This window comes from Pyrus communis, chromosome 5 (genome assembly GCF_041283825.1).
Source record: "Pyrus communis isolate YQ-2024b chromosome 5, ASM4128382v1, whole genome shotgun sequence".
NCBI lineage: Eukaryota > Viridiplantae > Streptophyta > Magnoliopsida > Rosales > Rosaceae > Pyrus > Pyrus communis.
Window position 1 is genome coordinate 15280979 of NC_142569.1, and position 71391 is coordinate 15352369.

Here is a 71391-nt window from a genome sequence, read left to right on the forward strand (position 1 = left end):
CAAACAACGTGAAGATTCAAAGGGAATGGCAATTTAATTTCTTAAAGCATGTCTCCCCGAAATAATGTGTGGGAGCTAACAGTCTGATCAAGCAAAGCAATACACACACGTAAAAGAAAGAACATAAAAAGAAATTTTGTGAAAACCAAAGAGTGATGTTTTGGTTCATCCGGCTTGAGTTTGAGTTTGGGACTATGCCCATATAAGGTATAATTGAGAGGTTGGAGATGGCGAGTGAATTTTCAATGGACATTATCGTCTACTCTTTATTATAATACGTATAAAAAGATATACTGAATTACTTGTATTCTAGAACGCATAAAAGTTTCACGGAGATGGAAGCATGGTATAAACAAATAAAAATATTGGGGCCCTCTATTCATTGCTAATTGATTTTGGATGAAATGCTTATATTTTCACATGCTAAGGATCGCTTGCTCTCACTACGGGCAATAAGAATTGGCAATGTTTTAGGCACAAAAAGACACCATACGTGAGGAAACATTGTCAGAGTGTATCATATGTTGGAGATGGTGGCCCAATGTAAAGAGCCATAAAAATGAACGTCTTATGTGGCGGAGTAGTTTTACTTTTGTTTTGTATGAAGCATGTTACCAATCACTCATATTATAACACATGTATTTATTGGCTGTTTAGTTAAAAATAGTGTTTGAGATTAGCACAACTCCTCACTTTGGTCCTTGAGATTTAAAATTGATAGAAGTGGTCCCTGAAACTGTCAACCGTCAATCATTTTGGTTATTCTGTGAAAAATCTCTGTTAAATTGAAGAAACTAGTAGTTTAAGTGGAGGAGATTTAACAAAAATATCTTTAGTTTAACGGAGATTTTCATGAAAAGACCAAAATAATTGACGGTGAACAATCTCTGAGACCATCTCATTTCACGAATCATTTTGGCTAAAGGCCTTGTTTACCAATCAACTTATTCATTGCCTCATATTATAACACTTACAGTAATAAAACAGGATCTCCTAATAACAGAAGACAATGATGATTTTATACAAAGAAAACCTTTTTTCTTTTTCCTTTGATATTTTGTGCTTGGAGGTTTAATCGTGTTAATTACAAAAGAAATAAATGGCCCATTCTAATCATTCAAGCATCATGGTGCTCACCATAACTGCAAAGGAAAGTCTCAATCATTTTTTTACATTGAATTCGTACAAAGAGAGAATCAGAGAAGAAATCATTGTATGTAAACTTCTATCACTCACCATCTCATCTAATGAATTTTGCTTTATTACTGCAATCTCTGATCATTACTTCCGATAATGTAGGAAGTTATTTCTTTTTGCTTTAGTAATGTCCATCTTTCTAGGATGAGCATATTTTTTACTTTATTGCCCAATTACTTATGTTTTGACATCACCTACGTAATAAGGTTCATCCTACTACTGCACACACTTTATAGTTTCATTGTTTTTCAGGTGTCCGCCACCACGTCGCAATTCGGATGTCCAAGTAGAAATTATGGGCCGCAGTGTTCCAAATGCAAAGTAAAATGTATGGATGTGATTTAAAGAAACAATTCATATATCTTTAAAACAATTGAGTGGTCCGAAAAAGTAACAGTTAAATCTTCCATATAGAGATCTAATGAATATTTGAAACAATCAAATTTTGCATAAAACTCATACTACTCAAGGATACGTACAATTGTAGGCGGACCTATCTTCATTTTCTTCATCCCGGTACACTTAAAACCACGAGGTAGCCACACCTATTAATATTAGGGGCTTCACTAGAATTCTACATTTTTCATGAGCATGTAGATATACGGTATATCATATACCAACTATATACCAATCACGTGAACCATTGCATTTGAAGGTTGAATAATTCAGATGGGTAGTGCGCAACTTACTTGACAATATAAGATGATGGAGGTTCTTTGGCATACAAAAACAATTGAGTATGACAAAAACAACATATCATGCATACACGAGGATACCTTTTTATTCTAAATTACTTGCAAACGCAAGCAAAATAATTTTGCTTTTGTTTTGTATTCAATATAAGTTGCATGTTACCAACCACTCATGCTATAACATGTGTATTGATTGGTTTTAAGCTAAAATGATCCGTGATATTGGTATAACTCCTCACTTTGGTCCCTGAGATTTAAAATCGATAAAAGTGGTCCCTAAAATTGTCTACCGCAAATCATTTTGGTCATTCTGTGAAAAATCTCTGTTAAATTGATAGTATTTTTATCAAATCAACCCCTTCACTTAAACTAGTGGTTTCTTCAATTTAACGAAGGATTTTTATAGAAGGACAAAAAAAAAATTGACCGTGGACAATCTCAAAGACCACTTCTATTAATTTTAAATCTTATATAGTGTCCAAAGTAAGGAGTAATCTCAAAAACCATTTTGATTAAAAAAACCTTATTTATTTGCATATATATTAGGGTTTAGAATTTAGTAATAGACAATTTCTCCAAATAATAATACAGACAATTTATTCGCGTTTACTAATCAACTTATTCATTTACTCATATTATAAGGGTTCTCTTAATAACATACGACAATGATGATTTTATACAAAGAAAACCTTTTTCCTTTTTCCTTTGATATTTTTGTGTTTGAAGGTTTAATCGTGTTAGTTACAAAAGAAATAAATGCAAAGGAAGGTGTCAATCCTTTTTTACATTAAATTTATACAAAGAAAGAACCAGAAAATAAATCATCGTATGTAAACTTCTATTATTCACCATCTCATCTAACGAATTTTGGACTATGATACACACGCATCATTTTTTTTCTTCTCACATCTCTCTTTATTTATAATCATCATCTTGAACAAATCATGGCTTCAATTACGGCCAAATTAACAGAGAAGTGCATGGAAAGAAAAATAAATGCATGTTTATCATTTACCTTAAGGTTTTCTTGAAACACCACCTTCATAAATTAGGAGACAATTACTCCCCATCACACAGAAGTTGAATTGAACCGCAGAGATTCAAGAAAGCTTTTGTTGTGCTGAAGCTTCCCCCCTCAGGCCCCTCTTGGATGACATCAAGTTTCTTCTCAGACCGATTCCTATTTGCTTATCATTCATGCTCAACGTTCTACATAGCTCATAAATTGGTTAAGTTAGCCCTTTATTACGATGTTGAACTCTTTCTCGTTTCTTAACTTCTAGATATTATCCATGATGTTTTACTTGAAGATTGTAATGTTATAATATTTAACAAAATATCTACCATTAAACATTACAGTGCTTGATTCCCTCTTAAAATGTTCCGTAATTAACTTGCTTTCCTCTTGACATTTTCTCATTTTCTTCCTATTCCTCCTTCAACTCCATAATTAATAAAGTACAACCTACCCCAATAATTATTTTAGCCAAGCGTTAGGTGCATCATGCATTCCCAATTATTATAATATTATATCTCAACTAACCTATTACCTACTAATCAGTCAATTACCCCTAATTATAACTAACTAAGAAAAAAATTGTGTTTACATCACATATTTTTCAGCATGACAGCTACTAAATAAATGTTATCAATATTCTTGTTTTAATAAATATCTGTCTATGAAATATCACCTACAGATTTCAAACAACCGAAAGTGTTTTTAGAGAAAATATTTATGGGTTCCAAAAATGCTTAAAGTGTTTTCTGCAAGAAGCACATAACTAATGTTTCTTGTGGGAAGCACTTCAAGTGCTTTTCCAAGATACACTTGCATTCTTACTAAAAATTAGTTTAAAAAACAATTTCACAAAAAACACTCCATCCATTTTAAAAGTAGTTCTGAATTATCCATATATCATTATCACCAGTATTGTAATTTGTAAATGAATAACATTATGTGACAAGAGTTTATTTTAGCTCATCACCTCAAATAATAATAGTGATCACCACCTGTTTAGAAATTTAAGCTCGTAAAATCATGATAAATAAAGCAATGAATATCGATATAACTTATAAGTAGTGAGCAAAAATATTCACATGATACTAAGTTATTGATATCGCGCAATAATATCTTCCTGCAAGCGCAGAGTTCAAAACTTGGTTTTCCTCCAATTTTATACCCCACTTCTTTTTTCTTTAGTATCTCAACATAGTATGGTCAAATATTGTACGGTTGACCAATGACGTTGATCCGATTCGTACTTTGATTTTTTTGGCAAACGGAAACCACCACATTTTTGTAACGTCGAAACGCAAAAACGACGAAAGCGCGCAATTATATCACATCGTATAGCGTTATTAGCCAGGCCAAACGACAGTTAGCGCGAGGGAGAAAGCATGAACGACGCGCGCCCAATGCGCGTGAGGGAAACGTCAGTCCTTACTTGTGTGACTGTTACACTGACGGAAAGGGCGGCTTTCACTTTTCAGTGATTGATCTGCTCGGGCACGCGCTTTTCGTTGGTATTTGTAGTCGCCGTCTGCCGTTGGATAAATTAAAATGAATTAAGAAAATAAGGGAAAGGTTACTGAACACGTGAGTTGCACGTGACAGGTGACGCAGAAACAAAGATCTTGCCGGAAATAAATAAATAAATTGTAGAAATTTAGGTGTGTATACCGCTCATACCAAAGATATAGGAATCTTTAACTCATCCCAACCCCACCAATATTTCACCTAATCATTTGATAATTCCTCCATAAACTAAAAAAATTATTTCAATAACTAATCTTAGTTTCATTTTCCTTTCTGAATTCATAAAATTGAAGCTGTTATCATCGTGTGCATATATGGGTTTAAGCGAGTTAGCTAGAGTAGTGTTAATTAATGTGCTTCATTGTCTGCATTCAAGTTCAAATCTATCTCCCCATGGTATAGCTAAATTTATTGTAATTATCTTATTGCTCGTTCAACCAAAAAACAAATGCAAACAATTTTTTTTTTTTTTTTTTTTATAACACATTGGAGCAACTGAATCATTATTCATAATTTTCTTAAGAAGGCAAATAACATTTTCGTCTCAAAGTTTAGAAATTGATTCATAGAATTGTTTAAGATGGTAATTGTCATCAGCAAATTTGAAAACAGTCATTTTGCCCTTCTCACTCCCTTATATTTTACAATAGTGGCATGAAAGTTATTTAAAGTGCTAATACCAGATTTATTTTAAAATATTTTTAATAATTTTCTTTCAGGATTAGGTCCATCATCTTAATCGTTTATTTTTGCTAAACATAGTTGAGAAAAATCTAAAAGAATGGGATAAAGTGGCTTCTCATCACCCACTCTTTGCCCACATATTTAGGAAGCAAAAATACCACTTCTCCAAAATTAGTAGATGAAAAATAGAACAACAGGAGCTGATTTTTCTCGTCCTCGTTCCTAAATTAGCTGCAAAATTCCCCTTTGCAAACAACTTTTAGATATTTCTAATTTTTGAATTAGATTTTTAAATTTAAAGACTAATTACAATTTTCATTGTTATTCAAGGAGTTCAATGAGAATTTTGTGCAAGTGAAAATTCGAATATTTTCACTTGCAAAATCCATTATCTCTTCAATTTCTTCCTCATGGGTCCCAAGGCAAGAGGCCCACTCAAAAGAACAACAATCATCATAAACTGCAATCGGATGATCAGAAACGCATCATTCTCAGCACGTAGACAATAATACCGTCTGAGCGCATCACACCGGAACCAAACCCATTGAAAATTACGCGCGCTGGGTTTTACGGAGGAGGGCCTTTTTGGTGAAGCTTGTTTGTTTTCTTGTTGGGGGAACCGAAGAGGCCAGAAACGCCGTCGTTCTCGTAGTCGCTGTCGTCGCCGTATATTCTCTCCAGCTTCAAATACAAAGACTCTATTTCCTCTTCTTTCTGCTCTGCAACAATGTCACCGGCGATGAAGAAGAAGAAGAGAGACGCAAACAACGGTCACCGCTGCATCTATATTAACGACGTTATCACCGCTGCCGCCATAGGCGGCGTCGTTTTCAGAACCTCTATTCTTCGGCGACACCTCCGCCGTCTCCGCCACCACGTGTTCCCGCTAATCTGCGCCGTATCCGGTTGCCTGCTTATCTTCCTCGCTGCCTTCTCTCTCCTCGCTCCGTCTCCGGTTCTGCATTTTCACAATCACCTCTCGCTCTTGCGTCACCTCTCCTCGGTACTCAAGCACACACCGAATCACCTCTCAGCTCCGATTTTCTCCGTTTTCTAGGACTTTCATTTTATCTGAAAAATTCTTGTGCCTTTGCGTTCAGGTTGACAATGGCGGCGATGAGGTCCGGGATAATTCGGATGAGACGACGACGTTTCGTGTGCCGGTACGCTATTTCACTTAATGGAGTTCCGATACAAGTTGTTGATTTTTTGCAGAATTCAAATTTAATTAATATTTTTCGGTTCTAATTGAATTTTTGATCTGTTTTCAGGAGAGTGGGGGAAGTTCAGGTCGAGATTTATGGACTACAAGGAATTCGGAGCTTTTCTTCGGTTGCAGCAATGCCGCCGATAACTTTGCAAGTAAAATATATTAGATATTTACTAACCTCATTTCTGCCTTTTTTTTTCGCTCTCTATTTTTTTGTTAGATTGGGTTGATGAGATATTCAAATTGAAATTCAATATTAATTTGATGTTTATGGTTAATCTGGATGATTGAAGTCTCATTGTGTTCATTTCATGGCGTTGTAATCGGATCGATTCTATGCCATGTGATGAATTTATAGGAGAATTTGAATTTTTTTTATTATTGGTGCTTTGGTTAATCTATCTTTACCAAATCAATACTTTCAACTGTTGCAGCTGCTGATGCGAAAACTCATTCGAATCGCTACTTGTTGATTGCTACAAGTGGAGGTTTGAACCAACAAAGAACAGGGGTGAGCTTTTTAACTGTGATTGTTATTTCTCTTGGGAATTCGAAACGTTTTTATGCCATGATTGTGAAGGCTAGTTTGTAATCATGCATGTTTTTGCTGCTGATTCGGCTTCTGATGATTTCTTTACTGGTTCCGTTGCAGATAACAGATGCTGTCGTTGCAGCTTATATCTTGAATGCTACTCTTGTTGTTCCCAAGCTGGACCAGAAATCGTATTGGAAGGATTCCAGGTCAGTTTCAGCAAATTGCAGTTGAAGAACTACCGTCCATGTAAGGGATATAGTCAGCATATTATAATGTGATTTGGGGGTATTTGTTGCAGTAACTTTGATGAAATCTTCGACGTAGACTGGTTTATATCATCTCTCTCAAAAGATGTTAAAATCATAAAACAGCTTCCAACAAAGGGAGGGAAACCAATGAGCCCATATACCATGCGAGTTCCGAGGAAGTGTAATGCAAAATGTTATCAGAATCGCTTGGTGCCCGTTCTTAATAAAAAGCATGTGAGTGTCTTGCCGAAGAATGTAGCACATTTTCTTTAAAGAATTATCATATGCTTTTGGGACCAATGTAAAAAAAAAATTTGTTGGTGCTTGAATGAGCGCCTTTTCAGGTTGCATAGAATTGACAGTTGTAGGTTATGCTTTCTAATGTGCAGGCTGTTCAGCTCACAAAATTTGATTACAGACTTTCAAATAAGTTGGATTCAAATTTACAAAAACTGAGATGTAGAGCCAATTATCAAGCCTTGAAATTTACCGACACGATTAGAAAAATGGGTAAAAAGTTGGTTGAGAGAATGAGCATGAAAAACAAGCATTTCATTGCCCTGCATTTGAGGTAAACTGCAATTTATTTTTAACTGCTAGAGTAATTTTTCCCTAGCACGCATACTAGTATACTATGAGTAAGCTGTGCCTTCGACAGAATTGATTGTGCAAATGTTAATTGTTTTTTTTTTCTAGTTTACTGCAATGGATACATCGAGTACTAATGTTTGTTTCTTCCTGAAAAATGGTCGAACTTTCTGTTTTCTCAGAATAATATGCTTGGGTACTGTACAAAAACCTCTGTTTAAGTTATTTTGATGGTTTTTAGTGTTTTCAGTATGTAGAAAAATGTTTGAAATATTGGTTGGTCATGTTATAGGTTTGAGCCGGATATGCTGGCGTTTTCTGGATGCGATTATGGTGGGGGAGCAAAAGAAAGGAAAGAGCTTGGCAAACTTCGGAAAAGGTGGAAAACTTTACATGTAAGGCTTCCACTAATGAGCAATGACTTGAATAATGCCGTTCAATTATTACCTGTGTCATATAATTTGCCTCTGGATCATAATTTTTTTTTTTAATGTTTTTTTTTTATGGGGTGGTATTATGTGCAGGCAAGCAACCCTGACAAGGTACGAAGACATGGCAGATGCCCGCTAACTCCAGAGGAAGTTGGTCTCATGCTTAGAGCGTTGGGTTTCGGACGTGATGTTCACTTGTATGTGGCATCCGGTGATGTATATGGAGGTGAAGAGACATTGGCACCCCTAAAAACACTTTTCCCAAACTTCCACACAAAAGAGACTCTGTTAAGCAAGGAGGAGTTGGCCCCGTTTTCATCCTTCTCTTCTCGAATGGCTGCGCTGGACTTTATTGTTTGCGATGAAAGTGATGTTTTCGTCACAAACAACAATGGCAACATGGCTAAAATGTTAGCTGGTCGAAGGTACTAAAACTCGAGTTAACAATACATTTATTTTTCTCTGGTAAAAGATTCTGATTTGATTCATGTTTTAGCTGTAACAAGTTTGTCTACTCATGCAGGAGATACTTTGGTCACAAACCAACAATCCGTCCCAATGCTAAGAAACTGTCTCAGTTGTTCATAAATCGTAATAACATGACATGGGAAGAATTTGCATCGAGGATTCGAACAGATCAAATTGGATTCTTGGGAGAGCCAAATGAGGTAAAGCCGGGAAGGGGTGTGTTCCACGAAAACCCCGCTGCCTGCATTTGTAGCACATCTGACACAAAGGCTAAGGAGGATTATATGAACAAGGACAGTGGTTATGCGACAGATGAGCAAGTAACCGAGGACGAGCAAGATTGGTCTGAGATGGATTATGCTGAAATTACAAATCAGTCTATAGGGAAAGTGCTGCCTAGTGGAAGCGTTTCAGGTCCAAGTGTTCTACTTAAATCCGACCAACCAGAATTCGAAGAGTTCTTTTCAGACTGAAGGTTGAAGACTGGATTTCCAATCTTGGCAAGTTAGCAGTTTTGTCTAAACAAACTCTTCACCAAATTCTTTGGGTCTTTCTGTCACCGGTTTTGATAGGTTACTTACTTACAAGGACGAGAGTGATTTGTACAATTGAAGTGGCCGTGACAGAAAAGCACATTGTATATACAGGCTTCAGCAGTTCATCAGCTTCGGCTTGAAATAACAGTAAGTGGTGGCGGACAATACTGGTCTATTCAGATTTTGAACCTTGTACAGGATTCGTGCTAAGGTCATTATTTTCTTTTCTTTGATGATTCCTTCCGTAAGGCAGGAACGTATATATGGCGGAGATACGAGGGTTTAGGGTTTAGGGTGTGGTTATTGTAAGGGCTTGGAATTTAGGCTTTACTGTTAAATTTTCTTGAATTTCTGTCCTTTTTATTCCGATGCGTCCTCTATTGTAGGCATGGAATTATTCAACTCTCTTGTTTGGTGTATTTGTTGAAGGAAAGAATGACGAGATATTTTCCTTTTATTTAGATTTGCTCTAGCTTGCAAATTACTAACACATAATCGTAATCAACGAGTCTGATCATCTGTCTGAGTTTTTACAAAGTCTTTCAATTTAATTTTTTCAGTTTTGGAAGTTGTTTTTGTGCGAAAACGCTAACCATTTGAGGAAGGCAAATGAAGAAACCAAAATGTGTTTGCCACTGCAAAATGTAGTTCTTCTTCTTGTTCCTTGAAATGTCACTGATTAAGGTCTATAAGTTTCATTTCCACTTGCTTCAGATTCTTCACAGCGTCTCTTTGGTCTCGTTGGAGCTCTCTTCAACTTTGATACCAAATTTCTCAACTTTTCGGGCACACATCAGGCAGATCCCACACTTTTCACCTGAACATTGTAATCACCATAGGGTCTGTCTTGCGCGTCCGGTAGTAGGTAGATGTACAAAGGAACACCGGAGATGTAGCCCAAAAGCATCCTCCGCCACAAGACTTGCAACACCCACTACCACATTCTGTTCTTTATAACCATTATAACAGCTAAAACATTTCTCGGCTTCTGACTTCTCACTTCCACGCGCTTCAGGCCCATCACTTCCATTTGCTTCAGTTTCATTTCATCCCGTATCTTCTTCTGCTTGTGGTCCTCCCAACATGACATTAAATTTCAACTTCTCAGCATCTTCGGCATACAAGAAGCACATGCCACACTTTTTCACCAAAGGACTCCAATGAAGTCTGCTGAACGTATCCGGCTGGTAGAAGTCAGCGGAGCATTTTTTTCTTTTTCTTTTCAAGTTCAAAGGCTTCAGGTGACTACAGCCGGCACTCTGTTAGTACTTCGAATCCTTATTATAAAGTTCAAAGGCTTCATACAGCAGGAAGACGTGATCTGAATCTAATCTGCATGAATAATCTTTTCGAACCAAGCATGGAACTTGGAAAGGACAATTGAATTCAAAGCTTTTCACCATTGCTAGTTTTGAATTGTACTTGCATCCAAACTGCACAACCCATTAAACCAGACAACTGTCGAATGCAACAACAACAGATAGAGCGAAACCCAAGAACCCTTTACGAAACCAATTTGCAGGAAGCTCGATATTTATGGAAGATCCCTTATTCTGATTGTTGAATCAATTTGGAATTTCATATCCCTGACAACCAATGGAAAGTAATATGATTAAATTCCCTAGTACCGGCGAGGTTCACCAAAAAAAAAAAAAAAGCCGTTATGATATAATGTGAGTATGAAACTAATTGTTATAGTCCACCATTGTGATTCAAATTGGTTTAGAAAAGTCTTATAGATAGAGATTGAGATTGTTGAGAGCATACATGAATCCCACATCGGGTAAAGGAGGACCTTACATGTACATCTAGAATAGCTTTCAACCATTTCCAGCACATTTTCACAGAAACTTTGTATAACCACTGTGCTTATACATTTCATATTACCATTGTACTTGTACATTATACATCATCGGAAAGAGACCCCATTTTGGATCGATCAGCTGCGTTGTGTCTGTCGACTTGTCACCATTTTTGACATCAAATCAACTGCGGCATACGAAGCTTTTAAACCTTTTAATTTCCAACCATCTCCCAAATACATCGGCAAGATCCCACACTTTGTCACAATAATGTTGGAACAATCAACGGCTCTCCCATCAGGACGCTGGTCTATTACTGGGTAAAATTCAAAAATGGCATCCGTGACGCCATTCAAGTTTCCTTTCTCTACCCGTTCAAAGGTACTAAACCAGATGAATACGTGAGACGTGTTGAGGCTGCAGTCACTGATTTCTCCATAGTCGGCAACCATGCAACTCCGATGACAGAAACGATGGTCACCATTGGCTTTGAAATTAATCTTACATCCAAGCTTCAAACTCCCTTGTACATTATAGTTGTCGAATGCAACAACAGCAGAATAAGCGAAACCTAGGAAGTCTCCACCAAAATGTTTTGTAGAAAGCTTGATCCTTATGGAAGATTGATCACAACTGTCACGGAACCAACTTGGAATTTCACCACCAATACATACAACGCAAACTAAGGATCTGAAAACATATTCCTGGTCAGTGAAAACATATTAATGTGTTAGAGAGCAGAGAATCACAGTTATTAAATTTAAAAGAGAGAGAGAGAGAGAGAGAGAGTGCGAGAGAAACGTACATTACTTTCTTCTTCAAGTTCTAGATGAGATGCTACTTCAATTTCTTCTTGTTCAAGGTACTTTGATAATGCAGTTGCCATTCGCATAATTCTAATGAGCGCATCTGCCATTATATAACCCCGGACATGCCGAACCATTACTCCGCAATTTGAAAATGTAAATTGCTCTTGAATCCCTCGAAAATGTTTATATCCATCCCAATCTAGAGCAAGTGCAGTCTTTAAACTCACTCTGTTGAGTGACGTGCAGCCGTGTGCTTGAAGCCAACGTACGCCTGGAAGCTTTGGTAAAGATTCAAGGCTCCTGCAATTGGTTAACCACAGCCAACGCAGCCGAGGAGCTTCTTTGATGCTTGCAGGTAGGCTCTTGATCGCAGTTCCGCTCAGATCAAGTCTCTCAAGTGATTTCAAATTACCAATGCTTTCTGGGAGACTCACAAGCATTTTGCAGTTGTTCAGTTTAATCTCACCAAGACCAAGGAGACACTCCAGTGCTGATGCGGGCAATACTTCAATTGCTGTCCCACTCAAATCTAACTCTGTTATATTCCTGGGAAGCTCAGAAAACTTGACAAGAGATGAGCAGCCCTTTAGACTAAAAGAACCGGATACTTTCAAATTACAAGTGTTGCTTGGAAGATTCTTAAGGTTTTCACAAAAGTGAATATCCAAGGAACAAAGTTTTTCAAGAGACCAAACTGATGAAGGCAATTCCTCTATTGCGGTGCTATCTAAATATAACTGTGTGGCATCTCCGAAAGGTATTTGAGTTTTGTGCAGTCTGTCAGGTTTAGATAACTAAGCTTCTCGAGATACTGAAAAGACGAAGGAATTTCAACCAAACTTTTACACCCATAAAGATCTATATGCTCAATGTTTGGACTTTGATAGAGATCTGGAACTTTAATCAGACGATCACACAAGCCAAGATCCATCACTTTTAAGTTCCTAAGATTCTGTTACAAATAAACGAGAAATGGAAAGAATCAATAACAAACAACAAAACAAGCAAACTACGAGATATATATAGTAACTAGTAAAATACTTGCATATACATACCTGGCCTTCGTTCCAAAGTTGCTCAATGTGGCTGTTGTGCATTTGAATCTCGACAAGATTCTCCAAAGAAATTTTTGATGGAAAATATTTGAATGGGTATCCTTCCAAGTCAAGATAAGTAAGAGAATGGGGAAGAGAAACTTTTACTTTGCAGTACATGTTACGGCTAGAGCTATAAACATATAGCAATTTTAGATCGTAAATCTTTTTGAAGTCCGCATGATTCAAGTGCATCCCTCTAATCCCAGACCTGCTAAAGAGAATGGCTTGAATCGTTGCCTTTTCCTAGCAGTCAAGAGCAAAGTGTAGATGTGAGAAGTTGAACATGTAAAAATGTGATTATATATGTACAATAGTGGATGGATTTGGCTCTTACCGTATTAGTTTTCAATTCATGATTGACATCCTCAACAATGACCAACCGATTGCATTTTCTGGGCTCTTCAATACATTGTTTGCGAACAATTTCCATACCCATTTCTTGTAACAAATTATGCATCTCCAGGCTGTTATTTGTTGAAACTGATATGAGAGACTTATCAGTCAGAACTCTGATTCCCGCTGCACGAAAACCATACATATGTAACATTTCTTGTACAATGTATACATCTTTCCCTTGATAAAAACACGCTATATCAAGAAATATCTCCTTCTCATTTTCATTCAATCCATCATAACTCTGTCTCAACACTTTACAGATCTCTTCGTTTCCAAATTCTTTCAACTCCTCTACCCAATCTGCTTTGCTCTCACAGTGAAGGAATGAGGAACCCAAAATTTGAAGAGCTAATGGAATTCCTCCAGCATATTCTACCACAACTTTTGACAACTCTGTATAATCTTCTCTAGGAGTGTTATTTTTGAAAGCACTCAAATGAAAGAGTTGAAGAGCTTCATCAAAATTTAATCTCTCAACCTCGTATATTTTGTTATGGTCGACATATGTTTGGAGTAGGCTCCTATCTATAGTTGTTATAATGATTCTACTTCCGGGGCCAAATAAAACAGGATCTCCAGCTAGAAAACTTAATTGTTTTGCATCATTTACATCATCAAGAACAATGAGGACCTTCATACGCCCCATCCTCTTTCTCACAAGATCTGATCGTATTGTTGGAGTGCCGATATTTAGATCTTTTTCCTTTAATATCTCACTAAGAAGTGTATTTCGCAAGTGAAGAAGTCCATCTTTTTGTTCTGATTTCTCTCTAACATTTCCAAGAAAACAAGAAGCTTCGAATTTAGAAGAGAGTCGGTGAAACACAACATCAGCAAGAGTTGTCTTGCCAATGCCGCCCATGCCCCAGATACCTATACTGTAAACATCAAGTGAATCAAGGCATAATGACGACTCAATATGTTCAAAGCGTCTTTCCATTCCAACCAGGCCCTTCAAAACAGTTGATGATTTTTCATTCAATTTGGTCCAAATATCGTCTACAACTTTCTTAACTAATTCAGCCTCCGTCCTGACAAATATATATGATTATGAGGACAAAAATCAGTTAGTAATAATTTTGCCTTGATTAAACCTGTACTAATAAGTATGCCTTAATTAATCCTGTTACTCCTGTATGCATTTAATAGTACATTTCTTCACAAATAACTTGGATAGTTAGTTTGCTACCTAATTATATTACTTACCAATTACAAATAAGCTTGTATAATAAATATATAAATAAATAAAATAGCCGTGAGTAAAAACAAATGAATCACAGAACTAATTACCCTGTTTTGTTTGAATTATCAAACCCACATAGATTGGCTGCATCCACCAAAGCAGCCCTCCACTTGTGCACCTTGTCCATACTGCCCTCGAAGCATTTTTCGTGTTCAGCAATTGCATTTGCATAAATCCCGTTTTCTTTCCTTAAATCTGATGGACTGATGTCGTAAAAAATGGGTACAACAAATTGGCCATTTTTTTTCTTGCATTCCATTAGATGCACCAGTTCAATCAAACACCATTTGGAACATGCATAGTTCTGTGAGAAAATGATCACCGAAAGCTTTGATTTCTCGATAGCATCAAGAAGGGATGGTGCAATTTCATCTCCTCTGTGAATTCTGCAATCTATGTAGGTTTCGATATTCTTGCTAATTAAGGCATGATGAAGATGGCTGGTAAAAGTACGGCGGGTGTCCTCGCCTCTGAAACTAATAAATACATCATGCTTTTCTCTATGAGCTGGGGGTATAGAAAAAGGCGGAGGTGAAGAAGACGAAGCCATATCCTTTTTGGAACCTGCAAACCCCACAAGTCAATCTTTCAATGAGAACGAGAAATGATGGACCAAAAATTCTTCATCAAATTACAATCTTCACTAAATAACAAGAAATGATGAACTCAAAGACATATATATGTACGTATTTGGGTTAATCTCACTTTACTACGATAAAAATTTCTTGATTTTCAACATTTGGTGCATGAATTTTTCGTTACAATCTGATACCTAAAGTCATAACACTTTCATACATCCGTTAAGTTTTACGTGAAGAACTTCGTTAACTGATGACGTGACATTCACGTGTCAACATGAACCCATGTGGATGGTAAAAAATTAAAAATTACAAAATCATAAACTAAACAAAAATTAAAAAAAAAAAAATTGAAAAATCCTGTTCTAGCTAAATTATTTCCAATCAATAAAAGTTAAATCCTCAAAATCCAAACTCCAAATCAAACCCACCACCGATTTCATCCCCAAAATCCCAACGCTAGAGTTCCGATTCTTCCCGGGTAAGTCTGTGGGATGACTTGCAGATCAAGAAAGAAGCTGCAGAGATTGGAAGTCTATGATTTTTTTATTTATTTACTTTTTGAGAAAAAGATAAAGGTATATGATTGATTAGTAGATGTTTCAATTCGGATCGAATAATGCATGAAAGAAGTTGCAGAGACTAGCTATATAATATTTCACCGAGTTGTAGTATTTTTGGTTAAATTAGTTGACTTACAGAAATAAAACAAAAACAAAACAAAACAAAAAAAAAAAAAAAAAAAAAAAAAATCCAAGAAAATCACCAGAAATTACTCAGGCGGAGAACAAATCAAATTAGGGATAAAAGAGTAGTAAGGACACTTGTAAAAGGATTCAAGCCATAAAGAAGTTGCATTACCTCCAGACCACGATGAAAATTGCAGAGATATCGAGTGGATTACGTCCAGACCACAATAAAAATTGCAGAAAGATCAACTGCCCGATGACGAAATATTAAATGCGAAAAAAGCAAATGAAGGATCAAAACTAAGCATGTGAGATAGAAAGAAGATGCAGAGACTATATATAAGCACAAGGAAAGGATCCAGGAAAATCACCAGATCGAGATTAAATAAAATGTAGAAAGGAATCTGTCAAAAGTATTCAGGACATCCAACTTTGAGTCTCTGACTAGTGACTCGTGGAGGACCTAGTATTCCTTTCTAGTATTCAGGCCATCCAACTCTGACTAGTGGAGGACCTAGTTTTCCAGCCTGAAGTGTATACCTGTTACAAAATAACAGAAGGGACTTATGTTTATGAATGGATCAAATGTGGAGGGAAAAAAAAAGTCCAAAAGAAATTTCAACTGAACAAGTAAGTAAATAACCTCAATAACAATAAGCTAAGGTTTAGCAGTTGTTTGATTTGCTTGATTTCAAATCTGACCAAAAAAGGAAAGTGATGAGCTTTTGTTAGTAAGAGTTTTGCAATAGGCAACGGTCTGCTGATAGAACTGAAGATGCATTGTGATCGGTGGCAAAGCCAGGAATAGTCGAGGGAGGGGCGAAATTTAAACGCTCAAAAGGTTCAAAGAAAATGCAGACACCACTTTTTTGTATTTTTTTTTTTTTTTTTGAACAAACGATATTATCTACAGTAAGGGGGAGGAGGTAAGCTTAGCCTTACAATGGGCTAGCAATAATGTGGTTCAAATTCGCTTTTGGTGAGAATTGAACTTAAGACCTCTCATTTACAAGTGTAGAGGAATACCACTAGACCATAGTACTAAGTGGTACAACCTCCTTTTAGATAGTAGACAATTTTAATGTTGGTCATAATGCATCAATATAAACAAGTTACAATTATTGCCAGCAAGTTTTCATGTCATGAAAACGTTGCATGATAGGCTCATTATCAATAAAAACAAAAACATCTCTCTCATTGTAAACAACCAAGCTATCACTCAACCAGTTATTTCTCATTTTGTTACGTAGTGGTGTTTTGACAATATTCATAGCAGAAAACGCTCTCTTCACCAAAGTGGTTACAATAGATAACACTAAAACCAACGTAAGAAGCTTATAAAATAAATTGTAGCTTTCACACCTTAAAACCTTCACTAATCCCATTGAAAGCTCACTAATTCCTAAGTAAGAATTCACACAACAAACTGAAACTTTTGGAATTATATATATTTTTATTTCTCATAACCATGAGTTTTGCAGTGTTCTAAAAATCGATCTAGGCGGCCGCCTAGGTGTTGGGTGGTGGCCGGCCATGGGGATTAATTCAAAATCGGGAGCAAAATTGGGACAGGGATTAGGCACTCGCCGAGACAGCCTGGGCCGCCCTTGGCCGGCCTAGGCGGGCGACTAAGTGGCCTAGGTGGTCCAAAAATTTCAGTTTTGTTTTGTTTTCAAGAATGCAGATCAGCTGCATTCTTGCCCTTCTTGGTTTTTGGTTCACAGTTTGGCGAAAACGAAAGGATGAAGACAATGAGAAATAACTTTCTCTCTATTCCCTTCACACCACGTACACTCTGCATACTTTTCTTATTTAATTTTTTTTCTTAGTTTCCCTCCAATCAAGTTTTGACAGCAAGCATCAAGTTGCTTGCTTTTTGTAAAAAAATCATAGGCTGTCAGTCCCTAACATATTGATTTTTCTCTGAAAAAATGATGGGGTATCAATCCCTACATCCACATATTTCACACCTTTATTTCTCTTTAAATTAAACATAAATTAATATTGTCACATCCCGGCCCGGGGCGGATCACTTCCCGGGCCTGCTCCACCACCGTAGCACGATATTGTCTGCCTTGGGCTTACCATTCTCTCACGGTTTTGTTTTTGGGAACTCACGAGCAACTTCCCAGTGGGTCACCCATCATGGGATTGCTCTAGCCTCCTTCTCGCTTAACTTCGGAGTTCCTACGGAACCCGAAGCCAGTGAGCTCCCAAAAGGCCTCGTGCTAGGTAGGGATGGGAATATACATTTAAGGATCACTCTCCTGGGCGATGTGGGATGTTACAATCCACCCCCCTTAGGGGCCCGACGTCCTCGTCGGCACACACGGTACCAGGGTTAGGCTCTGATACCAAATTGTCACATCCCGGCCCGGGAGGAGGCTAGAGCAATCCCATGATGGGTGACCCACTGGGAAGTTGCTCGTGAGTTCCCAAAAACAAAACCGTGAGGGAATGGTAAGCCCAAAGCGGACAATATCGTGCTACGGTGGTGGAGCGGGCCCGGGAAGTGATCCGTCCCGGGTAGGGATGTGACAAATATGATCTCTAAAAAATATTTTATAAATTACTATGAATTACCCATATTCACATCAGAATTTTTTCTTTATTATGAACCATCCAACCCACTACGTGGGATTTTACCTTTATTTTTTAAAAAATTAGATATAATAATTCAAAATGTCTTAAGTTATATGGCCTATATGCTTAATGTGTTTTTAAATTTTGGACTTGTTGGATACTTTTTTTGCATTTTATCCATGGATTTCATACAAGTATAATTTTTTGTAAGTGTCAATATGCACTTATTTACAAGATATATAAGAAATTTACCTAAATCAGTCTAGGCGCTAGGCACTAGCCCACCTCTTGACTAGCGCTTAGCGTTTTTTAGAACTTGGAGTTTTGAGATTTATTCCAAATCTGTAATCAGACCCATGTGGCAATGAGCATATTGATGTATGAAAATGATAATTGTCTTGGTGACACTACAAGGGCTATAGGACACTAGAGTTGCGACACCCTTTTTGAACGGTGCATATTTGAATAAGGTTGGCACCATTGGAAGATATTGGTGCTTATTATTTATGCGAATTATGATTTGAGACATTGCACGACATGCTAGGTTTCAAAAAACTTATGTTTATCATTATATTTGTGTTTTCATAAAACCTGAGGGTTAGTATGTTGATAACTGTTTTATTATATATATATCAACTTGGTCCACTCATGTTTGTTTTGCGCCCCTTTCAGGACTTAGAATCGAGGCATACAATCCCGACGTCCAGACACTTCCGCATCGGCATCTTCGAGTCCTCTCGGTGTAGGACCCACTCCTTGGTTTCATTCAATTTTATATTATTTTCTTTAGTGTTCTAGATTAGAGGTGTGCTCTGAACACGGTCCTTATTTGCATATTAATTATTCTTTTATATTTATAAGCCTTATTTATCCCTTGTTTTCAGCATTTGCACTCAATAAATGGCTTTCGTCACCTTCGGGTGTCGGCCAGCACGTGCCTATCCTGGTATTCGAGGAATATCGGGATCGGGGCGTGTCATGGTCTGTTTGACTATCAAGTTAATTGGACTCAGGAAAGCCAAATGAGGTAAAGCCAGGCTCCTTAAATTAAGGCCAAGGATGTTTTCTAGACTAAATTTACAAAGACAGTGGTTATATAGATTGAGGACGAGCAACATAAAGTGCCAACTGGTGTGAGAATTTCAGATCCAAGCTCGTCTTCTTCTTAAAGAAATAGAATAGATCTGTTCAGACTGAATAGACAAAGACGAAGGACGGATTTCCCTCCATAGGACTCTCAAAGCAATAGCTAGTAAGAGATGTGATAGCTGTTGACTGGAGAGCAGAGACTAGATGAAAACTTAGTTTAGCAATTGTAGTTGTTGACTTGTATATTTCAATTGCGCAAATAAAGAAACAGCATGTAAATTACAAAATAATTCAGAGACTTAGATCAGGTCTGGCTGCCCTCCTGTTAAACATGAGATCTACTAAATAAGGAAATGATTCGTGTGCCTCTACATTTATCTCCCTCACCTGTTTCATCCTCGATGCCAATATCGAATCAACTGGGGCATACATTGGGAAGACCCCGCACTTTGTCACCTTTATCTTGGACCAATCAACGGCTCTGCCATCAGGACGATCATGTATTATTGGGTAGAAGTCAAATGTGGCCTGGGTGACGCCATTGTAGCTTCCTTGCTTTACATGGTCAATGGTACTAAACCAGACGAACACGTGAGGCGTTTCAAACTTGAACTCACTGATTTCCCCATATTCGGCAACCATGCAACTCCGATGATACATACGGTGATCACTATAGCCTTTGAAATTGATTTTACATCCAAGCCTCAAACTCCCCCCAACATTGTAATTCTTGAATGCAACAACAACAGAATAAGCGAAACCCATAAAATTAGTGTTAAAGAAGTTTGGACCAAGTTCGATCCCTAGTACAGATTTATCAACTTCATATGGGAACCATCTTGGAATTGTACTTCCCGGACATACAATGCAAACTGGAGATTTAAAAACATATTCCTGTCCATCAATAAATGTGTTAGAGAGCAGAAAACCCGAGTTATTCAATTTAACAACAGAGAGAGAGAGAGAGAGAGAGAGAGAGAGAGAGAGAGAGAGAGACATACATTACTTTCTTCTTCAAATTCAAGAGAAAATGCTACTTTAATTTCTTCTTGTGTAAAATACTTCGATAACGCAGTTGCCATTCGCATAATTCTAATCTGTGAATCAGTAACTATATCACGCCATGCATCCCATCCCATTCCTTTGCAATTTGAATATGTAAGTTGCTCTTGAAGCCCTTGAGAATGTTTATATTCATCCCAACCTAGTGTAAGGGCAGTTTTTGAGCTCAACACTTTGTTTAGTGATGTGCAGCCATGTGCTTGAAGCCAACGTACCGCTGGGAGCTCTGGTAAAGATTCAAGGCTCATGCAATTGGTTAACTGCAGACAAATCAGCCGAGAAGCTTCTTTGATGCTTGCAGGTAGGCACTTGATCGCAGTTCCACTCAGATCAAGTTTTTCAAGAGATTTCAAATTACCAATGCTTGCAGGTAGGCTTTCAATTGCGCTTCCACTCAGATCAAGTTTCTCAAGAGATTCCAAATTACCAATGCTTGCAGGTAGGCTTTCAATTGCCACTCAGATCAAGTTTCTCAAGAGATTCCAAATTACCAATGCTTGCAGGTAGGCTTTCAATTGCGCTTCCACTCAGATCAAGTTTCTCAAGAGATTTCAAATTACCAATGCTTGCAGGTAGGCTTTCAATTGCGCTTCCACTCAGATCAAGTTTCTGAAGAGATTCCAAATTACCAATACTTGCAGGTAGGCTTTCAATTGCGCTTCCGCTCAGATCAAGTTTTTGAAGAGATTCCAAATTACCAATGCTTGCAGGAAGGCTTTCAATTGCGCTTCCGCTCAGATCAAGTTTCTCAAGAGATTTCAAATTACCAATGCTTGCAGGTAGGCTTTTAATTGCGCTTCTGCTCAGATCAAGTTTCTCAAGAGATTTCAAATCTCCAATGCTTGCAGGTAGGCTTTCAATTGTGGTTCCATTCAGATCAAGTTTCTCAAGAGATTTCATATTACCAATGCTTGCAGGTAGGTTTTTTATTGTGGTTCCACTCAGATCAAGTCTCTTCAGAGGTTTTAATTTACAAATGGTCTCTGGGAGACTCAGAATATTTTTGCAATTAGTCGCTGCCCCACTCAAGTCTAATACTGGTATATTCTTGGGAAGCTCCAAGCACCGAATTTTTTCAAGAGACCAAACTGATGAAGGCAATTCCTCTATTGCAGTGCTATCTAAATATAAGTACTCAATACTGCTTGGCATCTCCGAAAGATATTTGAGTGTGGTGCAGTCTGTCAGGTTAAGATAACTCAGCTTGTCGAGACATGGAAAATACGAAGGAATTTCAACCAGACTTTTACACCCATAAAGATCTATATGCTCAATGTTTGGACTTTGAGAGAGATCTGGGACTTTAATCAGACGATCACACAAACCAAGATCCATCACTTTTAAGTTTCTAAGATTCTGTAACAAATCAATGACAATTGGAAAGAATTAATAACAGACAGACCAAATAGATTTCTGCACCGCATTTATATAATAAAATAAGCATATACAAACCTGGACCTCGTTCCAAAGTTGCTCAACTTGGTTGTTGCGCATTTGAAGCTCAACAAGATATTCCGAACAAAGTTTTGATGGCAAAGATTTGAAGGGGTATCCCTCCAAGTCAAGATAAGTAAGAGAATGGGGAAGAGAAACTTTTACTTTGCAGTACTTGTTACGGCTAGAGTTGTAAACATACAGCAACCTCAGATCATACATCTTTTGAAAGTCTGCATGATTCAAGAGTATCCCTCCAATCGCAGACCTGTTAAAGAAAATGGCTTGTAGCGTTGCTTGTCCCTGAGAATAAGAACAAATTATGAATATGAATACAATCTACAAAAAAACTAGGATGAAACTGAATGCATTTGGAGATCTTACTCTTACCGTGTTAGTTTTCAAATCCCGATTGACATCCTCATCCAAGAATAATTTATTGCATTTTATGGGCTCTTCAATACTTTGTTCGTGAACAATTGCCCTACCCATTTCTTGTAACAAGCTATGCACCTCCAGGCAGTTATTTGTTGAAATTGATATGAGAGACTTATCAATCAAAACTCCGAGTCCAGCTGCACGAAAGCCACATATATCTAGCATTTCTTTTACAATGTACACATCTTTCCCTTGATAGAAACATGCTATATCAAGAAATATCTCCTTCTCAATTTCTTTTAATCCATCGTAACTTGATCTCAGCACATTCCAGATCTTTTCTCTTGGAAATTCTTTCCATTCATCCAGCCAATCTTCTTTGCTCTCACAGTGAAGGAATGAGGAACCCAAAATTTTAAGAGCTAATGGAATGCCTCGAGCATATTCTACCACAAGTTTGGACAACTCGGTATAATCTTCGCTAGCAGTTTTATTTTGGAAAGCACTCAAATGAAAGAGTTGAAAAGCTTCATCAGAATCTAATTCCTGAACCTTGCATATCTTATTATGTTCAACCCTTTTCTGAAGTAGGCTCTTTTGTCTAGTCGTTATAATGATTCTACTTCCAGGGCCAAACAGAGCAGGATCGCCAGCTAGAAAATTTAATTGGTTTGAATCATTTACATCATCAAGAACAATGAGGACCTTCGTCCCTGCCATCCTCTTTCTAACAAGATCTGATCCTATAGTTGGAGTGCCGATATTTAGACCTTTTTCCTTCAACATCTCACTAAGAAGTGTGTTTCGCAAGTGAACTAGTCCATCTTTTTTTTTCTGATTTCTCCCTAACATTTCCAAGAAAACAAGCAGCTTCAAATTTAGACGAGAGTCGGTGAAACACAGCATCAGCAAGGGCGGTCTCGCCAATGCCACCCATGCCCCAAATACCTACAGTGTATACATCAAGTGAATCAATGCATAATGATACCTCAATTTGGTCAATGCGTTTTTCCATTCCAACAAGGCCCTGTAGAACACTTGAAGATTTTCGATTCAATTGGCTCCAAATTTCATTTACAACTTTCTTAACTAAATTGGCCTCCGTCCTGGCAAATATATGATGGACAACTAACAGTTAGTAATAGCCATTCGTTAATTAATTCTGTATGCATTAAGTTTTCATGAGTAGAAATCACTAAAAGTTTTAGAATTAGTTACCCTGCGTTGTTTGAGAAGCCACAAAGACTAGCTGCAGTCGTCAAAGCAGCCCTCCACACGTTCACCTTGTCGATAGTGCCCTTGAAACGTTTTTCAAGTTGAGCAAACGCAACTTCATAACTCCCCCTTTGCCTTCGTACCGTTGATGGACTGGTGCCGTAGAAAATGGGTATAACCAACTGGCCATATTTTTCCCTGCAGTGTAGTATATGTGCAAGTTCATCCAAACACCACGTGGAAGATGCATAGTTTTGTGAGAAAATGACCAACAAAATCGTAGATTTCTCAATTGCTTCGAGAAGGGCAGGTGCAATTTCACCCCCTCTCACAAGTCTATAATCTATGTACGTTTCAATTTTCTTCTGGAGTAAGGCACCGTGAAGATGGCTAGTAAACGTATTGCGGGTGTCCTCACCTCTGAAACTAATAAACACATCATACTTTTCCCGAGGGGCTGGGATATCATCATCACCATCATCACCATCATCATCATCATCATCATCATCACCATCCGAAGAAGAAGAAGAAGAAAAAGAAGCAGTAGAAGGCCAACAAACAAATGTTAATGATCTGAAGCACGTGTACAACAGAGTCACGATGGCGGTGACAATGATGATGATAATTTGAAAGAACCCAATGAACTCCATCTCTCGTTTCTTTTTAGCAAGCAAGAGGAATGAAATCCAACTCACCTGAGGATCCAATAAGGCAAGCAAGAGAGAGAGAAGAAAGTTACCTGCAAATTTCTCAAACATCAGCAAGTTTTATTTGATCCATACATGGTCGATATTTAATTTTAGACAATTTCTCAAACATTAGCATTTTTTATTTTTTATTTTGCCAATCTCTTCCTTCTCAGTTGAAATTTTCATTTAAAAACTCAATTAAGCACTACCTGCAAATAAATTAGAAACAGCAATGAGGAACCGAAAACTTCACAAATTTTGCAATAGGCACATCACGAAAGAAAGTTGCAGAGAGAAGGAATTATCTCAAAAGCTTCAAAAGCTTTAGCAGTTGACTCTATGCACAAAGCTAAAAACCTCACTTACGATCACTCGGTATTACAGTCTGGTAGTTTTCCTCTTTATTTAGAAGTGAGATATCTTTAGGTTCGAATCTCATGGATGGCGAATTTAATACCAAATTAGGTTGCATATTGTGTGGCTTAGCCGAATTCTTTATCCTCCTAATGTAAAAATATTAATGTGTAAAAAAAAAAAAAAAAAAAAAAAAAAAAAAAAAAAACCTAACCCTACGTCAACAGAAATATAAAAATTAAATTAAAATAGAAAGGAAAACGTCAACAGAAATATAAAAACTAAAATAGGAAGGAAATTACTAAATGCTTCGTGGAATGCATGAAACTTTCAAACTTTCAAGCATTCAAGCAGTTGACTATATGCCACGGCCCGGGTCGTGTCTAACGACCTAATTGTGAAAGAGTTGTGAAATGTTGCGAAACTCCCATGAGAACAACGTTGCAGAAATGGCACCCTGCAAACTCCATCCACATTCACCATCACCATCATCACTCCAAACAATAGATTTAAAAGGTTATAAATATAGATTTTCACTCTAAATGGGTAAATTCTTAAGAGTTTTTGAACTTTAATCCTCGAACAAGATTAAAATTTAATAAAAATTTGTGTTAGATTGGATATTGATTTTAGTCCTTTAATGTTAGATCTGGCATTCGTGTCGTTTTCATGTCATACTCAATATCTTAATGGGTCGTGTCATGTAACACCTGTTAAAGTAAATGGGTAATATGACACTGTTAAAGTAAACGGGTAATATGACCCGACCCGTTACCTGATAAAGAAAATATATTTTAAATGAATAAATAATGAAAATGAAAAACATAATTTTACCAAAAAAAATAGAAAACATAATACTAAATTAGTATATGCATACCATATTATCATACAAATATTACTCCAAAACATAAAATAAATAAATAAAAACCAACATTTGTCTTTCAAGTATTATATTCTCCAAAATAAGAGTCTAATGAAAAAATATTAGTACATTACCATAAAATACCAAATGTTCAAGGATATGCAAAATGAAAGAAGTTGCATTTCAAGGTTGAGGAACCTTGCAGGTTTATGCTTTCACATATTTTAGACTTGTATAATAATGATTATGAATCTTATTTATTTTGAACTCCCTTAAAAATACTATTAATGAGAGTTTGTATGGTTTTAAAATTCAAACAATGATGTACCCATACTCACAGCATAGATGATGCGATCACGAGGCTTTGCATATAATTTTCGCACTTATAAATTAATTATTATAATTTTTTAATGTGTTTGTATTTTTAAATTACTTGATACTTTTATTTTAATGTGTTTTATAATTTTTTTAATCTCACTCTTTGCCTATAGTATACTATAAAAATAAATAAAACTTAATTTTTTTTAAAATTTATATAGAATAATATCAATTATACATTTTTTTTTTTGAACAATCGATATTATCTACACTAAGGGGAGGGAGGGGTGGGCTTAGCCTAACAACGATCTGGTGGTATTCCTCTTCACTTGTAAGTGAGAGGTCTTACGTTCAATTTTTGCCAAGGGCGAATTTGAACCACATTATTGTTAGCTCATTGTGAGGCTAAGCCCAACCCCCTCCTCCTTAGTATATACTATCCTTTGTTCAAAAATATATACATATACACGATGTCTATTGTATTTATGGTAAGTTTTTTTAGTAGTTTAAAAAATTAAAATCATCAAAAAACTTTTTCTTTAACGTGTCGAAATAGGTTACTATACACTATGTCTGTTGCATTTATAGTAAGTTTTTTTAGTAGTTTAAAAATTAAAATCATCAAACAACTTTTTCCTTAACATGTCGAAACAGATTACCCGCGTGTCACCTTCATGTAAACCTGTTAAGGATTCTTTATTAATGGGTTCTTATCATGCGACCCAATTAGTTATCATGTTGACTAGAAACCCGTTATTCTCGTGTCATATTAACGGGTTGTGTAAGAAATTGCCAGTCTATTTAATGTGTACTTAATTCAAATTAATATTATATTTTTGTTTTAATATTTAATAGATATCTTATTTAATGTCATTACATTAAATTTTAAATTTATTATTATACACATTTTAATTCATTAATTTTATTTAACTTCCTCTAATTAGTATACCTAAATGTTTGTATCATATATATTTTACCAAATCAATGTACTAAATATATTGTACTGAAAGTAGTTTTAAGGGTCAACAGGCACACAAGAAAAAAATGCAAAAACATAAGTGTACAGAAAATTCCATACCTAAATATATGATACTAAACTAGTGTACCAAAATGCCGGTACCTAAATATATTATACTAAACTAGTGCACCGAAATGTCCGTACTTAACATATTATACTAAGCTATGGTATTAAAATGTTTGTACCTAAATATATTGTAGTAAATTAGTGGCATATAAGAAAAATATGCAAAAACATTATTTTTCCTAAAATTTAATTTATGAACACCATAAAATTATATATATATATATATATATAAAGAGACATTGAATACATATACCGGTATTAAATAGAGTCTACGAACTAAAATCAATTTTTAATCTTGTATAAGACATTTTTCTAAACTTTATCTTATTTAAGAATTAAAATCTAGTTTCCATAATTCTTACATAATGTATAAGCACTAACCGGTCAATAATTTAATATGCCACTAACTGCGCATTTGATTTCTTTCCACAATAGTTTCAATGATTCAAAAGTCAACTTTATAAAAACTTGTCCAAATGTAAAATCTCTTAATACCACCAAAAGTTTGTCCAAATCTAAAATCTATGCCCGATAAAATAAGATAAAAATACAAAAATATCTAAAGCCCAGATCAAAAATATGGCAACAATTTTTAAAATACTAGCAATACCCCTCACAAATATACTTATTAACATAGCCCAATCTACACAACTTCAAAGAAATTAGGGAAATTGCCAAAAATAACCAATTTTCTTAATCTTAGGATTGAAATAAGACAAATCGGTCATGCACAAGTCGTGCCCACCATGCACAAAACTGAAGTGATGAAATACCCTCATATAAATTGTAAAAACTCACAAGTGATGACTTTATTTTTCTAATTTCGAAGAGAGAGCTATGAGCTTTGGATTTTTGGGTTGGCTCAGATTTGTGAGCATATCATATACATACCACTAAAAAAAATAATTTTTAGTGGAATTTCCAGAATCTAGGTTCAAGTCAAAGATTTATAAACTACAAATCTTTAAGGCCATTCTAAAAAACCAGAAATCTGAGGCTCAACACTTTTTCATCATTTCTCCACATTTCATCGTTTTCACCAACAAAATCGACACCAAAAAAACTGTAATAAGATTACTACCGAAGCCCAAAACAAACAATTCAACATTCCAACATATCCAAATCATGAAATTGAAGGACAATTTTGTAAAGTCATGAAACAGGTTTTGTTTTTTAGAGAATAATTCGTGAATAAATCTGGAATTTTGATAAATTGCTCTTGAATTTGGTTGTTTTTGTTCTCTGAAAAGTATTTGGGAAATTTTGTTATTATGTTTTTGGAGATGGTTAATTTTGGGTGTTAGAACTGAAGGCAATAGTTGAAATGAAGAAAGAAGGAACTGAGCAAACAAGTATGGAGATGGTGAAGAAGTTTCTGGAGAAAGAAGGTGAATGTAATCGCCATTGACATTAAACAACAAAACCCAGAAAATTTTCAGAAAAAATAAAAAAATAAAACCAAGAATTTTTTTAGCTTCTCAGCCACATCTTCATCTTTTCACTACAAAGGCTTCTCGGCCGATCGACGTACGAAGAACTTGACGATTGAGGAGGAGACTCTGGCATAGTACTTGACGGAGGATGAGGAGGTGGAGGAGGTGGAGGATCTGGAGATTTGAGAGCAAAGTTCGAAAAAACGCTAGACACTAGTCGGGTGGTGGTAACTCCTAAACAGTTTAGACAGATTTAAGTAAATTTATTATATATTATATAATTTAATTTAATTTACTATATAGTATTTTCAAAAAGAAGAATATATGCGTAAGGTTACATAATTATATGGTGTGGTTCAAAAAAAAAAACGAATCATAAAATATTACCCAAAAAAGAATTAAAAAGTTAGAAGGATTGGTTTTGGCGAAAATGAGTCAGAATAGAAGATGGTTTGGAGTTAATAAAATAGGCCTAATCGGATAAATGGTCTCTGTGATGATAAGGTAATCGGAAGATAACCCTCATGGTAAAATAATTAGGATTTAAACCTTTATGGTGTAGTCTGTTAGCAAATTTAGTCCAAAAGTTAGATTTTCAATTTAATGCAGGGATAAAAATGTATTTTAACTCATTCTTTCTTTCTATTCACATTCTCTCTTCAGGTGTGGCGAGGGACTGCTATCAGGAGGTGGAAGCCATGGCGGCGGAGGTTACTATAGAGGTGGCCATTGTAGTGGTGGTGGAGGAGAAGGTGCTTTTGGAGGCTTCTACTAGTGCGCTGAGTCCGGCCATTGCGCGAGGAAGTGCCCTAACAAGGGTTGAACCAATCACTTCCACTTCACCGTCTCTCTGCATAGGCTGCTGGTTTGTTTGGTTTTTGCTTAATTAAGTCTTGGTTTCTATTAATCAAAAACTTGTTTCGAGTGTTTCGAGTAGTCATAGTTGTTGGTTTTATGGTCATCTTGTCACATCCCGACCTGGGCTCCACCACATTCTGGGCTCAACTCCGTCGTAGCACAATATTATCCGCTTTAGGCCCCGACCACACCCTCATGGTTTTGTTTTTGGGAACTCACGAGCAACTTCCCAGGGGGTCACCCATCTTGGGATTGCTCTTGCCCAAACTCGCTTAACTTCGGAGTTCTTGCGGAACTCGAAGCCAGTGAACTCCCCAAAAGCCTCGTGCTATATGGAGGTGGGCATGTACATATAAGGCACATCACCCCTTCTCCATTGGTTGATGTGGGATGTTCCACTTTGGGCCCTAACCACGCCCTCACAGTTTTTTTTTTTTTTTTTTTTTTTTTTTTGGGAACTCACGAGCAACTTCCCAGGGGGTCACCCATCTTGGGGTTGCTCTAGCCCAAACTCGCTTAACTTCAGAGTTCCTACGGAACCCGAAACCAATGAGCTCCCAAAAGGCCTTGTGCTATATGGAGGTGGGTATGTACATACAAGGCATTTCACCCCCTATCCGCTGGTCGATGTGGGATGTTACAATCCGCCCCCCTTAGGGGCCCAACATCCTCGTCAGCACACTTCCAGCCAGGGAGCGGCTCTGATACCAAATTGTCACATCCCAACCCGGGCTCCACCACATCCTGGGCTCGACTCCGCCGTAGCACAATATTGTCCGCTTTGGGCCCCGACCACGCCCTTACGGTTTTATTTCTAGGAACTCACAAGCAATTTCCTATGGGATCACCCATCCTGGGATTGCTGTAACCCAAACTCGCTTAACTTCGGAGTTCCTACGGAACCCGAAGCTAGCGAACTCCCAAAATGCCTCGTGCTATATGGAGGTGGGCATGTAAAATATAAGGCACATCACCCCCTCTCCATTGGTCGATGTGGGATGTTACATATCTCTCGTGATTTCAATCTATGGAAATCATGACGTAAATAATTCATTTTGGTATAGTAATTTTTCTTACTTTTTTTTGTTAAAGTTTTTAAGTGAGGATTCAGTGTTATTTTGGCAAAAAAATGTAGATATATGTTTAGTGGTTGGATTTTGATTCATACACATTAATATTAATGAAAAAAAGAAAAAGAATTTGTTTCTGAGAGTTCGATTTCAATTTCAGCTTCAAAATCCCAAAAACGTGGTGAAATAAGTTTGCATGAATAGTACCCCAAACGGACCTCGTGAAATCTACGTGAAAACGGTGGTTTTCTCACCTGAAAATGGTACAGCTGCACTCCTTTCTACCCCACGAGCTCGAATGTGGTCCTGGTTCCTTCGATCTGTGGGTGAATCGTGTGTGTGTCCGTACGTTTTCAGAAGTAAGAAGAAGGAATGGGGTTCTCGGGGGGAAAGACAGAGAAAGGGACAGAGAGACAGTGAGAGTGAGAGTGACATTGTGTGTGTGTGTGGCCCAACACATGCCACACCACACAAAACAACCAATAATGTAATGAAAACAAACTAGGGGTAAAAGGGTCATTTCACATGCACGTTTTAGATAATTTCTGGACGGGATGTCACAGCACCCACGGCAGTGAATCCGCCATTCCTGCAATGATTTCGTTTAATTTCCACCACCAAATGTACTTTCCTTGAGCTTAGGAACAATGCCTAATAATTGGTTGGAGCGTCGAAGTCGATTTGAGGACGAATCAAGAAACACCATTTTTAGGGTTTCCAACGGGTTTTAGTGAAATTGGGGCTTTTCCCGGCCAAATTGGCCTTAGTCACATGTATGAATGTTGCTCCACTCATCGAGATCTTCCTTCCTATAAAATTTGAGAATTTTTTGAGTTGTTGGATTTTCCGACTAATTAGGGCGGCCGACCGCCACGCGGGGAGGAAAAATCCGAGATTCCTCAACGTGCCGAATCCAAATCCACAATCCATTTTCCAAAATTATAACGTTTTAGTAGAGTTTTGCTAAATAGTCCTAAATTGTGTTTAGACGTGTTGGCGGGAAGCAATGTTATTCTTGATGGTTCAAGTGGCTTTCAGGCAATGGAAAACTAGTGAGTGGACCCCTTCATAACTTATATATTTTTATAAAATATTAGCCTAGCATGCATTTCATATTTTGTGCATTTAATATGTTTTATATTATGTTTTCCGGATTTCTATAATTATGGTTTATATAGAATTCATGATTTAATTAAATTGTTTTACGGAATATTTATAATTGATCAAATTTGCGTTTAATAACGGTTATGAATTATTGGAATTGCATATATGAAACTCCTTGGATTTACGAATATGTTTTATATACAATTTATATAATGAGTTTTCGAACTCTTGAGTTTTGGTGATATATCTTGGATTTATGATATGAGATTTTGAGATATGTTTTTTTGTACTATCTAGTGGATTGTCATACGGCACATCTGCACACCACGGGTATTATGTCTATGGCCATAGGACACAGATGATGGAGGAGTGAGATATGATATATTATATACCCCCAGCTTCACCGCCGAAAGCGGTGTCGGACAGCTTCACTAGCCATGGCTAGTATCGGTGTGGATGTTATGCTATTTGATTCAGCTTCACCTGCAGGTGATGGACATGTTATTCAGCTTTACCTTTGGGTGATGGACAGGTACCCCTAATTGGGTACTTCATTGATGAGATTTACTGAATTGCCTTCGGGTGACGTTTTCAGCATTATTGAGCATGGTTTTACACATACATGTTTTACAAAGGTTTTACGTGGCATGCTAGGGTTTTTATAAAACCTATATGTAGTATTATATATGTTTTTCAAAACAGGGGTTTAGTATGTTCATAAAGAAAATGGTTTTCCTATTACTAGTATTATTATTATAACTTTGGTCCACTCACCTGTTTTGTTTTTGCGCCCCCTTAAGAGTTAGGATTGAGGCACATGATCACGGCGTTAGGTTTTATGGCATAGGTATCTTCGAGTTTCTTCAGTATCGGTATCATTCCCTTGTTCGTATTTTTTCCTAGTAATCCTTCCACATTATTCTTAGTAGTTGTATGCTCTGAACATGTTCCTGCTATGGTTTAACTGTTCTAATTGCATATATTTTATTTGTATGCATGTTTTAAATGGCTTCGTCACCCTTAGGTATCGGCCAGCACGTGTCTACCCTAGTATATGGGGATATCAGGGTAGGGGCGTGTCAATTCATCCATTCGAATATTGCTTGCCCTAAACGTCAAGACTGCATTCCTTCATTATGATGAGATTTATATGAGACAACCCGAGGAGTATCAAGAAAAGGGCAAAGAAAGATTGGTTTAGAAGCTCAGAAAATCTCTTTATGGTTTGAAGCAGTCAGCCAAGCAATGGTATTTAAGATTTGACAAGTTTATGAACGGTCAAGACAATACAAGAAGTCACTATGATTACTGTGTTTATCACAAGAAGTTGAAAGATGGTTCATTCGTGTACTTGTTAATCTATGTGGATGACATGCTCATAACCTATAGTAATATTTCAGAGATAGAAAAGTTAAAGGAGCAAATGAAAAGGAAGTTCAAAATGAAGGATCTTGGTGAAGCCAAGAAAATATTGGGAATGGAGATCACAATGGATAGACAAAAAGGTTTGGTGTGTTTGTCTCAAAAGCAGTATCTTGAGACGTTGTTACAAAAGTTTGGAATAAAAGAAGACACTAAGCATGTGGGAACTCCATTAGGTGCTCACTTCAAGTTGAGCATCCAACAATGTCCCAAAACTAATGAAGAAAAGATGAAAATGAAGGGTGTTCCATATGCTAATTTGGTTAGAGGATTAATGTATGCGATGGTGTACACTCATCTTGATATAGCACATGCAGCTGGAATTGTTAGCAAGTTCATGCATAATCCTAGAAGAGAGCATTGGAATGCTGCTAAGTGGATACTAAGGCATTTACATGGAACAAGGGACAAAGGTATTTGTTTTGAAAGATGTGATGAAGGAATTGATAAGTTCTCAATTGGATATGTGGACTAAGACTTTGCTAGTGATTTAGACAAGAAAAGATCGAAGCCTGGGTACATGTTTACTATGGCAAAGGGTCTTATATGCTTGAGATTAATATTACAACCAACGGTGGCACTATCAACCACAGAAGCAGAATACATGGCAATCGTTGAAGCTATCAAAGAAGCAATGTGGACTCTGGGGTTGTTAGGAGACTTAGGTGTGGAACAACACAAGTTGGATGTATATTATGACAACCAAAGTGCCATTTATTTGGCTAGATATCAGGTACGTCATGCTAGGATTAAGCACTATCATTTTGCGAGATAAGCGGTAGCTAAAAGTGAGATTTGTCTCAAAAAGGTTGCTTCAGAAGACAATCCAGCCGACATGTTGGCAAATGTGGTTAATGTAGCCAAGTTTGAGCACTGCCTGGATTTGGTGCAGTTGAAGCAAGTTTGATCTTGTGATATGGTGGTGAAGCAACGAAAGTTGTTAGATGCCTCGTTATGGATTTAATTCAAAGGTGGAGATTGTTGGATTTGACATTAAATCAACATGCCTAAACTAAAACAAGAATCAAAGAAGGATTGAGATATCTTGGACGCAAGATATTTGAATTTATGTTTCCTAGTTTGTTTGGGATTCGGTTTTAGTATAGTATTTGGTTTTCTATATTCTAGGGACTTTGTGTAAACCCATGACATCTATTAGTATAAATAGATGGATGTGGGATAGAGTTTGAGTAGAGAGTTTTGAGAGGCATAAGTTTGTGTACTTGAGAATACTTTGTGTTTGTGAGTTCCCTTGTATTTGTTGGTAATCAATAAAGCTTCCGTTGTTAGAGAGGTACTCTTATATTGGAGGAACTCTGAAATTGCTTGGTGTGTTTGATTATTGCTTGATTGTTTAGGTTTAGTTTACAACTTCTGCTCGACAAACATAATTCAAGAGGTAAAGCAACGATTGTCTGGTAAAATTTTGGGGCCAATAGAAAACCTTGGCACGTAAAATGGGAACCTTTACGCGACAAACACTACCATAAAATACTATTTGTCTGACAAAACTTGGCCCGACGAACAATTTTTCGTTGGGTCAAGTGAGTTTGCTTGAGGAAACTTTACATTTGTCGGGAAAGCTGGTCAACATATATGATTTTCCACCTTCACATAGGAAGTGGGTTGGCCGGAAACACTCATTGGCCAGAAATGAACATATATAGGCCCCAGTAGCATGTCTGTAAAAATCAGTTGGAGTATTTAGCATCTTCGTCATGTTCAAAGCATTATAGGTCACAAACACGTGATGTGGATTTAAATTAGAGTCAGACCATCCTAAATAGAAAGGACAACTGATCATCTCATGAATTCCACCATTCTAAGTTACGAACTAGCAAGAATTGCCTGCACGATGTTGCGAGTTATAAAACCATATAAAACATGTTGAAAGTTCTCAATGTATATACGATAGACAATACTATTTACATACATGTGGAATTAAAACTTATTTACAATAAGAAAATTGGGTGTTCAAGAGTTGAGTTCATAACGTTTTGCAAGTTTAGAGCTACTGAATTGCTCATTGTCCAAAATATACAAATCAGCGGTAGAACTTCCTTATTATTTCGTTTTTCTAATTTGTTTATCGTCTATATTATTTCTTTATTCCTATACTATTAGTTCATGCAGCTTTTCAAGCTGAAATAATGGGTTCATAGAGATGTCCCAACTCCATGTTCATGCTGTTTTGCCTCTTTATTCTTTAATGGATTAGGTAGACAATATTTTAGGAGACTGAAGTTGAAAATTCTTCTTTCACACCCAAACCATGTAGAAACACATACCTATCTTCGCATTATATTGGAGATATATGAGCAGTAACAATCATGTACTAGAATGACAGAATTAGGAATTATTTCTAGGGTTCCATTCCAAGAGCTGATACGAAAAAAATCCACAACAAGAGTGAGAGAGAGACACGAATCTACAAGAGCGTCAGCTGCCGCATTTTGGGATCTATAAACACGACTGATATGCAACTTCATTTTTTTTTCTTTCGCATTCCTTCTCTGAGGACGTAGCTCTTCTTGCTCCTTACAAGGGCTCAAAATTTAGCTCCAACTTGCTTCAACTCATCACCACGCCTCTTTGTTGTCGTATCTTCTTCTACTTTTAGTTTCTGCAAATACGTCCAAGCAATGACGAAATGCGGGTAAGAAGATGTGGTTGTAACTGGTTAGAGGTTTGTATATAAACCTCACATTTGAGTGTAAATGAACATGGCAAGCATAATTAAAAGAAAAAAAAAAATCTCTCTAGCAACAACATTCAGCCAAAAACAGAGCAGCAAACTAGACTTTCCTGCTCCAAAATGCCTACATTTGCTCACCTTGACTTTCATTAAATCAAACAAAGGCCCTCTAACTTACTTGATGCATGATGTGCGATTCAACAACGCTCTCAATGAAATCAACCTCAGTCCTGAAAATTGCAATAATAAACAGAATACCGTATCTCAGAAGCACAAATAAAGTAACAGCATGAAAATTACAATATAATTCACAGAATTAGATCACGTCTGACCTGTTTAGCAACCTCACCTGTTTCATTTTTATTTCAATGCAGAATCAATTGGAGCATACATTGGGAAGATCCCACACTTCGTCACCTTAATATTGGAACAATCAACCGCTCCGTCGTCAGGACGATCCTCTATTATTGGGTAGAAGTCAAATATGGCCTCGGTAACGCCATTGTAGCTTCCTCGCTTTACATGGTCAAAGGTACTAAACCAGACGAACACGTGAGGCGTATCAAACTTGCAGTCATTGATTTCCGCATATTCGGCAACCATGCAACTCCGATGATAGATAAAAGGATCACCACAGCCTTTGAAATTGATTTTACACCCAAGCCTCAAACTCCCTCCAACATTATAATTCTCGAATGCAACAACAACAGAATAAGCAAAACCCAAAAAACTAGTGTTAAAGAAGTTTGAACCAAGGTTGATTGTCAGTGCAGAATTGTCAACTTCGTTCGGAAACCATCTTGGAATTGTACTTCCCGGACATACAATGCAAACTGGAGATCTAAAAACATATTCCTGTTCATCAATAAATGTGTTAGAGAGCAGAGAACCTGAGTTATTCAATTTAACAACACAGAAAGAGAGAGACAGAGACAGAGAGACATACATTACTTTCTTCTTCAAATTCAAGATGAAATGCCACTTCAATTTCTTCTTGTGTAAAATACTTTGATAACGCAGTTGCCATTCGCATAATTCTTATCTGCGAATCAGTCAATATATCACGCCAAGCATCCCCTCCCATTCCTATGCAATTTGAAAATGTAAGTTGCTCTTGAAGCCCTTGAGAATGTTTATATTCATCCCAACCTAGTGAAAGTGCAGTCTTTGAGCTCAGCACTTTGTTGAGTGATGTGCATCCATGTGCTTCAAGCCAACGTACCCCTGGGAGATCTGGTAAAGATTCAAGGCTCCTGCAATTGGTTAACCCCAGTGAAATCAGCCGAGAAGCTTCCTTGGTGCTTGCAGGTAGGCACTTGATTGCAGTTCCACTCAGATCAAGTTTCTCAAGGGATTTCAAATTACCAATGCGTGCAGGTAGGCTTTTAATTGCGGTTCCACTCAGATCAAGTTTCTCAAGAGATTTCAAATTACCAATGCTTGCAGGTAGGCTTTGAATTGCAGTTCCACTCAGATCAAGTTTCTTAAGAGATTCCAAATTACCAATGCTTGCAGGTAGGCTTTCAATTGTGGTTCCACTCAGATCAAGTTTCTCAAGAGATTCCAAATTACCAATGCTTGTAGGTAGGCTTTTAATTGCTGTTCCACTTAGGTCAAGTTTCTCAAGAGATTCCAAATTACCTATGCTTGCAGGTAGGCTTTCAACAGCGGTTCCACTTAGATCAAGTTTTTCAAGAGATTTCAAATTACCAATGCTTGCAGGTAGGCTTTCAATTGCGGTTCCACTCAGATCAAGTTTCTCAAGAGATTTCAAATTACCAATGATTGTAGGTAAGCTTTTAAATGCAGTTCCACTCAGATCAAGCTTCACAAGCGATTTCAAATTGTCAAAGCTTGCAGGTAGGCTTTCAATTGCGGTACCACTCAGATCTAGGTTCTCAAGAGATTTCAAACTACCAATACTTGCAGGTAGGCTTTCAATTGCTGTTCCACTCAGATCAAGTTTCTCAAGAGATTTCAAATTACCAATGCTTGCAGGTAGGCTTTTAATTGCGCTTTCACTCAGATCAAGTTTATCCACAGATTTCAAATTACCAATGCTTGCAGGTAGGCTTTCAATTGCGGTCCCACTCAGATAAAATTTCTGAAGATATTCCAATTTACCAATGCTTGCATGTAGACTCTTAATTGCGGTTCCACTCAGATCAAGGTTCTCAAGAGATTCCAAATTACCAATGTTTGCAGGTAGACTTTCAATTGCGGTTTCACTCAGATCAAGTTTCTTAAGAGATTTCAAATTGCCAATGCTTGCAGGTAGCCCTTCTATTGCGGTTCCACTCAGATCAAGTTTCACAAGAGATTTCAAATTACCAATGCTTGCAGGTAGGCTTTTAATTGCGGTTCCACTCAGATCAAGTTTCTCAAGAGATTCCAAATTACCAATGCTTGCTGGTAGGCTTTTAACTGCGGTTCCACTCAGATCAAGTTTCTCAAGAGATTCCAAATTACCAATGCTTGCAGGTAGGCTTCTAATTGCAGTTCCACTCAAATCAAGTTTCTCAAGAGATTCTAAGTTACCAATGATTGCAGGTAGGCTTCTAATTGTGGTTCCACTCAGATCAAGGCTCTTCAGAGACTTTAATTTGCAAATGCTCTCTAGGAGACTCACAAGATTTTTGCAATTAGTCGCATTCCCACTCAAGTCTAATATTGGTATGTTCTTGGGAAGCTCTAAGCACCGAATTTTTTCAAGAGACCAAACTGATGAAGGCAATTCCTCTATTGCAGTGCTATCTAAATATAAGTATTCAATACTGCTTGGCATCTCCGAAAGATATTTGAGTTTTGCGCAGTCTGTCAGGTTAAGATAACTAAGCTTGTCAAGACATGGAAAATACGAAGGAATTTCAACCAAACTTTTACACCCGTAAAGATCTATATGCTCAATGTTTGGACTTTGAGAGAGATCTGGAACTTTAATCAGATGCACGGACAAATGGAGATCCATCACTTTTAAGTTCTTAAGATTCTGTAACAAATCAATGATAATTGGAAATAATTAATAACATAAACTGATCTCTACACCGCATTTATTTAATAATAAGCAATACATACCTGGCCCTCATTCCAAAGTTGCTCAACTTGGCTGTTGCGCATTTGAAGCTCAACAAGATTTTCCGGACAAAGTTTCGTTGGCAAAGATTTGAAAGGGTATCCCTCCCAGCCAAGATAAGTAAGAGAATGGGGAAGAGAAACTTTTACTTTGCAGTACTTGTTACAGCTAGAATTATAAATGTATAGCAACCTTAGATCATACATCTTTTCGAAGTCTGCATGATTCAAGAGTATCCCTATAATCTCAGACCTGTTAAGGAATATGGCTTGTACCGTTGCACTTCCCTGAGAATCAAGAACAAAGTATCAATGTGGTTACAATACAATATACAAAAAATTTGCATGAAACTGAATGCATTTGAAGATCTTACCGTATTAGTTTTCAAATCCCGATTGACATCCTCATCAAAGAATAATCTATTGCATTTTATGGGCTCTTCAATACATTGTTCGTGAACAATCGCCCTACCCATTTCTTGTAACAAGTTATGCATCTCCAAGCAGTTATTTGTTGAAATTGATATGAGAGACTTATCAATCAGAACTTTGATTCCTGCCTCACGAAAACCACATATATCTAGCATTTCTTTTACAATGTACTCATCTTTCCCTTGATAAAAACATGCTATATCAAGAAATACCTCCTTCTCAATTTCTTTTAATCCATCATAACTTGATCTGAACACTTTCCAGATCTTTTCTCTTGGAAATTCTTTCCATTCATCCTGCCAATCTTCTTTGCTCTCACAGTGAAGGAATGAGGAACCCAAAATTTGAAGAGCTAATGGAATGCCTCCACAATAATCAACCACAATTTTTGACAACTCTGTACAATCGACTCTAGAAATGTTATTTTCGAAAGCACACAAACGAAAGAGTTGAAGAGCTTCATCAGAATTTAATTCCTGAACCTTGCATATCTTATCATGATCAACACTTTTCTGAAGTAGGCTCTTATCTCTAGTCGTTATAATGATTCTACTTCCAGGGCCAAATAGAGCAGGATCTCCGGCTAGAAAATTTAATTGGTTTGAATCATTTACATCATCAAGAACAACGAGGACCTTCGTACCTCCCATTCTCTTTCTAACAAGATATGATCCTATAGTCAGAGTGCCGATATTTAGATCTTTCTCCTTTAATATCTCACTAACAAGTGTGTTTCGCAAGTGATCTAGTCCACCTGTTTGTTCTGATTTCTCCCTGACATTTTTAAGAAAACAAGAAGCTTCGAATTTAGAAGAGAGTCGGTGAAACACAGCATCAGCAAGGGTGGTCTTGCCAATGCCACCCATGCCCCAAATACCTACAGTGTATACATCAAGTGAATCAATGCATAATGTTGACTCAACTTGGTCAATGCGTCTTTCCATTCCCACCAGGCCCTTTAAATTGCTTGACGATTGTTGATTCAATTTGCCCCAAATTTCGTTGACAACTTTCTTAACTAAATCGGCCTCCGTCCTGGCAATTATATGATGTACAACTAATAGTTAGTAAATAGGTATTCCTTAACTGTTCCTGTATGCATTAAATGTTCAAGAGTATAAATCACAAGAAGTCGTAGAATTAGTTACCCAGTTTTGTTTGAGTAATCGAAGCCAGATAGATTAGCAACAGTCGTCAAAGCAGCCCTCCACTTGTGCACCTTGTCGATACCGTCCTTGAAACGGATTTCAAGTTGAGCAAATGCATCTGCATAAGTCCCCTGTTGTTTTCGTACATCTGATGGACTGATGTCGTAAAAAATAGGTATGACCATCTGATCAACTGTCTCCCTGCAGTTTAGTATGTGCGCAAGTTCATCCAAGCACCAGGTGGAAGATGCATAGTTTTGTGAGAAAATGACCAAGGAAAGCGTAGATTTCTCGATGGCTTCTAGAAGGGCAGGTGCAATTTCACTCCCTCTCACAAGTCTGTAATCTATGTAGATTTCAATTTTCTTCTGGAGTAAGGCATCGTGAAGATGGCTAGTAAAAGTATTTCGGGTGTCCTCACCTCTGAAACTAATAAACACATCATACTTTTCTCGAGAAGGGTGGACATCAGCAGCACCACCAGGTCCACCACCACCGCCGCCGCCGCCACCAGCAGAAGCAGAAGCAGCTATATCCATAACCTGTACAAACCCACAAGTCAAAACATATATATGCATATGGGTTATGTGGCTTGCTCATAAATAAACAATCTTAGAGATGCAAGAGATCGGGATTATGCGTAGTTAACTAATGAGTTAGAGTCTGGAGGCAGTACCGCCTATGGTGTTTCTGATACAGAATTCTCCAAGGGAAACTCGGTGGGATTACCGGCAGAGAAAGATCAACAAACAAGTTTCAGAGACATAAAAATACGTAAGAAAACTTGCAGAAGTTGGAACATTGAATGCAGTCAAACTCCTGTGCTATACGGCATTAAATCAGAATACAGGTGTCGAAACGAGGATCCAGGCTGATGGTGGGCGTTGGAAAAATGGGCACAGCAGAGCAGACCCTTGTCCATGTGGTCCAAGAAAAAAATAAGGGTGGAACAAGTCATGAATTATAGGCGCAAGTGGCCCTACCACAGTAGTTAAGGGAAGGAAACGGATCCCTCCGGATCCATTACATGTGGATCATAGGGATTCTCACATCTTAGTCTTTTATCGTGTATCGTGTGTTAAAAAATCATTTAACTTTTATTATTTAAAATTAAATACAAATAGTATCTGACGAAAATTAACAGCACAATATACGATGAAAGGTTGAGATATGAGGATTCCTAGGATCTCCACATAATGAATCCGGAGAGAATCCGTTTCCTTAAGAGAATTATTGTCTTTGCATTACAACGTGAGTTCAAATTTGATCAGCTGTCTAATCTAACAAATTTGTCATTTAATAAAAATAAATAAATAAAAAACTAAAAAGTCTTAAATCGTAGGCTATCAACTATGCTAGTATTTTCTTTGATAGGTTACACTTTCATACGAAAAAGTCAATAAAATCTTTATTACTTAGCTGCTGGTGCAGCTGCTTCTTCTTCGTCTCACTCATCTTCTCTCTCTTCTAATTTCTCACCCACCAAGAAAACAATACAAAGTCTTGCTCCAACTAAAGCCTAACAGAATAAGAAATTAGGGGTTTACAATTTTTTTTAATTTCTTTAAAGCAGTTTCACCCTTAGCAAAAATGTGCCAGCATCCAACATATTTTTTCACTCAGTAAACAGTGATAAACCTCAATAAATAGTAATAGGCTAAATGCATCTCCATCCCTAAGAAAAAATAACCTAGTCCATTTTATTAAAATATGATTAAATAAAATGCATCTTCAATTAGACCTTTAAAATAATGATTTTAATAGGTTTTAAAAACCAATTTCCTTACCCATCCATCGAACATTTCTATCACTTTTTCCCTTTTTCCCATCGGTTCTCTCTCTCTCTCTCTCTCTCTTCTCCAGCTCACTCCCGTGAGCTCTCCTTCTCCTTCCACTTCAAACCCTTCAACATATCAAACACAAAATATTATTTTTGTAATCCCTGGAGCTCAAGGAACCCAACCATGGCCTTGGATGCAGCATCGGTGCATGGTGCGAGGTCCTACCATTGAAGCCGAGAGCTTGAGCTCTCAATCTCTAACCTAGGTGATGTTTCTATCACTGTATTGTGTTCTTGAGCTTTAAATCCTATTGTGTTGCAATTTTGCGGTTAATTTGAGAGCTTAACTCCCTGCATGTGATCCCGACAAAGGAAAACGGACAAACTCCAACGAGTTCAAGGTCCAATTCTCGGTGAAATCTCTTGCATTTCACCTGGGTAAGTTCTCAATCCTATTCTTATGGTTTCTAACTTATAAATCGTGTTGGAAACCTTTGCGTTGATGCAAACATGTTGTCGATGCATTTTTTTTCAGATTTTCCGATGAACTCGGGCCATCACTTTCAGGCGCAAAAAAAAGTGACTAACGTCAGCATGGTGTCAAATGGGCTGGTCCCAAGGTCTGTCAATTTTGGGCTGGCCTGGAGACCAGCTTGGGCTGGGTGCGAGGCAATCTGCTGGGCTGGAGAGAGTTCCGTAGGTGCCGGGCCATTTTTTTGGCTATGTGGCGACCTATCCCACCCCTGATGGAAGTGCTGTTATGGGAATTGGTTTAGAACATGGAGTACTTGAAGCTAAATAAAGACTTGGTGTAAAATCAATCACAATGGCATTCTCTGATTTATATTGTTGATAGTAGGATAAATTTGGTTGTTGTATGGCAATTGGTTTACAATCGACTTTTGTGACTATATGCAAAACTCTAGCTTGATTACCAAATAATAGTAATTAACAATTTCAAGTGATTTCTTGAAATGGATGATAGTTGTGTTGGAACGGAATCAACAATCAATCACAAAAACTGAATCTATACCATTACCCTTCATTCCATTGGGCCTATTGAGCTCCAACTTGATCCTTCTAGAGAACTCCTAATGAACCTAAAATGTTCGATTCTGTCTCATTTTAGGTGGTATAAAGATGTTTTTTATGCCAAGGTTTTCATTAGATTTGATTGTAATGCCGATTTCTGGAAAGAAAAGTTTCTTTCTGGATTATCTTCTTTATTTGCTGAGAAATTATGAAATCGAATAAGAACAAAATTTGGAGGAATCACATCTTATGAACTATATACTTATAGAGAGCTTACCTCTGAAATTTGTGTTGAAGGTTTAGAACTTTGTAATGATATGAAGCTGAAAAGGCAACTTAATAAGCAAAGATCATTACAATCAAAGAGATGGGAGATTTTTGTGAACAATTTGTGTTTGAACCTAAAAGCTATTCATCCTCGAGAAAGCCTTTTAGGAAAACCAAACGATTTCACAGAAAACAATCAGAAGATAGTCCACATAGGCCTTCAAAACCTTATAGGTCATTTCGTAAGCGAAAATTCCAGTCTCGCAAACAAACAGGGGGGAAGGAAGGATCGGATCGAAAACCCCTTGTTTGCTATAAGTGTGGAAAAGTTAGACATATAAGACCTCAATGCCGAATGAAAGTAAAGATTAACAATCTCAATCTCGATGAAGGTCTAAAGAAGCAATTATGCCAGCTAATGCTAATTTCGCCTGATTTTGAAGAAAGTGAAAATGAAGTTGCAGTTCTTGAAGATAAAGAATTGTTTATCAGCAATGGATGCTAGTAGCACGGAGTCAGAAGAAGAATGTGCTTCCAAACTAAATCTATGTGTTATCATTAAAGAAGAAAGTCTAATTTTAGACTTAATCGATAGGCTAGAAGACCCTCTAGAAAAGATAGAAGTGCTAGAAAAGATTTAGATTTGGCTAAAGACAAAGAAAAGCCGAAATCCATTAAAAAACAACCAGTTGAAGCTCATAGCTAGGGATGGGTAATGGTTATGATGGGCGGGTAACCGCGGTTATTTACCCATAACCGTTTATGCTCATACCCGCATAATCGTTTACCCGTTGGGTAATTGCCTAAACGGTTATATCCATACCCATAACCGTTTGTAAACGGTTAACCATACCCATAACCGCATACCTATTTCACCGTAACCGTTTAATAAACGGTTAACCATACCCATAACCACATACCTATTTAACCGTAATCGTTTAATACCCGTTTACCCATTTACTCTTTTTAACCCGCTTATCTTTTGTTTTTCTTTTACCATTACCCATTTTTCATCCGTCTGCATGTTTTTTAACAACTTGAAAATTTAAAAAAAAAAAAAAATTGTCATAATTTTTTTTTTTTTTTTGACAATTAAACACCGTTATAGGTACATTCATCATACATTTCCGTATTTTAATTTTTTAAGTCCTTATACCTTTCCAATAATTGAAATAATAGTTTACAGACGATATTTTTAATTGTTACCAATGAAGGTAATATAATATTTGCTAAGTATTCTTGGGTTACGAAAACTGTTTAGAAGACAGTATTCTTGGTTTATTTAACCCATAATGTAAAGTATTAACATAATATATATAATGAGCTACATTATATTATAATTAGCTATATAAACCATGCACTATAGTCAATAGCATTGATCTAAGTTTTGTCCGATAGAGAACATGATTTGTGTTAATTTTACATATATAAAATAAATGGGTAAACGGTTACCATTTATAATCACGGTTAATACCCATAACCACCCATTTAAATTTCATGGGTAAATAGTTATATCCATAATCGTTACCGTTTATTTATCTAAACGGTTACCCATAGCCTTAACCGTTAAGTTTAAATGGGCAGGTAACCGCGGGTATTTTGCCCATCCCTACTCACAGCTTCAAAACAATTGTTGATAGAATAGCTGAGAAAATAGCTAAGAAAGAACCCACATTATCTGAAATGCAACATGAAATTAATGCTACAAAAGATGAAACCAAAGGATTAACATGAATAAATTTGAAATACATATAAATTATATGTTAATCAACGAATAAATTGCAATTATATGTACTGATACAATTCCAATGAAACAAAATTCAAATTAAACGAATAAAACAAAGATCGAGGCTTATGTACCGCAATATTCTTGGAACGAAATTTTGCCCCTATTTTGTGCTTGTAGTTGAATGGCGTCTCCTTCACCAGCATTCAACGATCTAAACCAAGATCCCAACTTCGGAATCACTTGGTTTATCTTTGCGGTCCTTTCAGTAGGATAGGTTTTAGTAATTCTAGTAGGAAGATGATTTTTCTCTGTACTAAATGAGATGCAGATGAATGTCTATATAACATACATATACTTGTTTGCAACAGATACGAATTTGGGGAGCATCTGTTCGAACAGAAGAGGGTGTTCCTCCTCCTAAAGGACAAGTCTGTTGAAATAACCAAAAAATAAACTCATAATTAATAAAAAATTTGTATTTAATAATAAAGCCCAAAGCCCAAGTCCATCATTTGACAATTAAATATATTTTAAATTTAGAGGATTGCTACATTTTGCACTCCAAATTTTATACATTTAAAAACAAAAATATACTCGTGAGGAGTGCAAAACGAATTTTTTTAGTACCAACAATAGTTCCTTAATTATTTATATAATCACACATAGAGCCAAAACCCAAGGTTCAAACCCTTTGTTTGTTTTCCATTGTACATCTTTCGAATTACTTATGAAAAGTGACTAGGTGTTATAAAATGTGAAAAACTTTTCAACTTGATCAAAGTGGGACAATGAGATGGAAGGGAAATTCTACTCAAAATCCAACAACACCTCACATTTATATCAAACATGTAGATTAGTTGCCTATCAAAGTTGAGAGAGAATAGACATGATGTGCATCAAGAGAAGTGTCTTTTGGACTTGAACTTACCCTAATGAAAGCATATTGGCTTTACTTAGAGACGTAGTGGATATGGAAGATCTTGAATTATTCATCGTGGCAGTAAATTGAGACACTGTCCTACACATCTATCATGTCACACCAACTTATACGCTTGTGTTTATCTTGGCCCTGAACATATCCTAGTTTTGTGGAAGCTTTAGAGAATTTAGTCGTCTCAAGTCTCACAAATGCGATGATTTACTCTTATATAGGTGAAATTAATTAAGAATAGTATGTCATATTCCTCTTGATAACAAGATATTTATGTCATTAAATGTGTAAAACATATCTCAATAGACAACACACATTAATCATAAAAATGGGTAGGGTGTGTGTTTATAGTTGACTCCAATGAAGCTCGGAACTCGAAGCTCAGCTCGAGATTCGGCCATTTCTTCCTTCGATTCAATTGAGTTCTTCATTGAAAATCCAAAGACTGAATCTCATATTCACGCCCCTTGATTCAAGTCCAACCAAGCTATGGGGCCGTGTTAATGTTTTGCAGACTGTATATTTCAAATTTGAGAGGTTTTTAGCCACTGGAAATTAAAGTTAATTTATTTACCAAGTTGCATGGAGAAGAAGGAAAGAAGCAAAAACTAAAACGTTTCTCTGATCTACGATGGATTCGATTGAATTCAGGTACACTATCACACAAAGTGTGTGTGGAATATAGCTGTTGCTAGCCTACAACACGAACAACTTAAACAGATCAGATGCTATGACAGCTGTCATACATTCATCGATTGCAAACGTTCAATCCGAGCCGTCTATTACAACCAAGACAAAAATAAAGATCAACTTGAACTGAGAAATCCAGAAATCAATGGTTCATTTATTAAACCGTAATCCGATTTAGAGGAATTGAATTGAAGGGGAATTGAACTAAGAAGGAATTGGAATAAGGTGTAAACAGAGGAATTGGAATAAGGTGTAAACATAATTAGATTCACGTTGATGTTGTTTACTAAAATTGTGTGGAATCGGAGAGGAATGATGTTGGTTACATATAAGTTGTTTACTAATTCACTGGAATCGGAATTAAAACTAGCTTGATTACTAAATTACCCTTATATAAATTAATTATTTTTATACTGATTAATCAAACTAAATTTTATATACCAAAATTTATGTATTTAAAAATAATTAAGGAGGTTTCTTTTTGTTAGAAGATGGTTATTTCCATTCCACACCCCCCCCCCCAAAACACCACCCCAAACCCCCATGTATGTCTTCCCCACACCTCCCATTTCATCCTGAAGGTTTTATTTTCCCAACTGCAACAACGCTACCCCATCCCCGCCTTTCCTTGCCCTCCACCCCACTTACCCTCATAATCACCACCCTATAGATCGGCAATTCATGATCCAGTGCGTGTAATATCTTGAAAATTTGTAATTATATAAATACGATATTTATATTTATGAATATGTGGAGGAAATAGGGAAATAAAACAATAAATGGTTAAGAAATTTCAATGGGAAAATGTCAAATTCCGTTCCTGGTTTTGATTATTAATTTAAGTATTTTTCATTCGTATTCGGAGTTACCACGTATTTATATTTTAGGTGTATATTTGTTTGATCGGTGAAAAGACGAAAATGCCCCTAGTTGGTTTAACGTAATTATATGAGGATGTATTTTATCCTCATATATTTTAAACCATTTATTGACATGTTTGGATAGAGCTCAGTCCCACAAGCGTGTAGGCGAAAACTGTTCGCCAAATGGAGTTATAATGAATGAAATAGAAACGAACGAAGATAAGGGCAAAATAGTCATTTTAGCGTGAATCTGGAGTGCTTCAAATTTGTTGGAGCTTTGTCTTGGTGTAGAAAAGCCACGTGGTGGTTGTGGTTTGAAAAGAAGGGGGTATAGCCAATCAAAAAGGAAAAAAAAAAAAAGGGACAACCAATCAGAAAATGAAGAATGGAGAGAAAATAGGGGAAGGAGGAACCGGCCAAACCCAGACCCTCTTCGACCCGTTGACCCGACCTAGCCTCATCTTCTTAATCCTACCACCGTTGACAACGGGACCGGTGTCAAATTGATCCTCTCTTTGAACCCAGTTAAACCCTAGTCTCAATTGTACTTATGGGTATCTATAATTGACGAAGTGAGCTTGAGAAACCTCGGTTTGTCGAAAACCCTAACCCAAATTTCTTCTCTTTCAGTATTGAACACTATGGCACACCACATGGGGATGGTAGCTCTTCCTTTCACGAGTAAAACCCGACAAGAATCTCAGTCATTGGACCTTCGACGAGGGAATGGCAAGGTTCTCTAATTTTCGGCCAGCTGACCCCTTCGAGGCATTATCAGGCCACTTCCCGAAAGGATGAGTCTATTGAAATAACCAAAAATTTGGTCTTCCTAGCATTATCCATGTATATATAACATACATATATACCTATTTGCAACATGTATGAATTTGGGGATCATCTGTTTGAAAATAAGGGTTCTTTCTTCTTCCTAAAGGATGAGTCTGTTGAAATAACCAAAAATTAAAAATTTAATCCATAATTAATAAATTAATTTTTTAATTTAATAATAAAGCCCTATGACCAAGTAAATCTTTTGACAATTAATTATATTTTAATTATAGGCCATTTAGTACTACGGTCTAGTGGGATTCATCTTCACTTGTAAATGAGAAGTCTTAGGTTCCAATCTCGTAGATGGTGAATTCAATACTAAATTAGATTGGTCATTCTATGGCTTAGCCGAACTCCCTCATCCCTTAATGTAAAATATATCGTTGTACTAAATATATATATATATATATATATTATATAGAAGTATTATTAGCACTCCAGCACTCAAAACTTTCTATATTTAGAAAGAAAAATACATTCTGAAGGTGTTACCTTTTAGTATACTTATGATCTTCCATATGCTATATGCAAATGAGACATTTGAAAAGGTTATGAAATATGAAGTTCCATATTTAAGCTTAACTTTGAGCTTTGTTGTAATTAGCTCATTGTGTTAGACATGACATCTACTTCGATATTGATCTATTAGTACAGATGCAACACTTTGCCTACACGCAACCACTTAATTGGTATTAAAGATGTTTTTCCATTATGCTGAAGGTAATATGGATTTGAGCTTATCCCTAAGCATCTAGAGGGATCCAATCCCCTAATCCTCGAAATGATGCTTGCCTTGTTTGTTATGATGACGCATGTCAATTATGAAACCCACGTAATTGCATAAGGCATATCCATAGGGATATTGCAATACCTTGGAGATCCACGATCTGACATTAGTTGTAAAATCTTTGGATCGTCCAAGACTTACCACACTTCACTACACCACATGTGAGACATGGTTGAGAACTCTTGTGAGCATATTTGAAGTACTTGCTATTTTCGTTGAGTCCCAACGATGATCCATAAAGACTATGTCTTATGTATCAACCAGACCAAGACATGATACATCAACGAAGTCGCGACAAGGAATATTGTGTCTACATCACATTAGCAAAGCATCAAGAGATTGAAGTCAAGCAATTTGATCCCAGAGTATCTAAAAGTATACTCACTTTATCTTAATGTACTATTTTTCCTACTATTATAAGTATTTTTCTCACTAAGTTTTTTTTTCTACCTAACTAGGCTTTAACAAACCACCCATTCTGGGTTGGTTATACCCTTGTGAGCTTTTCTACTTGCGTCCAAAAGACGTTTAGTTTTTACTTAATGCAATTTCTTCTCACTTTTCTCCTTAGATTATGGGTTTCTTTTTATCGCACCTTGAGTTTTACCATAGCAAGGTTTTGTAAGTTTTACCTTTTTATGCATTCTTCCTTAATTTGAGACTCGCATTCACTCATTGTGCTAACAATTTCATCAACTGAACTTACTTCGTTGCTGAAGACCTGATGCATCATTTACTTGAGTATTTACACACTCAAGGGGGAGTGTTGCAATTCTAATTAGGTTAGGAATGTGATTGTGTAAATCCTAAAAAATTCATATGGGATTCTACAATATTTTATCTTTACCTATTATCCTCTTAGAGTTGTAATACTATTGGGGTAATGAATTTACCTTCCCTACTACTATAAATAATAAAGGCACAATGTGGTGAGAAATCACACCTCATAATTCTCTCAATTCTCTCTATGCATGGAACACCTCCTCAGTAAATAGGCCCTACAACACCAAGATTATTTTCCACCTACCTATTGTAACATTCATGTACCTAATACATACAAAAAATTGTTGCAGAAATTAATAGTGAGAGCTTACAATTATATATGCACTCGAACGACCACAGTAATGGGTACGAAAGAAAGAAACACACACACACACACACACACACACACACACACACATATAAGCAAACAAAATAAGCGTAATATGATAAATTCACCTAACAATTTTTTTTTTAAAGATATGAATACACGAAAATCATAAATGTCTGCAATTCATGGAAGAAAGAAGTGATTTTGTGAAGGAGGAGGAAAAAAAAAAAAAGGAACAGAGGAAGAAGAAGACCACACATAAGACTGGTTGTACGGGAGTTATTTGGAAGAAGAGAGAGTATTGTTTAAAACTAATTCTATGATTAAGGATAAATGATAAATATGTTATAAACTTCTTATTTAAGTGTGATTGTATAAATTCTAGATTATATTTGATTCTAGTTATTCTTTCCTATTAGGACTTGTATTCTTTGGAGGAGAAGGATTTCTTCCCTCCCTTATTACTATAAATAAAGGTACTATGTAGGGGAATAACAACATCCTCTACACAACCCTACAAACACATCTCTCTTTATATTTTCTCTGTGCCGCCGGCCCTTTCTCCCATGTCAGTTAAATATGGGCCACAATGCATTATCAGCACGCTCCTACCGCTGCTCTTAGGAATTTGACGTGGAAGCTTTTATGCATCAAACCAGTTCATCAATATCATCACGCAATCAGGTTCTTTCAAAACAACGATTTTTATCTCGATATTTTTGCAGCCCTGATAGCATGATCATTCACCATAATGCATGACTCAACTTTACATTTTTCGAATTTTAGATTCTACATAAATTGTGCATGCATTATATCGATAATTGTTGAATTATATGAATTGATATTTCCATGAATTGCATTATATATTTTCTCATGCATTGAATTATATGTTGAATATGCATCAAATTTCATTAATTTTATAATCTGGAATAGAATTTTAAAAAAAAATTATTTTAGGGTTTAGTTGAAACCCAACCATGTCCCATGGGCCATCCTCTTCCCTGAGCTGAGAAACCCAAACCCTAAACCAGACGCCCAGACGGTGTCGCATCTCCTACACCGTCGAGTAGCTTGGCCTGCAGCCATGCCTAGCCACCATGGCTACCCTCCTAGACAACCTGAAGTTGTCATTGATGAGTCTTGACCGATATTTGTTTGAATCTCATCGGTTTTTCTTTTGAAATCCGGATTTAATTTTTAGGGTTCCTAAACACAATGTTGAAAGTTTTTACTTTCCGTTCAAAATTTTGGGTTATCGTTGAACCCATGGCCTTCACCATGATTTTTGGCACCACGACATGATTGCCTGAAGCGGTGGCACTGGTTTTCTTCTCCGGTGAGCTTACCCAGCTCATGTTGGGGTGTCTGGATCAAAAACCCAAGCCCATTTGGGCTTGGTCTGTCTCTCGACAAGCACTAGCCCTTTGGGCTTAGGTGCTTCTCTTAGCCCAACATCGGCCTATTAGCCATGGTGTTCCTACCACACTGGATCCCAGTCGCTGTGCTGGTGTATCCGTGTCTGTATTGCACACGAGTGACACCCTTATTTGGTTGAGAGTAGTTGTGGGCTATATTCTAAGCTCCTGCAATCTTTACCCCGTAGTTGATGTCCCGACGACGATCTATGAAGACAATGCAGCATACATCGAATAGCTCACGAAGGGTTACATCAAAGGAGACAACACCAAGCACATTGCGCTGAAGTTCTTCTTCTCACATCAACAACAAGAGCATTAGAAGATTGAAGTCACGCAAATCCATTCACAAGAGAGTCTGGCCGACCTCTTCACCACATCATTACCGAAGGCGACGTTTCAGAAGTTTGTTTAAGGAATTGGCATGCGTAAACTTTATGAGTTGTAACATTGTTTGTTCTCTTTGGAATTATGTCAAATTCAGGAGAATATCCTGAAGTATACTTGCTTGATCTTAATGTACTCATTTTCCCTACGATTATGAGCATTTTTTCCACTAGGTTTTTGTTGCCTAACGAGGTTTTGACGAGGCACCCACCTTGGGTTGATCATGTCGTTGTTGACGTCCCGTAAACGTTTTATTTGACTTTACATTACCCACGTATTTTTCCTTAGACTATGGATTTTGTCTTTACTTGGGTTTTTACCATAGCCATAGGGTTTTAGGAAAACTAATGAAAATGGCTTGAAAACTTTGAGTTTTAACGATAAGGAGAAAATAAAGGGTAAAGTGAATAGTACTAGGATTGACTTTTTAGTGTAAAAATGTGGTTTTTCGTTAAAGTGAACAGTACCGTGGGCTATTCGTTAAAACTCCCTAGGGTTTTTTTGTGAGACTTAGTTCCATATGCAAGTTCTTACCTTATTTGAGAATAACGTGTTCCCGGAATCAATGTCGACGAGTCGACTTCCTTAACTCTACATGATGTCGAATCTACTTGAGTACGTACACACTCAAAGGAGAGTGTTATAAACTTCTTATTTAAGTGTGATTGTGCAAATCTTAGATTAGATTAGATTCTAGTTATTCTTCCCTATTAGGTCTTGTATTCTTTAAAGAATAAGGATTTCTTCCCTCCCTTATTACTATAAATAAAGGTACTGCATAGGGGGAATAACAACGTCCTCTACACAACATTACAAACACATCTCTCTCTATATTTTCTCTATGCCGTCAGCCCCCTCTCCCCTGTCAGTTAAATATAGGCCACAAGAAAATAATCAATTATAATTAATCTCATAATACAAGTAAATCTAGAATAAGCAATAATGTAACTAAGGGGTAATTTTGACAGAAAAATGAAAATAAGATGACGTGTACAATGAGTCACCTAACCCAATGATTAAGTAAGAATGCTAGTAGACCTACTCCATTGTCTTATTTTCCCACTCACATTATATTTTCACCCACCATAAAATTTACAAAAAATCTAAAACTATCTTCTCACCCACCATTACCCTTAACTATGCCTACTATCTTTAAGTCGTAAAATGTAAACACAAAAAGACTAACAAACTAAAAATACAAACCAACGGCCACAGCACCACCTACCCCAGCCGGCGATAAAAAATCAGGCACAACCCCTACTGGCGACACCTCCTTTTCTTTTATATCCTGCCCTTGTTTTCTTCCTCTCTTTTATTTCCCCTTTGTCTTCCTCTCCCTCTATCTGTCTCCCTACACCAAATCTATATTTAACACAATAAACATTAAAACTGAAAAATTTCTTACCAGATTTCCTATTGTATTTGAAAATTAGAAAGAGAAAAATGATGGAGAGAGTATAGGGGAGAGAGGGGGACGAAGGAGAGATAAATGGGAGAGAATGAGAGAGAAGGGGGAAGAGAGAATTAGGGATGGGGTAGGAAGACAGAAGGAGGAGGGGGAGGAGGAAGAGGGAAAAACGGACTGGGTTCTTCATCCCATTTTTTAGCTTTTTTTTTTTTTTTTTTTTTTTTTTTTGCCAGAAATATATTAAATTAGTTTTAAATAGGGTTTTTAATTTGATAAATGGTTAAATATGTCATTAAAGTTTTTTATTCGTGGATGGGGAAATAAGACATCTACCCAGCTTTATCAGCATTCTTAGAGCATTTCTTAAAGGAGATGTCAAATTTTGAACATAAAATTTATATTTGACAGCATAGGTAGCATTTTGACATTTTTTAAAATTTTAATCTCTACTCAATATATCAAATTAAATTATTATTTAATTATATTATAAAATAAATTATTAAACCAATAAAAAATTAATTAAAGACAATTAATAGTTATTAAATCGAACCATTCATCAAATGCACCAAAGAAGCATTAATGCACCAGTCAACAAATAGTCAACACTAGCATTCATAATAATAATGATTAAATTAATAAAAAAATTAATGATTAATTTTGAAGCTGCTGCCAAATTTGACAATAACATTTTGTGTTGTCAATCCATGTCATCGCCATATAGGAATTAACATTTCAGTTGGAGAACATTAGTATGACATTTTTTTTATTGTTATATCTTATGTGGACATTTTAACATCTCTTTTAAAGATGTTTTTAAGTAAAATTAAACTATATCTAACAATCGCTTACAAAATTGGACTTATATCTAGTTACTCAAAATTTTAAGGAAAACAAACGAAAAGTAAAAAAATAATAATTTAGTTTTAGTAAAAATGACAAATAAATGTGTAGTAAATAGTACCAGATAAAGGTAAAAATGTGATTTTTCGTTTGAAGTGAACAATAACAGAAGTGTTTCGTTAAAACTCTAATAAATTTATAATGTTTTATACCTTATTCATGAGTCGGGTCGGGTCGGGTGAGGTCGAGGCTTAGACATCAGAATCCACTTCGGAGAATGACGTGGCATCACTGAGCTCCACTGTGCTATTCCTCTGTTTCCCTCCGAACTCTAAAGATTTTATATGATACTTGCCTCTGTAAATTATCTCTATCTACAATTAATATGCACATTACAAACCTAATTTTTCACTAATAGAACTAAAAAGAAAGACTAATAAAACTAAAAAAAACGTAATTCAATAATTATCTGTTCTTTCAAAGAAAAGAAAACACAACAATTTATTAGAAAAGCAACGAGTTCATTGTGTTTTGAAATACTCAAATGAACTTCGAACTCATCACTTACACTGGCTTGAGGCTCATCACTTCCACTGGCTTTAGACTCAGCGCTTCCTCGTATTTGCCTCTCTTTTGTGTCAATGTCATTCCGGCAAAACGAAAAGGCTGCTCGCTTCCACTGTCTTCAGCCTCATCACTTCCACTTGCTTCAGACTCATCTTGTCCCGAATCGTCTTCTAAGTTTTGCACGGTTTGTAATTTGCAACTACGTACCTTACATGGTTATTGTAGTCAAATGTGGGATGAACTTGATTTTTTAGATTGAAGTTGAAAACAAATTGGAGAGGTCCAAACCAGCAACGCACTCATCACTTTCACTTGCTTCTTCAAACTCAGCACCTCCACTCGCTTCAGACTCATCACTTTCAGTGGTTTCAGGCTCATCAATTCCACTTGCTTCAGCCTCATCTTCTTCTTCTGCTTGCAGTTCCCTGGATATGACATCAAATTTTAGTTTCTCAGCTTCTTCGGAGTACTACAGGTGTATCCCACACTTTTCCACCTTTATAAAGGGCTCACTGGAAACAGGGTCGGGCCTATCACTCGGTGGGAAGAAGTAAACAGATACCTCAGTGACAAGTTCGAAAAAAGCAGAGGACCATTTTGCTCCTTCTTTAAATTCAGGGCCTTGAACATGTGATCTGAATCTAAAAATAAGCGTTTAATTCCTCCATTCCGACATGCAACAAAGAAATGGCAACTGATTTCATGGCTTTCACCCTCATCAGCTTTGAAATTGTACTTGCATCCAAACTTCAAACCCTGTTGGACTGGCCAGTTGTCGAATGCAACAACAACAGAAAGAGCGAAACCCAAGAAACCTTCACGAAACCAATTTGTGGGAAGCTTGACCTTTGTTGAAGTTCCATCATTTTGATGGGTGAACCAATTCGGAATTTCACTTCCTGGACATACAACTGTAACTAGAGGCTGATAAGAGGACATTACCTGTAACAATGATGGACATCAAATTATTCTTTAATAACACACACACACACACACACAGAGTTACTTGATCTTTTTGTTCTGATCTAAACTTGGATGACGCAGTTGCCACTCGCATAATTCTAAGTGTGCATCAGACATTATATTACTCCTTGCATTATGATTTCAAGACGACTTACCGCTGGGAGCTCTGGTAAAGACTGAAGCTTCTTGCACTCGACTAAGCACAGGCGAGACAGCTGAGAAGCTTCTTTGATGCTTGAAGGTATGCTCTTAATTTTGGTTCCGCTCAGATCTACATATTGTAACGAGTTAGAGCAAACGAGGCCGTCAGGGATTTCTAATATACCGCTGTAACCAAGGTTTAGAACTTCCAAGGAGAACAAACCAACTACGATGGCTGCGAGAGGCAACTTTTTAAGTTTCCAACATGAGTGGAAGCTTAGCGTTTTAAGATTTTTTAAATTGTAGATGCTCTTTAGGACAACCTTAAGTTTTTGGCATTCACAAAGATCTAATGTTTGAAGCCCAATTAGATTTCCAGTTGACTGGGGAAGCTCTTTAAGTCTGGTCCCTTCTAAACGAAGAAACTCCAGATGCTCCATTTGCTCGAAAACTTCAGGGAATCTGTAGAATCTAAAGCAATCATTGAGATTAAGTCCCTCAAGATATTTCAACTTACAAATACTTGCGGGGAGATTTTGAAGGTCTTGGCAATACTCCAGTTGAATTTTTTTTAGAGCAGAGAGAAACTTGATTGATGAGTGTAGCTCTTTAACCGCTGTTCCTTGTAAACCAAGAAATTCCAAGTGTTTCATTGGCTCCAAGATTTCAGGGAATTTTTCAAGTTTAGAGCAACCAGTGAGATCAAGTTCCTTAAGAAACTCCAACCTACAAATGCTGGTTTTCCGAACAATTGACCAACCCATCTCTTGTATAATATCATGCATCTCTATGGTTTTCCGTGCTGAATCAATTGATATGAGAGACCTATCAATGAGAACTCTAATTCCAGTTGCGTCAAAGAAACCACGAATACATAACATTCTTTTTACATGTTCCTTACCCTGCCCTTTATAACAGCATGCTATATCAAGAAATATTTCCTGCTCATTTTTTTCTAGTCTGTCATAGCTTACTCTGAACGCATTTTGAATGTCTTTGTTGGGATATTTTTTCAGTTTTTTCAATAAATCTTCCCACTCTTCTTTACTCTTACATGGGAAGAATAACGAACCCAAAATTTCTAGAGCTAATGGAATGCGCCGGCATAATCTACTACCCTTTCCGACAACTTCGCGTAATCTGCTCTAGGAGAGCTATCGTTAAAAGCATGCATATGAAAGAGCCGAAGAGCGTCATCAGTTTCTAATACCCCAACCTGATATATACTTTCATTGTCTTTAACAGTTTTCATAAACACGCTCTGACGTCTACTTGTTATTATGATTCTACTTCCTGGACCATACTGAATATGATCTCCAGCCAGATCTTTTATTTGCCTTGGATCATTCACATCATCAAAAACAATGAGAGGCTTTGTGCGGCTGAGCCGGTCTCGAACAGAAGTTGACTCTAAGGAGAAATGTTCTTCCTTTTGTATCTCTCTAAGAAGTGTCTCTTGCAATCAGTCGACTCCACCTGTTTGCTCTGATTTCTCCCTGACATCTTTAAGAAAACAACAAGATTCGAAGTTAGAAGAGGCTTTCTTAACTACAGCCTTAGCAAGGGTGGTCTTACCAATGCCACCCATACCCCAAATCCCTGCAGAGAAAAAACTTAATGAATCCTTAATACGTAGTAGCGATTCAATTCTTTCGATGTGGCTTTCAATTCCAACCAGGCCCTTAAAATAGTAGTATGTTTCACGTTTCAATTTGGCTGAAATATCTTCCACAACCTCCTCAGTGAAATCGGCCTCAGTACTGTAGAATAGGACAATGAGTGACAAGCAATATATATTATATAGTAAGTAATGCCTTCAACTAGCTTATGAAGTAAATTTGAATCAATTAGTCACAAGAATAAATTGATACAAGTTACAGAGTCAGTTACGTACCCTTTATATTTCGAATTATCAAACCCAGATAAATTGGTTGCTTCCAACAAAGCATCCCTCCATTTTTTCACCTTATCCAAACAGCCCTTGAAACGTTTTTCAAGCTGCAAAAACGCGTCTGCATAACTCCCTTGTTGTTTTTGTACATCTGATGGATTGGTGTTGTAAAAAATGGGTAAAACTATCTGGCCCTTTTTTCTCTTGCATTTGAGTATATGCTCAAGTTCAATCAGACACCATGTGGAAGACGCATAGTTTTTGGAGAAAATGATGATCGAAAGCCTTGACTTCTTGATTGCTTTTACCAGGGCAGTTCCCATTTTTCTCCTCTCTCAAGTCTGTAATCTATGTATGTATCAATTTTCTTGCGCAGTAAGGCAGCATGAAGATGGCTGGTAAAAGTAGGGCGGATGTCTTCACCTCTGAAACTAATAAACACATCATACTTTTCTTGAAGAGTTGGGGCATCATCAGGAGCGTTATCATCATCAACAGCAGAAGCAGCACCACCAGAAGAAGAATACGAAGAAGAAAATGTTAAAGATCTGCAGCACATGTAAAAGAGAGTCCTGATGGCGATGATGATGATGTTGAAAACTTGAATGAACTCAATCAATTCTGTCTCTCTACCTGAACTATGGTTGCACCTGAGACTAGATCAGAGTTTACCATAGAAGAATTGGAATCATAGTAGTTGGTATGCGTATTTAGAAGTCAGAACCGCTCCAGCGAGTACAAAATTAAAAAATTAGGAGGGACAAGGAGTAGTCACTTTCACATACTTAAAAAAATCAATTTCATAATTGATAATGCTACTTTAATCTTTTCTTTTAAATATACACTTAATTAAAAGAAAAATTTGTCCATAGCAAATTTGACCAAAGCATTTTTTTATAAAATACTAGCCTTCATGCACGCACTCACGCTCGTGCAGAATGTATTTTTTGAATCACGCCATGCTACGCGTGACTTACACGTTTTAAATGTATTTATATGCATAATTGACAAAAGAAAAGTTAACTATTTGAAGTAAATGAATAATCTTAGATTATGCTAGAAGAAACCCCTCATAAATCAATTAAAGTAGCTGAATCCACATAATAAAATCAGTCTCTATTGAATTTATATTAAGAATAGAGAAAATAATATTTAATAAACAATTGATTGAATCACATTATTACTAACCCATTGTGAGACTAAGCTCATCCCCCTCTAACTTAGTGTAGATAATATTGTTTGTTCAAAAAAAAAAAAAAAAAACAATTACACAGCTGATTGAATCACATTATTACTAGCCCATTGTGAGGCTAAGCCCACCCCCTCCTCCTTAATGTAGATAATATCGTTTGTTCAAAAAAAAAAATATCATTTGACAACTAATTTAATCACATTATTATCCACGTGTGAAAGATATTTTTTATAACCAACATTATAGCCTCTTAAGATGTTTTGAACGTTTTTAAAAATAGAGAAAATAATATTTAATGAACAACTGATTGAATCATATTATTGCTAGCCTATTGTGAGATACTAATTATTTGAAAAAAAAATAAAAATTTGTACAAAAAAATTAATTCTTAAAAAAATACTGTTAAAATGACGAAAAGACCCCTACCACATTTGATACATTATTTTGGATTGCTTTTGAACTTTTTTTTTTTTTTGGGGCATCTTTGTCCACTTAATTTTGGTGAAGCTTGTGACCCCAAAAATACTATTCACTTTAAGCTTGGCTTTATATATAGAGATACGTACAGACAAACGACGACTATCCAAGAAAAATCATCAGAGATTAGACAAAAATAGACATAAAATATAAAGACGAAATTGCTCAAGCAATTTCGTCACAGAAATTGTCTTTGTTCAAACGGAAGAAAAGGTTATAATAATGAGAGTTTTAACGAAACACTCTGGTGCTATTCATTTTTAACGAAAAATTATATATTTACATTTCTCTAGTACTAGTCACTACATCTTTATTTTTCATTAAAACTATTTTTTTTTTTTTCGTTAGTTTCCTTGTAATATATACATCCCTAATGGAGGACTCAAAAGAAAGAGAGGTGAAATAAATAAAGAATGAATCCAGCTCCTCTGATGCGAGGTAGCTTCCTAGTGCGAGTGCTAGTGCAGGACAGTCAGCCGAGTCCCACTCTAAACAACAATGTAAAACATTGTTTTTTGAAAACGTTGAATTCTCTCAAATTCTTAGGGGAGCACTTTTGCTCACTATCATAATTATAATGTATACATCTAATCATTGACATGTGTTCTTTCATATAATCCTAGTTAACTTTTATACTAAATGTTACTTTTTTAATTTAGAAAAAAAATAACCAAGATTAAATGAAATGACACGTGTCAATTGATTAGGTTTATGGTAAACACACACTATAATTTATGTTGGTGAGCAAAAATACTTCCATTCTTAGGTGCACATCTATATTCAACTGTTAAATTTGATAATGTACATCATACATTGATGTATCTTTAAAGTCAGCCAGCCAACATTCAACATAGTGAATATGCAATAATTAAATTCAGGGGAAATAATAAAAAAGGGATCACTTTCTTAATTTTTGGACTAAAATAGGATTGTTCGGAAGATGCAAAGATCGACATTTTTGCTGCTTGACTATTTTTAACTTTTTTTTAATGGACTATTTTGCTGCTTGACATTTTTCGTTCCCAAATCTACATTTTTGTTCTTTTTTTTTTGGGTATTTTTTCAATTCTTTATGTTTTCACAGCGAGAGTGAATATGAATTTCAACAACGTTAAGGTTCCGAAAGTTCCCCGTTGTGGTGCAGTTCCTTAATTTGAATTTGGTACCAAATATGATTGGGGTTCAAATATTTCAAAGATTTGGAAATTGTAGTTTGAATGGACATGAAGGAATCCAATTAAATCAAAAGAAATTGTTTCGTGAACTCGTTCGCTTTCTTTATATTTGAAGGGGTTGTCTCTGAATTAAAGGAAAAAACCTAAAGCTCACAGCTTTTTTTTTCGAAAAAATGACGTGAGTTTTTACAATTTATATGTGGGTATTTTCGTCATTTATCTTTTGTGCATACTATGCATAGTTGGTTTGTCCTATTTGAGTCCAAAGATTAAGAAAATGGGTGATTTTTTTCTATTTCCCTAAATTCAATGATCATATTGCCACTATTTTTTTCTTAACAAATGATATTATATACAGTAAATAAGAAGGAATATGCTTATCCTCACAATGTGCTAATAATAATTTGATTCAAATTTGTAACTTATATAATAATATATACTATTTGGGTTACGGCACAATACAAAATTAGAAAAACTAATGAAAATGACTTGAAAATTTTGAGTTTTAATGATAAGGACAAAATAAAGGGTAAAGTGAATAGTATCATGTTTGACTTTTTAGTGTAAAAATGTAGTTTTTCGTTAAAATAAACAGTAGCGTAGATTTTTCGTTAAAATTCTCTAAAAAAATTTCTCCAAAAAGAGAAGGAGCAAAATTAACGATGCATAGCATTTGAATTTGATCAAATCAACTCAACTCTCACATAGACACTCGTTGTCTCGACTAATTGGGCTTCATTTAGAAGTCGGCCCAAAATGACAAGTGGCAGAAATCCTAATCCACTTTGGCGAACGACGTGGCAACACTGAGCTCCATTGTTCCATCTCTCCCTATCTGTAAAATGGAAAGCGTCCGTCCAGTCAGTGACAGACAAAGGGAGAGCTTGATAATGGCAATGGCTTGGAGGCTTCCTACCCAGCTGCCAACACCCGGAAACCTCCATCACTATGACTCCAAAACGCTGTCGTTCCCAGCCTCACTCTCATGGTGCCGGACTTTAGCTCCGGACCATCTCCTTCCTTCGTCATCTTCTTCCACCTCCACCGCCACTGGTTCGTCTCCTTCTCGCTTCAACTGGAAAGCTTTACTTTTTCCACTTTATTTCACAAATTTGAAAAGCGCCCATTATTTATTTTCAAATTTGAAAAGAACCCATTTTTAATTGTTGATTTATGTGTGCAGGGACCAATACGCGGCGTTTCATGAACTGTAGGGCCAGGGCGGGAGCTGGGGCTGTGAATCTTGCTCCGGGGACACCCGTCAGACCCACCAGCATACTGGTGGTCGGCGGCACCGGGACTCTGGGGAGGCAGATTGTGAGGAGAGCACTTGATGAAGGCTATGATGTTAGGTGCTTGGTTAGGCCGAGACCAGCCCCTGCTGATTTCCTCAGAGATTGGGGTGCTACTGTTGTCAATGTAATTCCAATTCACCAACTCTTATAATCTTATATAAATCTCGAAATTTTCACTATGATTCAGTATTTCTTATATGTAAATTGGCTTAATCCTACTTGGGTTCTTGTTATTTATATAGTAAGTATTTAGAAGTTGGAGACATTTTGTTTGCTTTTTTTATTTTTTATATTTTTTTATTATTTTTTTTTATTTTGGAAATGTCAAGTGGTTGATGAATGAATGTGTGGTGAGCAGGCAGACCTTAGCAAACCAGAGACCATACCTGCTACATTGGTAGGGATTCACACAATCATCGATTGTGCGACGGGTCGTCCCGAAGAGCCCATAAAAAAGGTGAGTTTCTGTACATTAATAGTTTTTGTAATCAGCCTAGAAATTAATTCCCATGTGTGGATCATCTTTTGAAGCTACCACTGATTCGGTTCATTCATTGCATATGTAGATCAAAGAATATCATTGTCTACTTTTCCTTTCCTACTTGCATTACAGTATTGTGGCATTGTCAAAAAGGAAGCTTTTTGTGTATTTATGTTATTCCTTGTTCAACAAAGAAACTCAAAGAAATTAGAAAAGGTCTGTGTTCATCCTTTAAATAAATGCTCCGGCTGAATTTAGAGAGTTGTTAAGAGATTCGTGTATCCATCTTCAGGTCTTCAGAGATCCTGAAGTTATTTTATATGTTGCAGTAAACATACCAGACTTACTTCTGTGTCCCTCTCTTTTGGTCTTATCTACCCATTTGTTCTATTTAGGTAGATTGGGAAGGAAAAGTTGCTCTTATACAATGTGCAAAAGCAATGGGGATCCAAAAATTTGTATTCTATTCCATCCACAACTGTGACCAGCATCCCGAAGTTCCACTTATGGAGATCAAGTATTGCACTGAAAAGTTTCTCCAAGATTCAGGCATAAATCACGTCATAATTCGTTTATGTGGATTCATGCAAGTAAGTTTCACTTAAACTTCCTCTTTTATTATATTGTTACTGGCGTATCCAAATTTGTGCTTTCCCTGCCAGCTTGATGTTTCAAATTAATTTCCGTATCTTCTTAATGTTCTTGTTCTCATATAGCACTCGTCCAACCCCTATCATTTCTTTATCAGAAAGACCAATTAAACTGGATAGAGTTATAAAAGTAGCATGTATAAATATCATTCACTTGACAAAAACAGGCATGCAACCAAGCACACACCCTGAAAAGGTTATATGCATATACCTGGAGAATTGTTTATAGCTCAGAAGGGAATCTTTCCAAAGACGTGATTTCATACAACAATCAATATTTATGTATGCTAGTTATCCTTGCCTTGTTAATGTAGTACTAAATACTAAGTGAAAAAAGCTTATCTTTGCGTTTTTACTTTCTCAGGGGATTATTGGACAGTATGCAGTGCCTATATTAGAAGAGAAATCGGTATGGGGAACAGACGCCCCCACAAGGATTGCATACATGGACACCCAGGTTAACTATGCATTGATCATTTACCTGGTTGATCTAAGGATTACTTTTTTTTTTTTTTCATGTCGTCATGGTATCTGAACACTTTTTTTTTGTGTGTGTATTAGGATGTAGCTCGCCTGACCTTTATAGCTTTAAGAAATGAGAAAGTCAATGGGAAGCTTCTCACATTTGCTGGACCTCGCGCATGGACAACCCAAGAGGTGAATGAGAATAGTTTACCACCAGAAGCCCTTCATTGTTCTTAAATCTTCTCACTGTGCCTCACCCCCATTGTCACGTTCTTGTGAACATGCCTTTTTCTTTTAGGTAATCACGTTGTGTGAAAGGTTTGCGGGCCAAGAGGCAAATATAACTACAGTCCCAGTTTCTGTCCTGAGAGTAACCCGTCAGCTAACTAGGCTGTTTGAGTGGACAAATGATGTTGCTGATAGATTGGCATTTTCAGAGGTAAGTTCTTAATATGGTTTTGACAGTCATTTACGTAAAACAAGTTATTATATTTTTGAAAAATTGTAATTTGCATTGTAATTGTTGTTTTACAACATTTGCATTCTGAAAAGTTCTGTTAGTGTCAAGTATTTTGCTAAGTTATGCAGGATAACAATAAGAAAAAGGATTGAGGAATGCGAAAGTTCTTCTCTGCTAAAGTTGCAGAGAGAAAAAGTATTTCTTATATTTCAAATGAGCACGCACACACACGCACTCTTTTACAACCGTTTTGCCTTAAGTTGGATCCAAAAACAACACATTTGATCTCAGCCACACATCTAGCTAACTTTTAGGATCACTACACATCGCTAATTTAGCCTTACACTTGTCATTTTGAAGACTAAGTGCATACACAATTAACATTAGAGGACTTCTTATTTACTCATCAGCTCATTACTTACAGTTCTACACTCCCCTTTAAGTTTTGAGCTGATTTCACTCCAAGTTTATCCCTGAGATAGCAAAACTGATCCTTAGCCAATGACTTTGTGAAGATATCTGCTAGTTGCTCATTTGTAGGACAGTAGACAAGATCAATGATCCCTTCTTGTAAAGCATCCTTGATGAAGTGATATCTTCGATCAATGTGCTTAGTTTTCTGGTGAAACACAGGATTCTTTGTGATAGCAATTACAGCAGTATTGTCGCACTGAAGTGGAGTAGCCTTAGTTTGATATTCACCAAAGTCCTCTAACACAAATCTGAGCCAAATTGCTTGTGCAGTTGCCTCTGATGCACTAATATACTCTGCTTCAGCAGTAGAGAGTGCTACACAATTCTGTTTGACTGAAGCCCAAGAGAAAATTCCACTACCAAAAGAGAAAGCATACCCTGTGGTGCTTTTACTGTCATCCACTGAACCACCCCAGTCACTATCACAGTAACCGATTAGAATTGCATTTCTTCCCTTCACATACTCCAAGCCATAGTCAAGTGTTCCTTTGATATACCTGAGAACCCTTTTGGCTGTACCATAATGTTTGTTGGTAGGGCAGTGCATGAACCTTGCAAGTAAACTAGCTGCATACATCACATCGGGTCTTGTAGCTGTGAGATACAATAGGCTTCCCACAATTTTCCTATATTGTTCTTCATTTACTGGACCACTGCCATCATCTTTGCTAAGCTTCTCAGTGGTAACCAAAGGTGTAGCAACAGATTTACACTCACTCAAGCCAAATTTGTCCAACAAAGATATAGCATACTTTCTTTGATGAAGAAAAATGCTTGTGTGTGTTTGGATGACTCCCATTCCCAGAAAATGATGCAAAAGCCCCAAATCTGTCATTTCATACTTTGTCATCATATCCCTTTTGAATTCTTCCAACATTTGTTGACTATTATCCGTGTACACAATATCATCTACATATAGAGACACAATTAAGATTTCTGCTTCACCTCTGGTTTTAGTGTATAGAGTGGCCTCACTTTGACTCTTCTCAAACCCACATTGAGTGAAATAAGAGTCAATTTCACTATACCGGGCCCTTGGTGCCTGTTTTAAGTCATACAAAGCTTTATGAAGCTTGTAGACTTTGTCTTCACTCCCCTTGACCACAAAACCATCTGGCTGTTCTACATAAACCTCCTCTTTGAGTACTCCATTCAGAAAAGCAAACTTGACATCAAGTTGGTATAGTTTCCAACTTTTCTGTGCTGCCAATGCAACTAATGTTTGAATTGTATCAAGTCTAGCCACAGGTGCAAAGGTCTCATTATAGTCAACACCTGGTTTCTGAGCATATCCCTTGGCTACTAGCCTTGCTTTATTTTTCTACACTGATCCATCAAGATTAAGCTTGGTTTTGAACACCCACTTAACCCCAATTATAGGTTTATCAGTGGGTCTGTCCACTAGCTTCCATGTTGCATTCTTTTCAATCATCTGCAATTCATCTTTCATAGCTATCATCCATGATTCATCCTCAGCTGCCTCATCACACTTTTCAGGTTCCACAATGCAGAGATTGCATTGAGCTAGAACATCATCCAGGTTCCTCCACCTCAATGGAGTATGATCAAAAACTTGAGATTTTCTCATACTGCTATTCACATCACTTGCTGATTCATGAGAAGATAATAAACTTGGTGTTTGGACATAGTTCTGACCTTCAGGAGTTGTTTCAAGTGATGTACCCTTAGGCATATCAGGTAGCTCATCATGATTAATCATAGTTACATAATTCTCAGAGATCTTCCACTCCCAGGCTGCTTTTTCATCAAACACATCTCTCGAGAGTATAAGTTTCTTAGTAAGAGGATCATACACTCTGTACCCCTTTTCACAAGTGGCATAACCTACAAATATGCCCTTGACACTCTTTGCATCTAGTTTCTGTCTCAACTCACTTGATATATGTACATAGCACAAACAACCAAAGATTCTAAGATGTGCAATCCCTGGTTTTCGACCACTGAATGCTTCAAATGGAGTTATATCTCCGAGAGCTTTTACCTATTCAGTATGTAGATAGCTGTGTGTACAGATTCTGCCCACAAATAGTAAGGTAATCCTTTATCATGAAGCATGGCTTTTGCCATTTCAACTACAGTTTTGTTCTCTCTCTACAACTCCATTATGTTGTGGAGTATAAGCCATAGAGAGTTGTCTTTGAATACCTTCATCTTCACACGACTTGTTAAACTCACAAGAAGTGAATTCACCCCCTCAATCACTTCTCAGGCATTTTACTTTAATACCACTCTGTAGCCTACTACATTTGTCCTTATATCAACCAACAATTTCTCATTTCCAGTCATGTGGTTGCTGCAACCACTGACAACATACCATTCGCCATTGACAACAGATTCAGAGATAGTGCTATTTGCATAGAACAAGTTTCCTGTCACCTCTATTTGATTAGCACTATTTGCCTTTTGAACTGATTTGCCTATAGTACACTCTCGAGCCCAGTGTCCAAACCTTTCACAGTTATAGCATTTAGGCTTTCCCTTATACCTACACTCACCAAAGTGGAATTTAGAACATACCTTCCACTGTGGTTTTGTGACTGCTTGACCCATTAACTGTGCATTTTGTGCAGGACTAGCATGAAATTTCTGCTGGAACTTGGGTTTTGAATCCCATTTCTTGCCCTTAGAATTCCAATTCTTCTGGAACTGAGATGGACCAGATTGAGCTCCACTTCTATTTTGTCCCTTTGGACTCATTGAGAGAGATGTAAATGCCTTCCCAGTAGTATCAACAGCATGCAAATCAAACCGTTGTTCTTGGCTTTTTGCAATTACCTCCTGCAATTCTACAATCTCCAAACATTTTTGTATTTTCTATAACCAAACAGATAGGATCATATGGTTTACTTAGACTAATCAGAACCTTTTGCCCAAGTCTTTCATTAGAAAGAGATTCACCGAATGTTTTCATCTGATTAATCAATTCATTCAGCCTTGTAAGATAACCAGATAGAGATTCATCATCTCGCATCCTAGCATATTCAAATTCTCGTCTAAGATTTTGAAGTTTTACCGATCTAACCTGATCACCACCATGGTATTCTCCATACAACAGATCCCATGCCATCTTAGCTGAATCGGCATTGGCAATCCGAGGGAAGATCTGGTCAGAGATTGCATTTTGTATGATTCCTAGAGCCTTCGCATCCTTCATGAACACAACATTCATTTCTTCATCGACTGCATCTTCCGATGACTCTTCAGTTTCCTTCTTCTTCTTCTTCGAATCGGGAGTTGTAATCCCCTTTTCTACCAGATTCCATAACCCAAGAGATTTGAAAACTGTAACCATCTTAAACCTCCAGAACTCGTAGTTCTCACTGGAGAAAATGGGAGTTCTCACCTCCGAGCTTCCAGATCCAGACATCTTTGACCTGAATGATAATGAAACTCCGGCAACCTTCACCGAGCTTCGAGTGAGCTTCAATTTAGCTTAGTGACCTCACAAATTCACACCCATACTCAGTTGATCCAACCTGGCTTTGATACCATGTTAATGTCAAGTATTTTGCTAAGTTATGCAGGATAACAATAAGAAAAAGGATTGAGGAATGCGAAAGTTCTTCTTCTTTGCTAAAGTTGCAGAGAGAAAGTATTTCTTATATTTCAAATGAGCACACACACACGCACTCTTTTACAACCGTTTTGCCTTAAGCTGGATCCAAAAACAACACATTTGATCTCAGCCACACATCTAGCTAACTTTTAGGATCACTACACATGGCTAATTTAGCCTTATACATTTGAGCCTTACACTTGTCATTTTGAAGACTAAGTGCATACACAATTAACATTAAAGGACTTCTTATTTACTCATCAGCTCATTACTTACAATTCTACAAGTTCTTATACACACTGTTTGTTCTAACTGAGAGGGCTAATGCCCTGTGTTTTGGCATTTGTAGGTTCTTTCAAGCGATACTGTTTTCTCTGTTCCAATGAGCGAAACATATGGTCTTCTTGGGGTTGACGGAAAAGATATAGTTACACTGGAGAAATATTTGCAGGACTACTTTACCAACATATTGAAGAAATTGAAAGATATCAAAGCACAATCAAAGCAATCTGATATTTACTTCTGATACAAAGAGTATTGTATAATTGTAAATGAAGCGATGTATGTATCGAAAAGTCCGATGATACCTATTAACTCATGCAGAGGTATTACACTTCGATTGGGTACTCGTAGTTTTCTATAGCATCTCCCTAGAAAAATTTTGGAGCAATGCTTTCAACTTTCTGTGTTCATAAGATCTGTTGCCTACTTTTTATGAACATCCATTTCTGTTGATACTATCCCGTGAAAAATTGCGGTGATATTCAAGATGTTAACTTTTTTTCTTGGCCAAGTTAAATACAAATGGCACTACTTGCGCTGCTGTTATTGCCTCCTATATATGTTCATAGATTGCAACTTTCAAGCCCCAATGAAATATATGCAAGGCCCCATTTTTTCTTTTGTTTTTGATAAATATCACACAATGGCCCAAGAACCACGACCAAGATTTTATGGGTTCCAACTGAAGCTGCAACAGTTGAAAATAGACCCTTGTGTGGAACTCAACTCACACATCCTTCGGTGTTTTTTTCCTTTCCCTCCCAAATATGCAAAGGGAAATGATTTTTGCATTCTATTTTTCTCATCTAACAGTTCGCTCTCCTTTTCTAGTCTTTAGATTGAACAAAAGCATAATCAAGAGATAAAAATAAAGATAAGAGTCCATAAGAAGAAAACAGGATTGCGGAAATTATTTTCCATATGCAAGTCGTTATTTTGGCTGCAAGTGTTTGGGACATTGTGGATCGGAGAAAAAGTAACCAAAAGTGAAATAATGGCAAAATTTGAGGGAACTGAGAAAAGTCCCTGGTGAAGATTTGAGCCTAGGGTTGACTGTTTTACTGATTTTTACCCTGCTACTTCTATCTCTGTCAAATTATCAGATGATAGGAGGAGGGTGTGAAGGTAGGCTAAAAGTAGTGTGGGGGTGAGCCGGGTGGGGAGGAGGGGGGGGGGGCCGCAATCTAAATCATCCTTGTATTATCAAATTTACTTTTCATAGGAGGGGATTTGTATTTGCCTCCTCAATTTGTCTACTTGGTTGGTCAAATAAGTTGCCTTTTGTTACATGCAACATGTGTTTTTTCCCAACCTAGTTGCCCCTACCCTAGTACTCACAACATTTAATTTTAAAGACAAAGATCATTTCGTTCGGGGCAAAAAAGATTTAGTTCAAATTTTATGAACGACAGGGGTTCAAAATTAAAACAAATGAGGTTTTAGTTTTAAGCCCTCAAAAGTAAGGAAGATGAAGATCTTATTATACTGTATTATGAATAACTATTTGCAATGTGTTTGGTAGTAAATCATGCACTGATTCAACTCCTCCCTCCCTCAGTATGGCTTGTATAAAAAGAGGAAATCCTTATAGTTATTTTCTCAACATCCCATTTCATACATAGCAGACAATGGTTGAAACAATGTTCCATATAAGTATAACTTCATTTCAAAGTGCGTGTAGCTTAAGTTGTTAAGAACATTTACACACGTTCCTAAAGTCTTGTGTTCAAATCCTCGTCCTTCAATATTCCTTGTAAAAAAAAAAAAAATATATATATATATATATATATATATATCTTTTAGTCATTATCTCAAAATCCCATTTCATAGATGAACATACAATGATTGAAACAGTGCTGCATGGAAGTATACAGCTCCCTTCTCTCTAGTTGCTGCAAAACAATCTAAATTCTGTAAGTTTTTGGAGCTGACAGAAGTGGGTTTCTTTCATGTAGGTGCCACTGGGAGGCAATTCATTAGTATAAATATATGGATCGAGAAAAAAGATGATTAGGGTTTTTTCTTGTGCGAAGTGGATAGCAGATTGGTGGAATATCCGAATATGTCATGTGTGAGAGCTGTAGGGTTTTAGCTGGCTTGGAGGGACCAATCATGAATCCATCAAAGCACCAACTTTTGAAGGGCTACCATCACCTCATCACCCACCATCATTTCCTCAATAGTCCAAAAGACAAAATGTACCTGTGTCAGTGCACTGTGGAATTTAATTTTTCTTTCCTATATGTGAAAAAGTTAATGGCGTTTGAATTATTTTCTAATAATTTTAATAATTTTTTCTGCTTCTGGGGTTTTGTTTTCTAACTGGTGTTGTTTTCATCTTCTTTTTTGCTTTGCATTGCATGTGAGCGTGCGTGCTCGTGTCCTTTTGAGATTTTTTTTTTTTTTTTTTGAGTTTTTCATCTCAGCCTATCTACTGGTCAAAGAACTAAGGATAAAGGGCAATAAGACTTTTTTCAGTTAGACAACCTATGTAATGAGTGTGATGTAATCGTACGATTTAGCCAATTGATTTTTTTTTTTTTTTTTTTTACCACCTTAAATATGTATCGGTGACAACATTATACAAATTATGTGGAAAATTCAAGAATTAGGGTTTTAGTCAAGATAATGTTGCATATCCGAAAACCTCTCATACCATTGAGAGAAACAAATAAAAAACCAATATATAGATATAAATGTTTTTGCATTTCAAAATAATCATCATGAAATCGAAAAAATCAAAATTTTTGAAAGCCACAAAACATTTTTCTATTTATATATGGTTCTTGTGTCATATTCTCTAAATGATCGCACTCACTTTTCTTAGTCACCTTCCTTCTTATCAATACAATTATGAACTATGAGTAGAATTTACACACGCATATTTTCTTTTTGTTTCACTTCTTACCGTTTCTGTCTTACCTATGGTAATCAAATCTCAAGTCTCAAATCTCAAATCTCAAGTGGTATATATAAAGCAAAGGACAAGTACAATTATAGAGTTGGGTCATTTTCTTTAGGCTGTGTTTTCCTTATGATCTCTTTTCTCTTTTGGAGTTTTAGAGCGAATAACACTAGCGTGGGACTCATTCCCTGCTCGATATTGTTGTCTGTTTTTGTCCATTAATATGACATGCAGGTCCAGAAATCTCAGGAATGATTCTTACAACAATTTGAATACAGTAATGTTTGGAATTTATTAGGTATATT

At 36.7% G+C, this 71391-nt stretch overlaps 5 protein-coding genes, 1 long non-coding RNA gene and 2 pseudogenes across 13 annotated transcripts; 3 read left to right on the forward strand and 5 right to left on the reverse strand.

The window, feature by feature from the left end:
- The first annotated feature begins 5363 nt into the window (after positions 1-5363).
- Positions 5364-9582, forward strand: LOC137726507 (protein ROOT HAIR SPECIFIC 17-like). The gene is made up of 10 exons (XM_068465441.2): positions 5364-6112; positions 6210-6272; positions 6381-6471; positions 6754-6830; positions 6972-7060; positions 7153-7336; positions 7492-7673; positions 7983-8085; positions 8215-8546; positions 8645-9582. Exons 1-10 carry the CDS (start codon positions 5837-5839, stop codon positions 9060-9062), a joined length of 1815 nt encoding a protein of 604 aa, XP_068321542.1. The 5' UTR covers positions 5364-5836; the 3' UTR covers positions 9063-9582.
- A 1256-nt stretch (positions 9583-10838) lies between these two features.
- Positions 10839-15064, reverse strand: LOC137726577 (disease resistance-like protein DSC1). The gene is made up of 5 exons (XM_088694545.1): positions 14520-15064; positions 13168-14260; positions 12792-13076; positions 11733-12688; positions 10839-11631 (listed from the first exon to the last, which is right to left on the reverse strand). Exons 4-5 carry the CDS (start codon positions 12174-12176, stop codon positions 11065-11067), a joined length of 1011 nt encoding a protein of 336 aa, XP_088550671.1. The 5' UTR covers positions 12177-12688; positions 12792-13076; positions 13168-14260; positions 14520-15064; the 3' UTR covers positions 10839-11064.
- Positions 12464-15022, reverse strand: LOC148696859 (TMV resistance protein N-like). Its single transcript, XM_088693388.1, has 4 exons — positions 14520-15022; positions 13168-14260; positions 12792-13076; positions 12464-12688 (listed from the first exon to the last, which is right to left on the reverse strand). Exons 1-4 carry the CDS (start codon positions 15020-15022, stop codon positions 12464-12466), a joined length of 2106 nt encoding a protein of 701 aa, XP_088549514.1.
- Positions 15065-20270: 5206 nt separating the features above from the next.
- On the reverse strand, positions 20271-24275 carry LOC137724853 (TMV resistance protein N-like; annotated as a pseudogene).
- A 10752-nt stretch (positions 24276-35027) lies between these two features.
- Positions 35028-40838, reverse strand: LOC137727150 (TMV resistance protein N-like). 7 transcript variants are annotated; one of them, XR_015962809.1, is made up of 8 exons: positions 40718-40838; positions 40042-40583; positions 38836-39928; positions 38465-38749; positions 36336-38378; positions 35739-36244; positions 35568-35619; positions 35028-35317 (listed from the first exon to the last, which is right to left on the reverse strand). XR_015962809.1 is itself a non-coding variant. In XM_088694546.1 (6 exons), exons 1-5 carry the CDS (start codon positions 40617-40619, stop codon positions 35750-35752), a joined length of 4494 nt encoding a protein of 1497 aa, XP_088550672.1. In that variant the 3' UTR covers positions 35484-35619; positions 35739-35749. The 7 variants fall into 7 exon arrangements, 1 of the variants encoding a protein (XP_088550672.1); XR_015962808.1 differs by having other exon boundaries at positions 35528-35619; positions 35722-36244; XR_015962807.1 differs by lacking the exon at positions 40718-40838 and having other exon boundaries at positions 40042-40619.
- A 15670-nt stretch (positions 40839-56508) lies between these two features.
- LOC137724854 (TMV resistance protein N-like) lies at positions 56509-58845 on the reverse strand (annotated as a pseudogene). The gene is made up of 3 exons (XR_015962146.1): positions 58842-58845; positions 57657-58286; positions 56509-57522 (listed from the first exon to the last, which is right to left on the reverse strand). The product of XR_015962146.1 is annotated as a TMV resistance protein N-like (transcript).
- Positions 58846-61310: 2465 nt separating this feature from the next.
- On the forward strand, positions 61311-68722 carry HCF244 (NAD(P)-binding Rossmann-fold superfamily protein). Its single transcript, XM_068465791.2, has 8 exons — positions 61311-61550; positions 61681-61916; positions 62151-62249; positions 62669-62863; positions 63288-63380; positions 63485-63580; positions 63687-63827; positions 68249-68722. Exons 1-8 carry the CDS (start codon positions 61340-61342, stop codon positions 68423-68425), a joined length of 1248 nt encoding a protein of 415 aa, XP_068321892.1. The 5' UTR covers positions 61311-61339; the 3' UTR covers positions 68426-68722.
- On the forward strand, positions 65915-67127 carry LOC148696860 (uncharacterized). Its single transcript, XR_015962810.1, has 2 exons — positions 65915-66020; positions 66914-67127. It is a non-coding gene; the product is annotated as an uncharacterized LOC148696860 (long non-coding RNA).
- Positions 68723-71391: the final 2669 nt, after the last annotated feature.

What these genes read in the sequence shown, in the direction of transcription:
- LOC137727150 (XM_088694546.1), bottom strand. Translation starts at nt 40,619, where the DNA reads ATGCATATATATGTTTTGACTTGTGGGTTTGTACAGGTTATGGATATA. An exon ending in AACTTTGGAATGAGGGCCAG is followed by an intron (nt 38,379 to 38,464) that starts GTATGTATTGCT and finishes GATTTGTTACAG; the next exon opens with AATCTTAAGAACTTAAAAGT. An exon ending in AATTTGAAGAAGAAAGTAAT is followed by an intron (nt 36,245 to 36,335) that starts GTATGTCTCTCT and finishes ATTGATGAACAG; the next exon opens with GAATATGTTTTTAGATCTCC.
- HCF244 (XM_068465791.2), top strand. Translation starts at nt 61,340, where the DNA reads ATGGAAAGCGTCCGTCCAGTCAGTGACAGACAAAGGGAGAGCTTGATA. An exon ending in TTCCACCTCCACCGCCACTG is followed by an intron (nt 61,551 to 61,680) that starts GTTCGTCTCCTT and finishes TTATGTGTGCAG; the next exon opens with GGACCAATACGCGGCGTTTC. An exon ending in GCGCATGGACAACCCAAGAG is followed by an intron (nt 63,581 to 63,686) that starts GTGAATGAGAAT and finishes TTTTTCTTTTAG; the next exon opens with GTAATCACGTTGTGTGAAAG.
- LOC137726577 (XM_088694545.1), bottom strand. Translation starts at nt 12,176, where the DNA reads ATGCTTGTGAGTCTCCCAGAAAGCATTGGTAATTTGAAATCACTTGAG. An exon ending in AACTTGAAGAAGAAAGTAAT is followed by an intron (nt 11,632 to 11,732) that starts GTACGTTTCTCT and finishes TTCACTGACCAG; the next exon opens with GAATATGTTTTCAGATCCTT.
- LOC148696859 (XM_088693388.1), bottom strand. Translation starts at nt 15,022, where the DNA reads ATGGCTTCGTCTTCTTCACCTCCGCCTTTTTCTATACCCCCAGCTCAT. An exon ending in GATAATTCAAACAAAACAGG is followed by an intron (nt 14,261 to 14,519) that starts GTAATTAGTTCT and finishes TATATTTGTCAG; the next exon opens with GACGGAGGCTGAATTAGTTA. An exon ending in AACTTTGGAACGAAGGCCAG is followed by an intron (nt 12,689 to 12,791) that starts GTATGTATATGC and finishes TATTTGTAACAG; the next exon opens with AATCTTAGGAACTTAAAAGT.
- LOC137726507 (XM_068465441.2), top strand. Translation starts at nt 5,837, where the DNA reads ATGTCACCGGCGATGAAGAAGAAGAAGAGAGACGCAAACAACGGTCAC. An exon ending in AAAGGTGGAAAACTTTACAT is followed by an intron (nt 8,086 to 8,214) that starts GTAAGGCTTCCA and finishes TATTATGTGCAG; the next exon opens with GCAAGCAACCCTGACAAGGT. An exon ending in AAAATGTTAGCTGGTCGAAG is followed by an intron (nt 8,547 to 8,644) that starts GTACTAAAACTC and finishes CTACTCATGCAG; the next exon opens with GAGATACTTTGGTCACAAAC.